We start from the raw sequence: 72,089 nt of genomic DNA on the forward strand, positions 1-72,089 counted from the left end.
TCAGCACTGTCAGTGGTCCCCCCACACAGCCAGCACTGTCAATGATCCCCACACACAGCCAGCACTGTCAGTGCTCCCACCACACAGCCAGTACTGCCAGTGCTCCCACCACACAGTCAGCACTGTCAGTGCTCCCCCCACACAGCCAGCACTGTCAGTGCTCCCCTACACGGCCAGCAATGTCAGTGCTCCCCCACACAGCCAGCACTGTCAGTGCTTCCACCACACAGCCAGCAAGGTCAGTGCTCCCCACGCACAGCCAGCACTGTCAGTGCTCCCACCACACAACCAGCACTGTCAGTGCTCCCACCACACAGCCAGCACTGTCAGTGCTCCCCCACACAGCCAGCACTGTCAGTGCTCCCCCACACAGCCAAAACTGTCAGTGCTCCCACCACACAGCCAGCAAGGTCAGTGCTCCCACCACACAGCCAGCACTGTCAGTGCTCCCCCACACAGCCAGCACTGTCAGTGCTCCCCCACACAGCCAGCACTGTCAGTGCTCCCACCACACAGCCAGCACTGTCAGTGCTCCCCCCGCACAGCCAGCACTGTCAGTGCTCCCACCACACAGCCAGCACTGTCAGTGCTCCCCCCACACAGCCAGCACTGTCAGTGCTCCCCCCACACAGCCAGCACTGTCAGTGCTCCCACCACACAGCCAGCACTGTCAGTGCTCCCACCACACAGCCAACAGTGTCAGTGCTCCCCTCACACAGCCAGCACTGTCAGTGCTCCCCCACACAGCCAGCGCTTTCAGTGCTCCCCCCACACAACCAGCACTGTCAGTGCTCCCCCACACAGCCAGCACTGTCAGTGCTCCCACCACACAGCCAACAGTGTCAGTGCTCCCCCCACACTGCCAGCACTGTCAGTGCTCCCCCCACTCAACCAGCACTGTCAGTGCTCCCCCAGACAGCCAGCAGTGTCAGTGCTACCCCTCACACAGCCAGCACTGTCAGTGCTCCCAACACACAGCCAGCGCTATCAGTGCTCACCCCACACTGCCAGCACTGTCAGTGCTGCCCCCACACAGCCAGCACTGTCAGTGCTCCCCTCACACAGCCAGCACTGTCAGTTCTCCCCCACATAGCCAGCACTGTCAGTGCTCCCACCACACAGCCAGCACTGTCAGTGCTCCCACCACACTGCCAGCACTGTCAGTGCTCCCCCACACAGCCAGCACTGTCAGTGCTCCCCCACACAGCAGCACTGTCAGTGCTCCCCCCACACAGCCAGCACTGTCAGTGCTCCCACCACACAGCCAGCACAGTCAGTGCTCCCACCAGACAGCCAGCACTGTCCGTGCTCCACCACACAGTCAGCACGGTCAGTGCTCCCCCACACAGCCAGCACTGTCAGTGCTCCCACCACACAGCCAGTACTGTCAGTGCTCCCCCACACAGCCAGCACTGTCAGTACTCCCACCACACAGCCAGCAAGGTCAGTGCTCCCCCACACAGCCAGCACTGTCAGCGCTCCCTCACACAGGCAGCACTCTCAGTGCTCCCACCACACAGCCAGCACTGTCAGTGCTCCTCCCACACAGCCAGCACTGTCAGTGCTCCCACCACACAGCCAGCACTGTCAGTTCTCCCTCCACACAGCCAGCACTGTCAGTGCTCCCACACACAGCCAGCACTGTCAGTGCTCCCACCACACAGCCAGCTGTGTCAGTGCTCCCCCACACAGCCAGCACTGTCAGTGCTCCCACCACACAGCCAGCACTGTCAGTGCTCCCACAACACAGCCAGCACTTTAAGTGCTCCCCCCACACAGCCAACACTGTCAGTGCTCCCCCACACAGCCAGCACTGTCAGTGCTCCCCTCACACAGCCAGCACTGTCAGTGCTCCCCACACAGCCAGCACTGTCAGTGCTCCCACCACAGAGCCAGCACTGTCAGTGCTCCCACCACACAGCCAGCACTGTCAGTGCTCCCCCTACACAGCCAGCACTGTCAGTGCTCCCCTCACACAGCCAGAACTGTCAGTTCTCCCCCACATAGCCATCACTGTCAGTGCACTCCCCACACAGCCAGCACTGTCAGTGCTCCCCACACACAGCCATCACTGTCAGTGCTCCCCCACACAGCCAGCACTGTCAGAGCTCCCACCACACAGCCAGCACTATCAGTGCTCCCCCACACAGCCAGCACTGTCAATGCTCCCCACACACAGCCAGCACTGTCAGTGCTCCCCCCACACAGCCAGCTCTGTCAGTGCTCTCCCCACACAGCCAGCACTGTCAGTGCTCCCCCCACACAGCCAGCACTGTCAGTGCTCCCCCCACACAGCCAGCACTGTCAGTGCTCCCACCACACACACAGCACTGTCAGTGCTCTCCCCACACTGCCAGCACTGTAAGTGCTCCCACCACACAGCGAGCACTGTCAGTTCTCCCACCAGACAGCCAGCACTGTCAGTGCTCTCCCCACACTGCCAGCACTGTAAGTGCTCCCACCACACAGCCAGCACTGTCAGTTCTCCCACCAGACAGCCAGCACTGTCAGTGCTCTCCCCACACTGCCAGCACTGTAAGTGCTCCCACCACACAGCGAGCACTGTCAGTTCTCCCACCAGACAGCCAGCACTGTCAGTGCTCTCCCCACACTGCCAGCACTGTCAGTGCTCCCCCCACACAGCCAGCACTGTCAGTGCTCCCCTCACACAGCCAGCACTGTCAGTGCTCCACCACACAGCCAGCACTCTCAGTGCTGACCACACACAGCCAGCACTGTCAGAGCTCCCCCCACACAGTCAGCACTGTCAGTGGTCCCCCCACACAGCCAGCACTGTCAATGATCCCCACACACAGCCAGCACTGTCAGTGCTCCCCACACAGCCAGCACTGCCAGTGCTCCCCCACACAGCCAGCACTGTCAGTGCTCCCACCACACAGCCAGTACTGCCAGTGCTCCCACCACACAGTCAGCACTGTCAGTGCTCCCCCCACACAGCCAGCACTGTCAGTGCTCCCCTACACGGCCAGCAATGTCAGTGCTCCCCCACACAGCCAGCACTGTCAGTGCTTCCACCACACAGCCAGCAAGGTCAGTGCTCCCCACGCACAACCAGCACTGTCAGTGCTCCCACCACACAACCAGCACTGTCAGTGCTCCCACCACACAGCCAGCACTGTCAGTGCTCCCCCACACAGCCAGCACTGTCAGTGCTCCCCCACACAGCCAAAACTGTCAGTGCTCCCACCACACAGCCAGCAAGGTCAGTGCTCCCACCACACAGCCAGCACTGTCAGTGCTCCCCCACACAGCCAGCACTGTCAGTGCTCCCCCACACAGCCAGCACTGTCAGTGCTCCCACCACACAGCCAGCACTGTCAGTGCTCCCCCCGCACAGCCAGCACTGTCAGTGCTCCCACCACACAGCCAGCACTGTCAGTGCTCCCCCCACACAGCCAGCACTGTCAGTGCTCCCCCACACAGCCAGCACTGTCAGTGCTCCCACCAAACAGCCAGCACTGTCAGTGCTCCCCCCGCACAGCCAGCACTGTCAGTGCTCCCACCACACAGCCAGCACTGTCAGTGCTCCCCCCACACAGCCAGCACTGTCAGTGCTCCCCCCACACAGCCAGCACTGTCAGTGCTCCCACCACACAGCCAGCACTGTCAGTGCTCCCACCACACAGCCAACAGTGTCAGTGCTCCCCCCACACAGCCAGCACTGTCAGTGCTCCCCCACACAGCCAGCGCTGTCAGTGCTCCCCCAGACAGCCAGCAGTGTCAGTGCTACCCCTCACACAGCCAGCACTGTCAGTGCTCCCACCACACAGCCAGCGCTATCAGTGCTCACCCCACACTGCAAGCACTGTCAGTGCTGCCCCCACACAGCCAGCACTGTCAGTGCTCCCCTCACACAGCCAGCACTGTCAGTTCTCCCCCACATAGCCAGCACTGTCAGTGCTCCCACCACACAGCCAGCACTGTCAGTGCTCCCACCACACTGCCAGCACTGTCAGTGCTCCCCCACACAGCCAGCACTGTCAGTGCTCCCCCACACAGCAGCACTGTCAGTGCTCCCCCCACACAGCCAGCACTGTCAGTGCTCCCACCACACAGCCAGCACAGTCAGTGCTCCCACCAGACAGCCAGCACTGTCCGTGCTCCACCACACAGTCAGCACGGTCAGTGCTCCCCCACACAGCCAGCACTGTCAGTGCTCCCACCACACAGCCAGTACTGTCAGTGCTCCCCCACACAGCCAGCACTGTCAGTGCTCCCCCACACAGCCAGCACTGTCAGTACTCCCACCACACAGCCAGCAAGGTCAGTGCTCCCCCCACACAGCCAGCACTGTCAGCGCTCCCTCACACAGGCAGCACTCTCAGTGCTCCCACCACACAGCCAGCACTGTCAGTGCTCCTCCCACACAGCCAGCACTGTCAGTGCTCCCACCACACAGCCAGCACTGTCAGTTCTCCCTCCACACAGCCAGCACTGTCAGTGCTCCCACGCACAGCCAGCACTGTCAGTGCTCCCACCACACAGCCAGCTGTGTCAGTGCTCCCCCACACAGCCAGCACTGTCAGTGCTCCCACCACACAGCCAGCACTGTCAGTGCTCCCACAACACAGCCAGCACTTTAAGTGCTCCCCCCACACAGCCAGCACTGTCAGTGCTCCCCTCACACAGCCAGCACTGTCAGTGCTCCCCACACAGCCAGCACTGTCAGTGCACCCCCCACACAGCCAGCACTGTCAGTGCTCCCCCCACACAGCCAGAACTGTCAGTGATCGCCCCACACAGCCAGCACTGTCAGTGCTCCAACCTCACAGCCAGCACTGCCAGTGCCCCCCCCTACACAGCCAGCACTGTCAGGACTCCCTCCACACAGCCAGCACTGTCAGTGCACCCCACAATCAGCTAGCACTGCCAGTGCTCCCCACACAGCCAGCACTGTCAGTGCACCCCCACACAGCCAGCACTGTCAGTGCTCCCACCACACAGCCAGCATTGTCAGTGCTCTCCCCACACTGCCAGCACTGTCAGTGCTACCCCCAGACAGCCAGCACTGTCAGTGCTCCCCTCACACAGCCAGCACTGTCAGTTCTCCCACACATAGCCAGCACTGTCCGTGCTCCCACCACACAGCCAGCACTGTCAGTGCTCCCACCACACAGCCAGCACTGTCAGTGCTCCCCCTACACAGCCAGCACTGTCAGTGCTCCCACCACACAGCCACCACTGTCAGTGCTCCATCCACACAGCCAACAGTGTCAGTGCTCCCCCCACACAGCCAGCACTGCCAGTGCTCCCCCACACAGCCAGCACTGTCAGTGCTCCCACCACACAGCCAGCACTGCCAGTGCTCCCACCACACAGTCAGCACTGTCAGTACTCCCCCCACACAGCCAGCACTGTCAGTGCTCCCCTACACAGCCAGCAATGTCAGTGCTCCCCCACACAGCCAGCACTGTCAGTGCTCCCACCACACAGCCAGCAAGGTCAGTTCTCCCCACGCACAGCCAGCACTGTCAGTGCTCCCACCACACAACCAGCACTGTCAGTGCTCCCACCACACAGCCAGCACTGTCAGTGCTCCCCCACACAGCCAGCACTTTCAGTGCTCCCCCCACACAGCCAGCACTGTCAGTGCTCCCACCACACAGCCAGCACTGTCAGTGCTCCCACCACACAGCCAGCACTGTCAGTGCTCCCCACACACAGCCAGCACTGTCAGTGCTCCCCCACACAGCCAGTACTGTCAGAGCGCACCCCCACACAGCCAGCACTGTCAGTGCTCCCCCACACAGCCAGCACTGTCAGTGCTCCCCCACACAGACAGCACTGTAAGTGCTCCCACCACACAGCCAGCACTGTCAGTGCTCCCACCAGACAGCCAGCACTGTCAGTGCTCTCCCCACACTGCCAGCACTGTCAGTTCAGCCCCACACAGCCAGCACTGTAAGTGCTCCCACCACACAGCCAGCACTGTCAGTTCTCCCACCAGACAGCCAGCACTGTCAGTGCTCTCCCCACACTGCCAGCACTGTAAGTGCTCCCACCACACTGCCAGCACTGTCAGTGCTCCCCCCACACAGCCAGCACTGTCAGTGCTCCCCTCACACAGCCAGCACTGTCAGTGCTCCACCACACAGCCAGCACTGTCAGTGCTCCCACCACACAGCCAGTACTGCCAGTGCTCCCACCACACAGTCAGCACTGTCAGTACTCCCCCCACACAGCCAGCACTGTCAGTGCTCCCCTACACAGCCAGCAATGTCAGTGCTCCCCCACACAGCCAGCACTGTCAGTGCTTCCACCACACAGCCAGCAAGGTCAGTGCTCCCCACGCACAGCCAGCACTGTCAGTGCTCCCACCACACAACCAGCACTGTCAGTGCTCCCACCACACAGCCAGCACTGTCAGTGCTCCCCCCACACAGCCAGCACTGCCAGTGCTCCCCACACAGCCAAAACTGTCAGTGCTCCCACCACACAGTCAGCAAGGTCAGTGCTCCCACCACACAGCCAGCACTGTCAATGCTCCCCCACACAGCCAGCACTGTCAGTGCTCCGCCACACAGCCAGCACTGTCAGTGCTCCCACCACACAGCCAGCACTGTCAGTGCTCCCCCCGCACAGCCAGCACTGTCACTGCTCCCACCACACAGCCAGCACTGTCAGTGCTCCCCCCCACACAGCCAGCACTGTCAGTGCTCCCACCACACAGCCAGCACTGTCAGTGCTCCCCCACACAGCCAGCACTGTCAGTGCTCCCACCACACAGCCAGCACTGTCAGTTCTCCCTCCACACAGCCAGCACTGTCAGTGCTCCCACACACAGCCAGCACTGTCAGTGCTCCCACCACACAGCCAGCTGTGTCAGTGCTCCCCCACACAGCCAGCATTGTCAGTGCTCCCACCACACAGCCAGCACTGTCCAGTGCTCCCCCACACAGCCAGAACTGTCAGTGCTCCCACCACAGAGCCTGCACTGTCAGTGCTCCCCCACACAGCCAGAACTGTCAGTGATCGCCCCACACAGCCAGCACTGCCAGTGCCCACCCCCCCCCCCCACACAGCCAGCACTGTCAGTGCTCCCTCCACACAGCCAGCACTGTCTGTGCTCCGCCAATCAGCTAGCACTGCCAGTGCTCCCCCACGCAGCCAGCACTGTCAGTTCACCCCCAGACAGCCAGCACTGTCAGTGCTCCCACCACACAGCCAGCACTGTCAGTGCTCCCACCAGACAGCCAGCACTGTCAGTGCTCTCCCCACACTGCCAGCACTGTCAGTGCTCTCCCCACACAGCCAGCACTGTCAGTGCTCCCCTCACACAGCCAGCACTGTCAGTTCTTCCCCACATAGCCATCACTGTCAGTGCACTCCCCACACAGCCAGCACTGTCAGTGCTCCCCACACACAGCCATCACTGTCAGTGCTCCCCCACACAGCCAGCACTGTCAGAGCTCCCACCACACAGCCAGCACTATCAGTGCTCCCCCACACAGCCAGCACTGCCAATGATCCCCACACACAGCCAGCACTGTCAGTGCTCCCCCCACACAGCCAGCGCTGTCAGTGCTCTCCCCACACAGCCAGCACTGTCAGTGCTCCCCCACACAGCCAGCACTGTCAGTGCTCCCCCCACACAGCCAGCACTGTCAGTGCTCCCACCACACAGCCAGCACTGTCAGTGCTCCCACCACACAGCCAGCACTGTCAGTGCTCCCCACACACAGCCAGCACTGTCAGTGCTCCCCCACACAGACAGCACTGTAAGTGCTCCCACCACACAGCCAGCACTGTCAGTGCTCCCCCCGCACAGCCAGCACTGTAAGTGCTCCCACCACACAGCCAGCACTGTCAGTTCTCCCACCAGACAGCCAGCACTGTCAGTGCTCACCCAACACTGCCAGCACTGTAAGTGCTCCCACCACACAGCCAGCACTGTCAGTTCTCCCACCAGACAGCGAGCACTGTCAGTGCTCTCCCCACACTGCCAGCACTGTCAGTGCTCCCCCCACACAGCCAGCACTGTCAGTGCTCCCCTCACACAGCCAGCACTGTCAGTGCTCCACCACACAGCCAGCACTGTCAGTGCTGACCACACACAGCCAGCACTGTTAGAGCTCCCCCCACACAGCCAGCACTGTCAGTGGTCCCCCCACACAGCCAGCACTGTCAATGCTCCCCACACACAGCCAGCACTGTCAGTGCTCCCCACACAGCCAACACTGCCAGTGCTCCCCCACACAGCCAGCACTGTCAGTGCTCCCACCACACAGCCAGTACTGCCAGTGCTCCCACCACACAGTCAGCACTGTCAGTACTCCCCCCACACAGCCAGCACTGTCAGTGCTCCCCTACACGGCCAGCAATGTCAGTGCTCCCCCACACAGCCAGCACTGTCAGTGCTTCCACCACACAGCCAGCAAGGTCAGTGCTCCCCACGCACAGCCAGCACTGTCAGTGCTCCCACCACACAACCAGCACTGTCAGTGCTCCCACCACACAGCCAGCACTGTCAGTGCTCCCCCCACACAGCCAGCACTGTCAGTGCTCCCGCACACAGCCAAAACTGTCAGTGCTCCCACCACACAGCCAGCAAGGTCAGTGCTCCCACCACACAGCCAGCACTGTCAGTGCTCCCTCACACAGCCAGCACTGTCAGTGCTCCCCCACACAGCCAGCACTGTCAGTGCTCCCACCACACAGCCAGCACTGTCAGTGCTCCCCCCGCACAGCCAGCACTGTCAGTGCTCCCACCACACAGCAAACACTGTCAGTGCTCCCCCCACACAGCCAGCACTGTCAGTGCTCTCCCCACACAGCCAGCACTGTCAGTGCTCCCACCACACAGCCAGCACTGTCAGTGCTCCCACCACACAGCCAACAGTGTCAGTGCTCCCCCCACACAGCCAGCACTGTCAGTGCTCCCCACACAGCCAGCGCTGTCAGTGCTCTCCCCACACAACCAGCACTGTCAGTGCTCCCCCCACACAGCCAGCACTGTCAGTGCTCCCACCAGACAGCCAACAGTGTCAGTGCTCCCCCACACTGCCAGCACTGTCAGTGCTCCCCCCATTCAACCAGCACTGTCAGTGCTCCCCCAGACAGCCAGCAGTGTCAGTGCTACCCGTCACACAGCCAGCACTGTCAGTGCTCCCACCACACAGCCAGCGCTATCAGTGCTCACCCCACACTGCCAGCACTGTCAGTGCTGCCCCCACACAGCCAGCACTGTCAGTGCTCCCCTCACACAGCCAGCACTGTCAGTTCTCCCCCACATAGCCAGCACACTCAGTGCTCCCACCACACAGCCAGCACTGTCAGTGCTCCCACCACACTGCCAGCACTGTCAGTGCTCCCCCCACACAGCCAGCACTGTCAGTGCTCCCCCACACAGCAGCACTGTCAGTGCTCCCCCACACAGCCAGCACTGTCAGTGCTCCCACCACACAGCCAGCACAGTCAGTGCTCCCAGCAGACAGCCAGCACTGTCCGTGCTCCACCACATAGTCAGCACTGTCAGTGCTCCCCACACAGCCAGCACTGTCAGTGCTCCCACCACACAGCCAGCACTGTCAGTGCTCCCCCACACAGCCAGCACTGTCAGTACTCCCACCACACAGCCAGCAAGGTCAGTGCTCCCCCCACACAGCCAGCACTGTCAGCGCTCCCTCACACAGGCAGCACTCTCAGTGCTCCCACCACACAGCCAGCACTGTCAGTGCTCCTCCCACACAGCCAGCACTGTCAGTGCTCCCACCACACAGCCAGCACTGTCAGTGCTCCCCCCACACAGCCAGCACTGTCAGTGCTCCCACCACACAGCCAGCACTGTCAGTGCTCCCCCACACAGCCAGCACTGTCAGTGCTCCCACCACACAGCCAGCACTGTCAGTTCTCCCTCCACACAGCCAGCACTGTCAGTGCTCCCACACACAGCCAGCACTGTCAGTGCTCCCACCACACAGCCAGCTGTGTCAGTGCTCCCCCACACAGCCAGCACTGTCAGTGCTCCCACCACACAGCCAGCACTGTCAGTGCTCCCACAACACAGCCAGCACTTTAAGTGCTCCCCCCACACAGCCAACACTGTCAGTGCTCCCCCACACAGCCAGCACTGTCAGTGCTCCCCTCACACAGCCAGCACTGTCAGTGCTCCCCACACAGCCAGCACTGTCAGTGCACCCCCCACACAGCCAGCACTGTCAGTGCTCCCCCCACACAGCCAGAACTGTCAGTGATCGCCCCACACAGCCAGCACTGTCAGTGCTCCAACCACACAGCCAGCACTGCCAGTGCCCCCCCCCCCCTACACAGCCAGCACTGTCAGGACTCCCTCCACACAGCCAGCACTGTCAGTGCACCCCACAATCAGCTAGCACTGCCAGTGCTCCCCACACAGCCAGCACTGTCAGTGCACCCCCACACAGCCAGCACTGTCAGTGCTCCCACCACACAGCCAGCACTGTCAGTGCTCTCCCCACACTGCCAGCACTGTCAGTGCTCCCCCCAGACAGCCAGCACTGTCAGTGCTCCCCTCACAGAGCCAGCACTGTCAGTTCTCCCACACATAGCCAGCACTGTCAGTGCTCCCACCACACAGCCAGCACTGTCAGTGCTCCCACCACACAGCCAGCACTGTCAGTGCTCCCCTACACAGCCAGCACTGTCAGTGCTCCCACCACACAGCCAGCACTGTCAGTGCTCCATCCACACAGCGAACAGTGTCAGTGCTCCCCCCACACAGCCAGCACTGTCAGTGCTCCCCACGCACAGCCAGCACTGTCAGTGCTCCCACCACATAACCAGCACTGTCAGTGCTCCCACCACACAGCCAGCACTGTCAGTGCTCCCCCACACAGCCAGCACTGTCAGTGCTCCCCCCACAGCCAGCACTGTCAGTGCTCCCACCACACACCCAGCACTGTCAGTGCTCCCACCACACAGCCAGCACTGTCAGTGCTCCCCACACACAGCCAGCACTGTCAGTGCTCCCCCACACAGCCAGCACTGTCAGAGCGCCCCCCACACAGCCAGCACTGTCAGTGCTCCCCCACACAGCCAGCACTGTCAGTGCTCCCCCACACAGACTGCACTGTAAGTGCTCCCACCACACAGCCAGCACTGTCAGTGCTCCCACCAGACAGCCAGCACTGTCAGTGCTCTCCCCACACTGCCAGCACTGTCAGTTCAGCCCCACACAGCCAGCACTGTAAGTGCTCCCACCACACAGCCAGCACTGTCAGTTCTCCCACCAGACAGCCAGCACTGTCAGTGCTCTCCCCACACTGCCAGCACTGTAAGTGCTCCCACCACACTGCCAGCACTGTCAGTGCTCCCCCCACACAGCCAGCACTGTCAGTGCTCCCCTCACACAGCCAGCACTGTCAGTGCTCCACCACACAGCCAGCACTGTCAGTGCTGACCACACACAGCCAGCACTGTCAGAGCTCCCCCCACACAGCCAGCGCTGTCAGTGCTCCCACCACACAGCCAGTACTGCCAGTGCTCCCACCACACAGTCAGCACTGTCAGTACTCCCCCCACACAGCCAGCACTGTCAGTGCTCCCCTACACAGCCAGCAATGTCAGTGCTCCCCCACACAGCCAGCACTGTCAGTGCTCCCACCACACAACCAGCACTGTCAGTGCTCCCACCACACAGCCAGCACTGTCAGTGCTCGCCCCACACAGCCAGCACTGCCAGTGCTCCCCCACACAGCCAAAACTGTCAGTGCTCCCACCACACAGCCAGCAAGGTCAGTGCTCCCTCCACACAGCCAGCACTGTCAATGCTCCCCCACACAGCCAGCACTGTCAGTGCTCCCCCACACAGCCAGCACTGTCAGTGCTCCCACCACACAGCCAGCACTGTCAGTGCTCCCCCCGCACAGCCAGCACTGTCAGTGCTCCCACCACACAGCCAGCACTGTCAGTGCTCCCCCCACACAGCCAGCACTGTCAGTGCTCCCCCCACACAGCCAGCCCTGTCAGTGCTCCCACCACACAGCCAGCACTGTCAGTGCTCCCACCACACAGCCAACAGTGTCAGTGCTCCCCCCACACAGCCAGCACTGTCAGAGCTCCCCACACAGCCAGCGCTGTCAGTGCTCTCCCCACACAACCAGCACGGTCAGTGCTCCCCCACACTGCCAGCACTGTCAGTGCTCCCACCACACAGCCAACAGTGTCAGTGCTCCCCCCACACAGCCAGCACTGTCAGTGCTCCCCCACTCAACCAGCACTGTCAGTGCTCCCCCAGACAGCCAGCAGTGTCAGTGCTACCCCTCACACAGCCAGCACTGTCAGTGCTCCCACCACACAGCCAGCGCTATCAGTGCTCTCCCCACACTGCCAGCACTGTCAGTGCTGCCCCCACACAGCCAGCACTGTCAGTGCTCCCCTCACACAGCCAGCACTGTCAGTTCTCCCCCACATAGCCAGCACTGTCAGTGCTCCCACCACACAGCCAGCACTGTCAGTGCTCCCACCACACTGCCAGCACTGTCAGTGCTCCCCCCACACAGCCAGCACTGTCAGTGCTCCCCCACACAGCCAGCACTGTCAGTGCTCCCCCACACAGCCACCACTATCAGTGCTCCCACCACACAGCCAGCACAGTCAGTGCTCCCACCAGACAGCCAGCACTGTCCGTGCTCCACCACACAGTCAGCACTGTCAGTGCTCCCCCACACAGCCAGCACTGTCAGTGCTCCCACCACACAGCCAGCACTGTCAGTGCTCCCCCACACAGCCAGCACTGTCAGTACTCCCACCACACAGCCAGCAAGGTCAGTGCTCCCCCCACACAGCCAGCACTGTCAGTGCTCCCTCACACAGGCAGCACTCTCAGTGCGCCCACCACACAGCCAGCACTGTCAGTGCTCCTCCCACACAGCCAGCACTGTCAGTGCTCCCACCACACAGCCAGCACTGTCAGTGCTCCCCCCACACAGCCAGCACTGTCAGTGCTCCCACCACACAGCCAGCACTGTCAGTGCTCCCCCACACAGCCAGCACTGTCAGTGCTCCCACCACACAGCCAGCACTGTCAGTTCTCCCTCCACACAGCCAGCACTGTCAGTGCTCCCACACACAGCCAGCACTGTCAGTGCTCCCACCACACAGCCAGCACTGTCAGTGCTCCCACAACACAGCCAGCACTGTAAGTGCTCCCCCCACACAGCCAACACTGTCAGTGCTCCCCCACACAGCCAGCACTGTCAGTGCTCCCCTCACACAGCCAGCACTGTCAGTGCTCCCCACACAGCCAGCACTGTCAGTGCACACCCCACACAGCCAGCACTGTCAGTGCTTCCCCCACACAGCCAGAACTGTCAGTGATCGCCCCACACAGCCAGCACTGTCAGTGCTCCAACCACACAGCCAGCACTGCCAGTGCCCCCCCCCCCACACAGCCAGCACTGTCAGGACTCCCTCCACACAGCCAGCACTGTCAGTGCACCCCACAATCAGCTAGCACTGCCAGTGCTCCCCCCACAGCCAGCACTGTCAGTGCACCCCCACACAGCCAGCACTGTCAGTGCTCCCACCACACAGCCAGCACTGTCAGTGCTCCCACCAGACAGCCAGCACTGTCAGTGCTCTCCCCACACTGCCAGCACTGTCAGTGCTCCCCCCAGACAGCCAGCACTGTCAGTGCTCCCCTCACACAGCCAGCACTGTCAGTTCTCCCACACATAGCCAGCACTGTCAGTGCTCCCACCACACAGCCAGCACTGTCAGTGCTCCCACCACACAGCCAGCACTGTCAGTGCTCCCCCTACACAGCCAGCACTGTCAGTGCTCCCACCACACAGCCAGCACTGTCAGTGCTCCATCCACACAGCCAACAGTGTCAGTGCTCCCCCACACAGCCAGCACTCTCAGTGCTCCCACCACACAGCCAGCACTGTCAGTGCTCCCCCACACAGCCAGCACTGTCAGTGCTCCCACCATACAGCCAGCACTGTCAGTGCTCCCGCACACAGCCAGCACTATCAGTGCTGCCCTTACACAGCCAGCACTGTCAGAGCTCCCCCCACACAGCCAGCAATGTCAGTGGTCCCCCCACACAGCCAGCACTGTCAATGCTCCCCACACACAGCCAGCGCTGTCAGTGCTCCCCACACAGCCAGCACTGCCAGTGCTCCCCCACACAGCCAGCACTGTCAGTGCTCCCACCACACAGCCAGCACTGCCAGTGCTCCCACCACACAGTCAGCACTGTCAGTACTCCCCCCACACAGCCAGCACTGTCAGTGCTCCCCTACACAGCCAGCAATGTCAGTGCTCCCCCACACAGCCAGCACTGTCAGTGCTTCCACCACACAGCCAGCAAGGTCAGTGCTCCCCACGCACAGCCAGCACTGTCAGTGCTCCCACCACACAACCAGCACTGTCAGTGCTCCCACCACACAGCCAGCACTGTCAGTGCTCCCCCCACACAGCCAGCACTGCCAGTGCTCCCCCACACAGCCAAAACTGTCAGTGCTCCCACCACACAGCCAGCAAGGTCAGTGCTCCCACCACACAGCCAGCACTGTCAATGCTCCCCCACACAGCCAGCACTGTCAGTGCTCCCCCACACAGCCAGCACTGTCAGTGCTCCCACCACACAGCCAGCACTGTCAGTGCTCCCCCCGCACAGCCAGCACTGTCAGTGCTCCCACCACACACACAGCACTGTCAGTGCTCCCCCCACACAGCCAGCACTGTCAGTGCTCCCCCCACACAGCCAGCACTGTCAGTGCTCCCACCACACAGCCAGCACTGTCAGTGCTCCCCCACACAGCCAGCACTGTCAGTGCTCCCACCACACAGCCAGCACTGTCAGTGCTCCCACAACACAGCCAGCACTGTAAGTGCTCCCCCCACACAGCCAACACTGTCAGTGCTCCCCCACACAGCCAGCACTGTCAGTGCTCCCCTCACACAGCCAGCACTGTCAGTGCTCCCCACACAGCCAGCACTGTCAGTGCACACCCCACACAGCCAGCACTGTCAGTGCTTCCCCCACACAGCCAGAACTGTCAGTGATCGCCCCACACAGCCAGCACTGTCAGTGCTCCAACCACACAGCCAGCACTGCCAGTGCCCCCCCCCCCCCCACACAGCCAGCACTGTCAGGACTCCCTCCACACAGCCAGCACTGTCAGTGCACCCCACAATCAGCTAGCACTGCCAGTGCTCCCCCCACAACCAGCACTGTCAGTGCACCCCCACACTGCCAGCACTGTCAGTGCTCCCACCAGACAGCCAGCACTGTCAGTGCTCTCCCCACACTGCCAGCACTGTCAGTGCTCCCCCCAGACAGCCAGCACTGTCAGTGCTCCCCTCACACAGCCAGCACTGTCAGTTCTCCCACACATAGCCAGCACTGTCAGTGCTCCCACCACACAGCCAGCACTGTCAGTGCTCCCACCACACAGCCAGCACTGTCAGTGCTCCCCCTACACAGCCAGCACTGTCAGTGCTCCCACCACACAGCCAGCACTGTCAGTGCTCCATCCACACAGCCAACAGTGTCAGTGCTCCCCCCACACAGCCAGCACTCTCAGTGCTCCCACCACACAGCCAGCACTGACAGTGCTCCCCCACACAGCCAGCACTGTCAGTGCTCCCACCATACAGCCAGCACTGTCAGTGCTCCCGCACACAGCCAGCACTATCAGTGCTGCCCTTACACAGCCAGCACTGTCAGAGCTCCCCCCACACAGCCAGCAATGTCAGTGGTCCCCCCACACAGCCAGCACTGTCAATGCTCCCCACACACAGCCAGCGCTGTCAGTGCTCCCCACACAGCCAGCACTGCCAGTGCTCCCCCACACAGCCAGCACTGTCAGTGCTCCCACCACACAGCCAGCACTGCCAGTGCTCCCACCACACAGTCAGCACTGTCAGTACTCCCCCCACACAGCCAGCACTGTCAGTGCTCCCCTACACAGCCAGCAATGTCAGTGCTCCCCCACACAGCCAGCACTGTCAGTGCTTCCACCACACAGCCAGCAAGGTCAGTGCTCCCCACGCACAGCCAGCACTGTCAGTGCTCCCACCACACAACCAGCACTGTCAGTGCTCCCACCACACAGCCAGCACTGTCAGTGCTCCCCCCACACAGCCAGCACTGCCAGTGCTCCCCCACACAGCCAAAACTGTCAGTGCTCCCACCACACAGCCAGCAAGGTCAGTGCTCCCACCACACAGCCAGCACTGTCAATGCTCCCCCACACAGCCAGCACTGTCAGTGCTCCCCCACACAGCCAGCACTGTCAGTGCTCCCACCACACAGCCAGCACTGTCAGTGCTCCCCCCGCACAGCCAGCACTGTCAGTGCTCCCACCACACAGACAGCACTGTCAGTGCTCCCCCCACACAGCCAGCACTGTCAGTGCTCCCCCCACACAGCCAGCACTGTCAGTGCTCCCACCACACAGCCAGCACTGTCAGTGCTCCCACCACACAGCCAACAGTGTCAGTGCTCCCCCCACACAGCCAGCACTGTCAGAGCTCCCCCACACAGCCAGCGCTGTCAGTGCTCTCCCCACACAACCAGCACGGTCAGTGCTCCCCCACACTGCCAGCACTGTCAGTGCTCCCACCACACAGCCAACAGTGTCAGTGCTCCCCCCACACAGCCAGCACTGTCAGTGCTCCCCCCACTCAACCAGCCAGTCAGTGCTCCCCCAGACAGCCAGCAGTGTCAGTGCTACCCCTCACACAGCCAGCACTGTCAGTGCTCCCACCACACAGCCAGCACTGTCAGTGCTCCCCCCACACAGACTTGCACCGACAGTGCTCTCCCCACACAGCCAGCAGTGTCAGTGCTCCCCCCACACAGCCAGCACTGTCAGTGCTCCCCCCACACAACCAGCACTGTCAGTGCTCCCCCAGACAGCCAGCAGTGTCAGTGCTACCCTCACACAGCCAGCACTGTCAGTTCTCCCCCACATAGCCAGCACTGTCAGTGCACCCACCACACAGCCAGCACTGTCAGTGCTCCCACCACACTGCCAGCACTGTCAGTGCTCCCTCACACAGCCAGCACTGTCAGTGCTCCCACCACTCAGCCAGCACTGTCAGTGCTCCACCCACACAGCCAACACTGTCAGTGCGCCCCCCCCCCCCCACAGCCAGCACTGTCTGTGCTCCCCCCACACAACCAGCACTGTCAGTGCTCCCACCCCACAGCCAGCACTGTCAGTGCTCCCCCCACACAGCCAGCACTGTCAGGGCTCCCCAGACACAGCCAGCACTGTCAGAGCTCCCCCCACACATCCAGCACTATCAGTGGTCCCCCCACACAGCCAGCACTGTCAGTGGTCCCCCCACTCAGCCAGCACTGTCAGTGCTCCCCCACATAGCAGCACTGTCAGTGCTCTCCCCACACAGCCAGCACTGTCAGTGCTACCCCCACACACCCAGCACTGTCAGTGCTCCCACCACACAGCCAGCACTGTCAGTGCTCCCCCCACACAGCCAGCACTGTCAGTGGTCCCACCACACAGCCAGCACTGTCAGTGCTCCCCCACACAGCCAGCACTGTCAGTACTCCCACCACACAGCCAGCAACGTCAGTGTTCCCCCCCACACAGCAAGCACTGTCAGTGCTCCCTCACACAGCCAGCACTCTCAGTGCTCCCACCACACAGCCAGCACTGTCAGTGCTCCTCCCACACAGCCAGCACTGTAAGTGCTCCCACCACACAGCCAGCACTGTCAGTGCTCCCCCACACAGCCAGCACTGTCAGTGCTCCCACCACACAGCCAGCACTGTCAGTGCTCCCCCACACAGCCAGCACTGTCAGTGCTCCCACCACACAGCCAGCACTGTCAGTGCTCCCTCCACACAGCCAGCACTGTCAGTGCTCCCACACACAGCCAGCACTGTCAGTGCTCCCACCACACAGCCAGCAGTGTCAGTGCTCCGCCACACAGCCAGCACTGTCAGTGCTCCCACCACACAGCCAGCACTGTCAGTGCTCCCACAACACAGCCAGCACTGTAAGTGCTCCCCCCACACAGCCAACACTGTCAGTGCTCCCCCACACAGCCAGCACTGTCAGTGCTCCCCAGACAGCCAGCACTGTCAGTGTTCCCCTCACACAGCCAGCACTGTCAGTGCTCCCCACACAGCCAGTACTGTCAGTGCACCCCCCACACAGCCAGCACTGTCAGTGCTCCCCCACACAGCCAGAACTGTCAGTGATCGCCCCACACAGCCAGTACTGTCAGTGCTCCAACCACACAGCCAGCACTGTCAGTGCTCCCACCACACAGCCAGCACTGTCAGTGCTCCCCTCACACAACCAGCACTGTCAGTTCTCCCCCACTTAGCCAGCACTGTCAGTGCTCCCACCACACAGCCAGCACTGTCAGTGCTCCCACCACACTGCCAGCACTGTCAGCGCTCCCCCCACACAGCCAGCACTGTCAGTGCTCCCCAAACAGCCAGCACTGTCAGTGCTCCCCCCACACAGCCAGCACTGTCAGTGCTCCCACCACACAGCCAGCACAGTCAGTGCTCCCACCAGACAGCCAGCACTGTCCGTGCTCCACCACACAGTCAGCACTGTCAGTGCTCCCCCACACAGCCAGCACTGTCAGTGCTCCCACCACACAGCCAGCACTGTCAGTGCTCCCCCACACAGCCAGCACTGTCAGTACTCCCACCACACAGCCAGCAAGGTCAGTGCTCCCCCCACACAGCCAGCACTGTCAGTGCTCCCTCACACAGGCAGCACTCTCAGTGCTCCCACCACACAGCCAGCACTGTCAGTGCTCCTCCCACACAGCCAGCACTGTCAGTGTTCCCACCACACAGCCAGCACTGTCAGTGCTCCCCCCACACAGTCAGCACTGTCAGTGCTCCCACCACACAGCCAGCACTGTCAGTGCTCCCCCACACAGCCAGCACTATCAGTGCTCCCACCACACAGCCAGCACTGTCAGTTCTCCCTCCACACAGCCAGCACTGTCAGTGCTCCCACACACAGCCAGCACTGTCAGTGCTCCTACCACACAGCCAGCTGTGTCAGTGCTCCCCCACACAGCCAGCACTGTCAGTGCTCCCACCACACAGCCAGCACTGTCAGTGCTCCCACAACACAGCCAGCACTGTAAGTGCTCCCCCCACACAGCCAGCACTGTCAGTGCTCCCCACACAGCCAGCACTGTCAGTGCACCCCCCACACAGCCAGCACTGTCAGTGCTCCCCCACACAGCCAGAACTGTCAGTGATCGCCCCACACAGCCAGCACTGTCACTGCTCCAACCACACAGCCAGCACTGCCAGTGCCCCCCCCCCCCACACACAGCCAGCACTGTCAGGACTCCCTCCACACAGCCAGCACTGTCAGTGCTCCCACCACAAAGCCAGCACTGTCAGTGCTCCCCCTACACCGCCAGCACTGTCAGTGCTCCCACCACACAGCCAGCACTGTCAGTGCTCCATCCATACAGCCAGCACTGTCAGTGCTCCCCCCACACAGACTTGCACCGACAGTGCTCTCCCCACACAGCCAGCAGTGTCAGTGCTCCCCCCACACAGCCAGCACTGTCAGTGCTCCCCCCACACAACCAGCACTGTCAGTGCTCCCCCAGACAGCCAGCAGTGCCAGTGCTACCCTCACACAGCCAGCACTGTCAGTTCTCCCCCACATAGCCAGCACTGTCAGTGCTCCCACCACACAGCCAGCACTGTCAGTGCTCCCACCACACTGCCAGCACTATCAGTGCTCCCCCCACACAGCCAGCACTGTCAGTGCTCCCACCACACAGCCAGCACTGTCAGTGCTCCACCCACACAGCCAACACTGTCAGTGCGCCCCCCCCCCCCACAGCCAGCACTGTCTGTGCTCCCCCCACACAACCAGCACTGTCAGTGCTCCCACCCCACAGCCAGCACTGTCAGTGCTCCCCCACACAGCCAGCACTGTCAGGGCTCCCCAGACACAGCCAGCACTGTCAGAGCTCCCCCCACACATCCAGCACTATCAGTGGTCCTCCCACACAGCCAGCACTGTCAGTGGTCCCCCCACTCAGCCAGCACTGTCAGTGCTCCCCCACATAGCAGCACTGTCAGTGCTCTCCCCACACAGCCAGCACTGTCAGTGCTACCCCCACACACCCAGCACTGCCAGTGCTCCCCCACTCAGCCAGCACTGTCAGTGCTCCCCCCACACAGCCAGCACTGTCAGTGCTCCCACCACACAGCCAGCACAGTCAGTGCTCCCACCAGATAGCCAGCACTGTCCGTGCTCCCCCCGCACAGTCAGCACTGTCAGTGCTCCCACCACACAGCCAGCACTGTCAGTGCTCCCTCACACAGCCAGCACTCTCAGTGCTCCCACCACACAGCCAGCACTGTCAGTGCTCCTCCCACACAGCCAGCACTGTAAGTGCTCCCACCACACAGCCAGCACTGTCAGTGCTCCCCCCACACAGCCAGCACTGTCAGTGCTCCCACCACACAGCCAGCACTGTCAGTGCTCCCCCACACAGCCAGCACTGTCAGTGCTCCCACCACACAGCCAGCACTGTCAGTGCTCCCTCCACACAGCCAGCACTGTCAGTGCTCCCACACACAGCCAGCACTGTCAGTGCTCCCACCACACAGCCAGCAGTGTCAGTGCTCCGCCACACAGCCAGCACTGTCAGTGCTCCCACCACACAGCCAGCACTGTCAGTGCTCCCACAACACAGCCAGCACTGTAAGTGCTCCCCCCACACAGCCAACACTGTCAGTGCTCCCCCACACAGCCAGCACTGTCAGTGCTCCCCAGACAGCCAGCACTGTCAGTGTTCCCCTCACACAGCCAGCACTGTCAGTGCTCCCCACACAGCCAGTACTGTCAGTGCACCCCCCACAGAGCCAGCACTGTCAGTGCTCCCCCACACAGCCAGAACTGTCAGTGATCGCCCCACACAGCCAGTACTGTCAGTGCTCCAACCACACAGCCAGCACTGTCAGTGCTCCCACCACACAGCCAGCACTGTCAGTGCTCCCCTCATAAACCAGCACTGTCAGTTCTCCCCCACATAGCCAGCACTGTCAGTGCTCCCACCACACAGCCAGCACTGTCAGTGCTCCCACCACACTGCCAGCACTGTCAGCGCTCCCCCCACACAGCCAGCACTGTCAGTGCTCCCCCAAACAGCCAGCACTGTCAGTGCTCCCCCACACAGCCAGCACTGTCAGTGCTCCCACCACACAGCCAGCACAGTCAGTGCTCCCACCAGACAGCCAGCACTGTCCGTGCTCCACCACACAGTCAGCACTGTCAGTGCTCCCCCACACAGCCAGCACTGTCAGTGCTCCCACCACACAGCCAGCACTGTCAGTGCTCCCCCACACAGCCAGCACTGTCAGTGTTCCCACCACACAGCCAGCACTGTCAGTGCTCCCCCCACACAGTCAGCACTGTCAGTGCTCCCACCACACAGCCAGCACTGTCAGTGCTCCCCCACACAGCCAGCACTATCAGTGCTCCCACCACACAGCCAGCACTGTCAGTTCTCCCTCCACACAGCCAGCACTGTCAGTGCTCCCACACACAGCCAGCACAGTCAGTGCTCCTACCACACAGCCAGCTGTGTCAGTGCTCCCCCACACAGCCAGCACTGTCAGTGCTCCCACCACACAGCCAGCACTGTCAGTGCTCCCACAACACAGCCAGCACTGTAAGTGCTCCCCCCACACAGCCAGCACTGTCAGTGCTCCCCACACAGCCAGCACTGTCAGTGCACCCCCCACACAGCCAGCACTGTCAGTGCTCCCCCACACAGCCAGAACTGTCAGTGATCGCCCCACACAGCCAGCACTGTCAGTGCTCCAACCACACAGCCAGCACTGCCAGTGCCCCCCCCACCCCACACACACAGCCAGCACTGTCAGGACTCCCTCCACACAGCCAGCACTGTCAGTGCTCCCACCACAAAGCCAGCACTGTCAGTGCTCCCCCTACACAGCCAGCACTGTCAGTGCTCCCACCACACAGCCAGCACTGTCAGTGCTCCATCCATACAGCCAGCACTGTCAGTGCTCCCCCCACACAGACTTGCACCGACAGTGCTCTCCCCACACAGCCAGCAGTGTCAGTGCTCCCCCCACACAGCCAGCACTGTCAGTGCTCCCCCCACACAACCAGCACTGTCAGTGCTCCCCCAGACAGCCAGCAGTGCCAGTGCTACCCTCACACAGCCAGCACTGTCAGTTCTCCCCCAAATAGCCAGCACTGTCAGTGCTCCCACCACACAGCCAGCACTGTCAGTGCTCCCACCACACTGCCAGCACTATCAGTGCTCCCCCCACACAGCCAGCACTGTCAGTGCTCCCACCACACAGCCAGCACTGTCAGTGCTCCACCCACACAGCCAACACTGTCAGTGCGCCCCCCCCCCCACAGCCAGCACTGTCTGTGCTCCCCCCACACAACCAGCACTGTCAGTGCTCCCACCCCACAGCCAGCACTGTCAGTGCTCCCCCACACAGCCAGCACTGTCAGGGCTCCCCAGACACAGCCAGCACTGTCAGAGCTCCCCCCACACATCCAGCACTATCAGTGGTCCTCCCACACAGCCAGCACTGTCAGTGGTCCCCCCACTCAGCCAGCACTGTCAGTGCTCCCCACATAGCAGCACTGTCAGTGCTCTCCCCACACAGCCAGCACTGTCAGTGCTACCCCCACACACCCAGCACTGCCAGTGCTCCCCCACTCAGCCAGCACTGTCAGTGCTCCCCCCACACAGCCAGCACTGTCAGTGCTCCCACCACACAGCCAGCACAGTCAGTGCTCCCACCAGATAGCCAGCACTGTCCGTGCTCCCCCCGCAAAGTCAGCACTGTCAGTGCTCCCACCACACAGCCAGCACTGTCAGTGCTCCCCCACACAGCCAGCACTGTCAGTGCTCCCACCACACAGCCAGCACTGTCAGTGCTCCCTCACACAGCCAGCACTCTCAGTGCTCCCCCCACACAGCCAGCACTGTCAGTGCTCCTCCCACACAGCCAGCACTGTAAGTGCTCCCACCACACAGCCAGCACTGTCAGTGCTCCCCCACACAGCCAGCACTGTCTGTGCTCCCACCACACAGCCAGCACTGTCAGTGCTCCCCACACAGCCAGTACTGTCAGTGCACCCCCCACACAGCCAGCACTGTCAGTGCTCCCCCACACAGCCAGAACTGTCAGTGATCGCCCCACACAGCCAGTACTGTCAGTGCTCCAACCACACAGCCAGCACTGTCAGTGCTCCCACCACACAGCCAGCACTGTCTGTGCTCCCACCACACAGCCAGCACGGTCAGTGCTCCCCACACAGCCAGTACTGTCAGTGCACCCCCCACACAGCCAGCACTGTCAGTGCTCCCCCACACAGCCAGAACTGTCAGTGATCGCCCCACACAGCCAGTACTGTCAGTGCTCCAACCACACAGCCAGCACTGTCAGTGCTCCCACCACACAGCCAGCACTGTCAGTGCTCCCCTCACACAACCAGCACTGTCAGTTCTCCCCCACATAGCCAGCACTGTCAGTGCTCCCACCACACAGCCAGCACTGTCAGTGCTCCCACCACACTGCCAACACTGTCAGTGCTCCCCCCACACAGCCAGCACTGTCAGTGCTCCCCCAAACAGCCAGCACTGTCAGTGCTCCCCCCACACAGCCAGCACTGTCAGTGCTCCCACCACACAGCCAGCACAGTCAGTGCTCCCACCAGACAGCCAGCACTGTCCGTGCTCCACCACACAGTCAGCACTGTCAGTGCTCCCCCACACAGCCAGCACGGTCAGTGCTCCCACCACACAGCCAGCACTGTCAGTGCTCCCCCACACAGCCAGCACTGTCAGTACTCCCACCACACAGCCAGCAAGGTCAGTGCTCCCCCCACACAGCCAGCACTGTCAGTGCTCCCTCACACAGGCAGCACTCTCAGTGCTCCCACCACACAGCCAGCACTGTCAGTGCTCCTCCCACACAGCCAGCACTGTCAGTGTTCCCACCACACAGCCAGCACTGTCAGTGCTCCCCCCACACAGTCAGCACTGTCAGTGCTCCCACCACACAGCCAGCACTGTCAGTGCTCCCCCACACAGCCAGCACTATCAGTGCTCCCACCACACAGCCAGCACTGTCAGTTCTCCCTCCACACAGCCAGCACTGTCAGTGCTCCCACACACAGCCAGCACTGTCAGTGCTCCTACCACACAGCCAGCTGTGTCAGTGCTCCCCCACACAGCCAGCACTGTCAGTGCTCCCACCACACAGCCAGCACTGTCAGTGCTCCCACAACACAGCCAGCACTGTAAGTGCTCCCCCCACACAGCCAACACTGTCAGTGCTCCCCCACACAGCCAGCACTGTCAGTGCTCCCCTCACACAGCCAGCACTGTCAGTGCTCCCCACACAGCCAGCACTGTCAGTGCACCCCCCACACAGCCAGCAATGTCAGTGCTCCCCCACTCAGCCAGAACTGTCAGTGATCGCCCCACACAGCCAGCACTGTCAGTGCTCCAAACACACAGCCAGCACTGCCAGTGCCCCCCCCGCCACACACAGCCAGCACTGTCAGGACTCCCTCCACACAGCCAGCACTGTCAGTGCTCCCACCACACAGCCAGCACTGTCAGTGCTCCCCCTACACAGCCAGCACTGTCAGTGCTCCCACCACACAGCCAGCACTGTCAGTGCTCCATCCATACAGCCAGCACTGTCAGTGCTCCCCCCACACAGACTTGCACCGACAGTGCTCTCCCCACACAGCCAGTAGTGTCAGTGCTCCCCCCACACAGCCAGCACTGTCAGTGCTCCCCCCACACAACCAGCACTGTCAGTGCTCCCCCAGACAGCCAGCAGTGTCAGTGCTACCCTCACACAGCCAGCACTGTCAGTTCTCCCCCACATAGCCAGCACTGTCAGTGCTCCCACCACACAGCCAGCACTGTCAGTGCTCCCACCACACTGCCAGCACTATCAGTGCTCCCCCCACACAGCCAGCACTGTCAGTGCTCCCACCACACAGCCAGCACTGTCAGTGCTCCACCCACACAGCCAACACTGTCAGTGCGCCCCCCCCCCCCCCACAGCCAGCACTGTCTGTGCTCCCCCCACACAACCAGCACTGTCAGTGCTCCCACCCCACAGCCAGCACTGTCAGTGCTCCCCCACACAGCCAGCACTGTCAGGGCTCCCCAGACACAGCCAGCACTGTCAGAGCTCCCCCCACACATCCAGCACTATCAGTGGTCCTCCCACACAGCCAGCACTGTCAGTGGTCCCCCCACTCAGCCAGCACTGACAGTGCTCCCCCACATAGCAGCACTGTCAGTGCTCCCCCACACAGCCAGCACTGTCAGTGCTCCCCTCACACAGCCAACAGTGTCAGTGCTCCCCCCACACAGCCAGCACTGTCAGAGCTCCCCCACACAGCCAGCGCTGTCAGTGCTCTCCCCACACAACCAGCACGGTCAGTGCTCCCCCACACTGCCAGCACTGTCAGTGCTCCCACCACACAGCCAACAGTGTCAGTGCTCCCCCCACACAGCCAGCACTGTCAGTGCTCCCCCCACTCAACCAGCACTGTCAGTGCTCCCCCAGACAGCCAGCAGTGTCAGTGCTACCCCTCACACAGCCAGCACTGTCAGTTCTCCCCCACATAGCCAGCACTGTCAGTGCTCCCACCACACAGCCAGCACTGTCAGTGCTCCCACCACACTGCCAGCACTGTCAGTGCTCCCCCCACACAGCCAGCACTGTCAGTGCTCCCCCACACAGCCAGCACTGTCAGTGCTCCCCCCACACAGCCAGCACTATCAGTGCTCCCACCACACAGCCAGCACAGTCAGTGCTCCCACCAGACAGCCAGCACTGTCCGTGCTCCACCACACAGTCAGCACTGTCAGTGCTCCCCCACACAGCCAGCACTGTCAGTGCTCCCACCACACAGCCAGCACTGTCAGTGCTCCCCCACACAGCCAGCACTGTCAGTACTCCCACCACACAGCCAGCAAGGTCAGTGCTCCCCCCACACAGCCAGCACTGTCAGTGCTCCCTCACACAGGCAGCACTCTCAGTGCTCCCACCACACAGCCAGCACTGTCAGTGCTCCTCCCACACCACCAGCACTGTCAGTGCTCCCACCACACAGCCAGCACTGTCAGAGCTCCCCCCACACAGCCAGCACTGTCAGTGCTCCCACCACACAGCCAGCACTGTCAGTGCACCCCCACACAGCCAGCACTGTCAGTGCTCCCACCACACAGCCAGCACTGTCAGTTCTCCCTCCACACAGCCAGCACTGTCAGTGCTCCCACACACAGCCAGCACTGTCAGTGCTCCCACCACACAGCCAGCTGTGTCAGTGCTCCCCCACACAGCCAGCACTGTCAGTGCTCCCACCACACAGCCAGCACTGTCAGTGCTCCCACAACACAGCCAGCACTGTAAGTGCTCCCCCCACACAGCCAACACTGTCAGTGCTCCCCCACACAGCCAGCACTGTCAGTGCTCCCCTCACACAGCCAGCACTGTCAGTGCTCCCCACACAGCCAGCACTGTCAGTGCACACCCCACACAGCCAGCACTGTCATTGCTTCCCCCACACAGCCAGAACTGTCAGTGATCGCCCCACACAGCCAGCAATGTCAGTGCTCCAACCACACAGCCAGCACTGCCAGTGCCCCCCCCCACACACAGCCAGCACTGTCAGGACTCCCTCCACACAGCCAGCACTGTCAGTGCACCCCACAATCAGCTAGCACTGCCAGTGCTCCCCCCACAGCCAGCACTGTCAGTGCACCCCCACACAGCCAGCACTGTCAGTGCTCCCACCACACAGCCAGCACTGTCAGTGCTCCCAACAGACAGCCAGCACTGTCAGTGCTCTCCCCACACTGCCAGCACTGTCAGTGCTCCCCCCAGACAGCCAGCACTGTCAGTGCTCCCCTCACACAGCCAGCACTGTCAGTTCTCCCACACATAGCCAGCACTGTCAGTGCTCCCACCACACAGCCAGCACTGTCAGTGCTCCATCCACACAGCCAACAGTGTCAGTGCTCCCCCCACACAGCCAGCACTCTCAGTGCTCCCACCACACAGCCAGCACTGTCAGTGCTCCCCCACACAGCCAGCACTGTCAGTGCTCCCACCATACAGCCAGCACTGTCAGTGCTCCCGCACACAGCCAGCACTATCAGTGCTGCCCTTACACAGCCAGCACTGTCAGAGCTCCCCCCACACAGCCAGCAATGTCAGTGGTCCCCCCACACAGCCAGCACTGTCAATGCTCCCCACACACAGCCAGCGCTGTCAGTGCTCCCCACACAGCCAGCACTGCCAGTGCTCCCCCACACAGCCAGCACTGTCAGTGCTCCCACCACACAGCCAGCACTGCCAGTGCTCCCACCACTCAGTCAGCACTGTCAGTACTCCCCCCACACAGCCAGCACTGTCAGTGCTCCCCTACACAGCCAGCAATGTCAGTGCTCCCCCACACAGCCAGCACTGTCAGTGCTTCCACCACACAGCCAGCAAGGTCAGTGCTCCCCACGCACAGCCAGCACTGTCAGTGCTCCCACCACACAACCAGCACTGTCAGTGCTCCCACCACACAGCCAGCACTGTCAGTGCTCCCCCCACACAGCCAGCACTGCCAGTGCTCCTCCACACAGCCAAAACTGTCAGTGCTCCCACCACACAGCCAGCAAGGTCAGTGCTCCCACCACACAGCCAGCACTGTCAATGCTCCCCCACACAGCCAGCACTGTCAGTGCTCCCCCACACAGCCAGCACTGTCAGTGCTCCCACCACACAGCCAGCACTGTCAGTGCTCCCCCCGCACAGCCAGCACTGTCAGTGCTCCCACCACACAGACAGCACTGTCAGTGCTCCCCCCACACAGCCAGCACTGTCAGTGCTCCCGCCACACAGCCAGCACTGTCAGTGCTCCCACCACACAGCCAGCACTGTCAGTGCTCCCACCACACAGCCAACAGTGTCAGTGCGCCCCCCACACAGCCAGCACTGTCAGAGCTCCCCCACACAGCCAGCGCTGTCAGTGCTCTCCCCACACAACCAGCACGGTCAGTGCTCCCCCACACTGCCAGCACTGTCAGTGCTCCCACCACACAGCCAACAGTGTCAGTGCTCCCCCCACACAGCCAGCACTGACAGTGCTCCCCCCACTCAACCAGCACTGTCAGTGCTCCCCCAGACAGCCAGCAGTGTCAGTGCTACCCCTCACACAGCCAGCACTGTCAGTGCTCCCACCACACAGCCAGCACTGTCAGTGCTCCCCCCACACAGACTTGCACCGACAGTGCTCTCCCCACACAGCCAGCAGTGTCAGTGCTCCCCCCACACAGCCAGCACTGTCAGTGCTCCCCCCACACAACCAGCACTGTCAGTGCTCCCCCAGACAGCCAGCAGTGTCAGTGCTACCCTCACACATCCAGCACTGTCAGTTCTCCCCCACATAGCCAGCACTGTCAGTGCTCCCACCACACAGCCAGCACTGTCAGTGCTCCCACCACACTGCCAGCACTGTCAGTGCTCCCCCACACAGCCAGCACTGTCAGTGCTCCCACCACACAGCCAGCACTGTCAGTGCTCCACCCACACAGCCAACACTGTCAGTGCGCCCCCGCCACCCCCCACAGCCAGCACTGTCTGTGCTCCCCCCACACAACCAGCACTGTCAGTGCTCCCACCCCACAGCCAGCACTGTCAGTGCTCCCCCCACACAGCCAGCACTGTCAGGGCTCCCCAGACACAGCCAGCACTGTCAGAGCTCCCCCCACACATCCAGCACTATCAGTGGTCCCCCCACACAGCCAGCACTGTCAGTGGTCCCCCCACTCAGCCAGCACTGTCAGTGCTCCCCCACATAGCAGCACTGTCAGTGCTCTCCCCACACAGCCAGCACTGTCAGTGCTACCCCCACACACCCAGCACTGTCAGTGCTCCCACCACACAGCCAGCACTGTCAGTGCTCCCCCCACACAGCCAGCACTGTCAGTGGTCCCACCACACAGCCAGCACTGTCAGTGCTCCCCCACACAGCCAGCACTGTCAGTACTCCCACCACACAGCCAGCAACGTCAGTGTTCCCCCCACACAGCCAGCACTGTCAGTGCTCCCTCACAAAGCCAGCACTCTCAGTGCTCCCACCACACAGCCAGCACTGTCAGTGCTCCTCCCACACAGCCAGCACTGTAAGTGCTCCCACCACACAGCCAGCACTGTCAGTGCTCCCCCCACACAGCCAGCACTGTCAGTGCTCCCACCACACAGCCAGCACTGTCAGTGCTCCCCCACACAGCCAGCACTGTCAGTGCTCCCACCACACAGCCAGCACTGTCAGTGCTCCCTCCACACAGCCAGCACTGTCAGTGCTCCCACACACAGCCAGCACTGTCAGTGCTCCCACCACACAGCCAGCAGTGTCAGTGCTCCGCCACACAGCCAGCACTGTCAGTGCTCCCACCACACAGCCAGCACTGTCAGTGCTCCCACAACACAGCCAGCACTGTAAGTGCTCCCCCCACACAGCCAACACTGTCAGTGCTCCCCCACACAGCCAGCACTGTCAGTGCTCCCCCAGACAGCCAGCACTGTCAGTGTTCCCCTCACACAGCCAGCACTGTCAGTGCTCCCCACACAGCCAGTACTGTCAGTGCACCCCCCACACAGCCAGCACTGTCAGTGCTCCCCCACACAGCCAGAACTGTCAGTGATCGCCCCACACAGCCAGTACTGTCAGTGCTCCAACCACACAGCCAGCACTGTCAGTGCTCCCACCACACAGCCAGCACTGTCAGTGCTCCCCTCACACAACCAGCACTGTCAGTTCTCCCCCACATAGCCAGCACTGTCAGTGCTCCCACCACACAGCCAGCACTGTCAGTGCTCCCACCACACTGCCAGCACTGTCAGTGCTCCCCCCACACAGCCAGCACTGTCAGTGCTCCCCCACACAGCCAGCACTGTCAGTGCTCCCCCCACACAGCCAGCACTGTCAGTGCTCCCACCACACAGCCAGCACAGTCAGTGCTCCCACCAGACAGCCAGCACTGTCCGTGCTCCACCACACAGTCAGCACTGTCAGTGCTCCCCCACACAGCCAGCACTGTCAGTGCTCCCACCACACAGCCAGCACTGTCAGTGCTCCCCACACAGCCAGCACTGTCAGTACTCCCACCACACAGCCAGCAAGGTCAGTGCTCCCCCCACACAGCCAGCACTGTCAGTGCTCCCTCACACAGGCAGCACTCTCAGTGCTCCCACCACACAGCCAGCACTGTCAGTGCTCCTCCCACACAGCCAGCACTGTCAGTGCTCCCACCACACAGCCAGCACTGTCAGTGCTCCCCCCACACAGTCAGCACTGTCAGTGCTCCCACCACACAGCCAGCACTGTCAGTGCTCCCCCACACAGCCAGCACTGTCAGTGCTCCCACCACACAGCCAGCACTGTCAGTTCTCCCTCCACACAGCCAGCACTGTCAGTGCTCCCACACAGAGCCAGAACTGTCAGTACTCCTACCACACAGCCAGCTGTGTCAGTGCTCCCCCACACAGCCAGCACTGTCAGTGATCGCCCCACACAGCCAGCACTGTCAGTGCTCCAACCACACAGCCAGCACTGCCAGTGCCCCCCACCCCCCCACACACAGCCAGCACTGTCAGGACTCCCTCCACACAGCCAGCACTGTCAGTGCTCCCACCACACAGCCAGCACTGTCAGTGCTCCCCCTACACAGCCAGCACTGTCAGTGCTCCCACCACACAGCCAGCACTGTCAGTGCTCCATCCATACAGCCCGCACTGTCAGTGCTCCCCCCACACAGACTTGCACCGACAGTGCTCTCCCCACACAGCCAGCAGTGTCAGTGCTCCCCCCACACAGCCAGCACTGTCAGTGCTCCCCCCACACAACCAGCACTGTCAGTGCTCCCCCAGACAGCCAGCAGTGTCAGTGCTACCCTCACACAGCCAGCACTGTCAGTTCTCCCCCACATAGCCAGCACTGTCAGTGCTCCCACCACACAGCCAGCACTGTCAGTGCTCCCACCACACTGCCAGCACTATCAGTGCTCCCCCCACACAGCCAGCACTGTCAGTGCTCCCACCACACATCCAGCACTGTCAGTGCTCCACCCACACAGCCAACACTGTCAGTGCGCCCCCCCCCCCCCCCCACAGCCAGCACTGTCTGTGCTCCCCCCACAGAACCAGCACTGTCAGTGCTTCCACCCCACAGCCAGCACTGTCAGTGCTCCCCCCACACAGCCAGCACTGTCAGGGCTCCCCAGACACAGCCAGCACTGTCAGAGCTCACCCCACACATCCAGCACTATCAGTGGTCCTCCCACACAGCCAGCACTGTCAGTGGTCCCCCCACTCAGCCAGCACTGTCAGTGCTCCCCCACATAGCAGCACTGTCAGTGCTCTCCCCACACAGCCAGCACTGTCAGTGCTACCCCCACACACCCAGCACTGCCAGTGCTCCCCCACTCAGCCAGCACTGTCAGTGCTCCCCCCACACAGCCAGCACTGTCAGTGCTCCCACCACACAGCCAGCACTGTCAGTGCTCCCTCCACACAGCCAGCACTGTCAGTGCTCCCACCACACAGCCAGCAGTGTCAGTGCTCCGCCACACAGCCAGCACTGTCAGTGCTCCCACCACACAGCCAGCACTGTCAGTGCTCCCACAACACAGCCAGCACTGTAAGTGCTCCCCCCACACAGCCAACACTGTCAGTGCTCCCCCACACAGCCAGCACTCTCAGTGCTCCCCCAGACAGCCAGCACTGTCAGTGTTCCCCTCACACAGCCAGCACTGTCAGTGCTCCCCACACAGCCAGTACTGTCAGTGCACCCCCCACACAGCCAGCACTGTCAGTGCTCCCCCACACAGCCAGAACTGTCAGTGATCGCCCCACACAGCCAGTACTGTCAATGCTCCAACCACACAGCCAGCACTGTCAGTGCTCCCACCACACAGCCAGCACTGTCAGTGCTCCCCTCACACAACCAGCACTGTCAGTTCTCCCCCACATAGCCAGCACTGTCAGTGCTCCCACCACACAGCCAGCACTGTCAGTGCTCCCACCACACTGCCAGCACTGTCAGTGCTCCCCCCACACAGCCAGCACTGTCAGTGCTCCCCAACACAGCCAGCACTGTCAGTGCTCCCCCCACACAGCCAGCACTGTCAGTGCTCCCACCACACAGCCAGCACAGTCAGTGCTCCCACCAGACAGCCAGCACTGTCCGTGCTCCACCACACAGTCAGCACTGTCAGTGCTCCCCCACACAGCCAGCACTGTCAGTGCTCCCACCACACAGCCAGCACTGTCAGTGCTCCCCACACAGCCAGCACTGTCAGTACTCCCACCACACAGCCAGCAAGGTCAGTGCTCCCCCCACACAGCCAGCACTGTCAGTGCTCCCTCACACAGGCAGCACTCTCAGTGCTCCCACCACACAGCCAGCACTGTCAGTGCTCCTCCCACACAGCCAGCACTGTCAGTGCTCCCACCACACAGCCAGCACTGTCAGTGCTCCCCCCACACAGTCAGCACTGTCAGTGCTCCCACCACACAGCCAGCACTGTCAGTGCTCCCCCACACAGCCAGCACTGTCAGTGCTCCCACCACACAGCCAGCACTGTCAGTTCTCCCTCCACACAGCCAGCACTGTCAGTGCTCCCACACAGAGCCAGCACTGTCAGTGCTCCTACCACACAGCCAGCTGTGTCAGTGCTCCCCCACACAGCCAGAACTGTCAGTGATCGCCCCACACAGCCAGCACTGACAGTGCTCCCACAACACAGCCAGCACTGTAAGTGCTCCCCCCACACAGCCAACTCTGTCAGTGCTCCCCCACACAGCCAGCACTGTCAGTGCTCCCCTCACACAGCCAGCACTGTCAGTGCTCCCCACACAGCCAGCACTGTCAGTGCACCCCCCACACAGCCAGCACTGTCAGTGCTCCCCCCACGCAGCCAGAACTGTCAGTGATCGCCCCACACAGCCAGCACTGTCAGTGCTCCAACCACACAGCCAGCACTGCCAGTGCCCCCCACCCCCCCACACACAGCCAGCACTGTCAGGACTCCCTCCACACAGCCAGCACTGTCAGTGCTCCCACCACACAGCCAGCACTGTCAGTGCTCCCCCTACACAGCCAGCACAGTCAGTGCTCCCACCACACAGCCAGCACTGTCAGTGCTCCATCCATACTGCCCGCACTGTCAGTGCTCCCCCCACACAGACTTGCACCGACAGTGCTCTCCCCACACAGCCAGCAGTGTCAGTGCTCCCCCCACACAGCCAGCACTGTCAGTGCTCCCCCCACACAACCAGCACTGTCAGTGCTCCCCCAGACAGCCAGCAGTGTCAGTGCTACCCTCACACAGCCAGCACTGTCAGTTCTCCCCAACATAATAAGCACTGTCAGTGCTCCCACCACACAGCCAGCACTGTCAGTGCTCCCACCACACTGCCAGCACTATCAGTGCTCCCCCCACACAGCCAGCACTGTCAGTGCTCCCACCACACAGCCAGCACTGTCAGTGCTCCACCCACACAGCCAACACTGTCAGTGCGCCCCCCCCCCCCCCACAGCCAGCACTGTCTGTGCTCCCCCCACACAAACAGCACTGTCAGTGCTTCCACCCCACAGCCAGCACTGTCAGTGCTCCCCCCACACAGCCAGCACTGTCAGGGCTCCCCAGACACAGCCAGCACTGTCAGAGCTCACCCCACACATCCAGCACTATCAGTGGTCCTCCCACACAGCCAGCACTGTCAGTGGTCCCCCCACTCAGCCAGCACTGTCAGTGCTCCCCCCACACAGCCAGAACTGTCAGTGCTCCCACCACACAGCCAGCACAGTCAGTGCTCCCACCAGATAGCCAGCACTGTCCGTGCTCCCCCCACACAGTCAGCACTGTCAGTGCTCCCACCACACAGCCAGCACTGTCAGTGCTCCCCCACACAGCCAGCACTGTCAGTGCTCCCACCACACAGCCAGCACTGTCAGTGCTCCCCCCACACAGCCAGCACTGTCAGTGGTCCCACCACACAGCCAGCACTGTCAGTGCTCCCCCACACAGCCAGCACTGTCAGTACTCCCACCACACAGCCAGCAAGGTCAGTGCTCCCCCCACACAGCCAGCACTGTCAGTGCTCCCTCACACAGCCTGCACTCTCAGTGCTCCCACCACACAGCCAGCACTGTCAGTGCTCCTCCCACACAGCCAGCAATGTAAGTGCTCCCACCACACAGCCAGCACTGTCAGTGCTCCCCCCACACAGCCAGCACTGTCTGTGCTCCCACCACGCAGCCAGCACTGTCAGTGCTCCCCCACACAGCCAGCACTGTCAGTGCTCCCACCACACAGCCAGCACTGTCAGTGCTCCCTCCACACAGCCAGCACTGTCAGTGCTCCCACACACAGCCAGCACTGTCAGTGCTCCCACCACACAGCCAGCAGTGTCAGTGCTCCGCCACACAGCCAGCACTGTCAGTGCTCCCACCACACAGCCAGCACTGTCAGTGCTCCCACAACACAGCCAGCACTGTAAGTGCTCCCCCCACACAGCCAACACTGTCAGTGCTCCCCCACACAGCCAGCACTGTCAGTGCTCCCCCACACAGCCAGCACTGTCAGTGTTCCCCTCACACAGCCAGCACTGTCAGTGCTCCCCACACAGCCAGTACTGTCAGTGCACCCCCCACACAGCCAGCACTGTCAGTGCTCCCCCCACACAGCCAGAACTGTCAGTGATCGCCCCACACAGCCAGTACTGTCAGTGCTCCAATCACACAGCCAGCACTGTCAGTGCTCCCACCACACAGCCAGCACTGTCAGTGCTCCCCTCACACAACCAGCACTGTCAGTTCTCCCCCACATAGCCAGCCCTGTCAGTGCTCCCACCACACAGCCAGCACTGTCAGTGCTCCCACCACACTGCCAGCACTGTCAGTGCTCCCCACACAGCCAGCACTGTCAGTGCTCCCCCACACAGCCAGCACTGTCAGTGCTCCCCCCACACAGCCAGCACTGTCAGTGCTCCCACCACACAGCCAGCACAGTCAGTGCTCCCACCAGACAGCCAGCACTGTCCGTGCTCCACCACACAGTCAGCACTGTCAGTGCTCCCCCACACAGCCAGCACTGTCAGTGCTCCCACCACACAGCCAGCACTGTCAGTGCTCCCCCACACAGCCAGCACTGTCAGCACTCCCACCACACAGCCAGTAAGGTCAGTGCTCCCCCCACACAGCCAGCACTGTCAGTGCTCCCTCACACAGGCAGCACTCTCAGTGCTCCCACCACACAGCCAGCACTGTCAGTGCTCCTCCCACATAGCCAGCAATGTCAGTGCTCCCACCACACAGCCAGCACTGTCAGTGCTCCCCCACACAGCCAGCACTGTCAGTGCTCCCACCACACAGCCAGCACTGTCAGTGCTCCCCCACACAGCCAGCACTGTCAGTGCTCCCACCACACAGCCAGCACTGTCAGTTCTCCCTCCACACAGCCAGCACTGTCAGTGCTCCCACACACAGCCAGCACTGTCAGTGCTCCTACCACACAGCCAGCTGTGTCAGTGCTCCCCCACACAGCCAGCACTGTCAGTGCTCCCACCACACAGCCAGCACTGTCAGTGCTCCCACAACACAGCCAGCACTGTAAGTGCTCCCCCCACACAGCCAACACTGTCAGTGCTCCCCCACACAGTCAGCACTTTCAGTGCTCCCCTCTCACAGCCAGCACTGTCAGTGCTCCCCACACAGCCAGCACTGTCAGTGCACCCCCCACACAGCCAGCACTGTCAGTGCTCCCCCCACACAGCCAGAACTGTCAGTGATCGCCCCACACAGCCAGCACTGTCAGTGCTCCAACCACACAGCCAGCACTGCCAGTGCCCCCCCCCCACACAGCCAGCACTGTCAGGACTCCCTCCACACAGCCAGCACTGTCAGTGCTCCCACCACACAGCCAGCACTGTCAGTGCTCCCCCTACACAGCCAGCACTGTCAGTGCTCCCACCACACAGCCAGCACTGTCACTGCTCCATCCATACAGCCAACAGTGTCAGTGCTCCCCCCACACAGCCAGCACTGTCAGTGCTCCCACCACACAGCCAGCACTGTCAGTGCTCCCCCACACAGCCAGCACTGTCAGTGCTCCCACCATACAGCCAGCACTGTCAGTGCTCCCGCACACAGCCAGCACTGTCAGTGCTGCCCTTACACAGCCAGCACTGTCAGAGCTCCCCCCACACAGCCAGCAATGTCAGTGGTCCCCCCACACAGCCAGCACTGTCAATGCTCCCCACACACAGCCAGCACTGGCAGTGCTCCCCACACAGCCAGCACTGCCAGTGCTCCCCCACACAGCCAGCACTGTCAGTGCTCCCACCACACAGCCAGCACTGCCAGTGCTCCCACCACACAGTCAGCACTGTCAGTACTCCCCCCACACAGCCAGCACTGTCAGTGCTCCCCTACACAGCCAGCAATGTCAGTGCTCCCCCACACAGCCAGCACTGTCAGTGCTCCCACCACACAGCCAGCAAGGTCAGTGCTCCCCACGCACAGCCAGCACTGTCAGTGCTCCCACCACACAACCAGCACTGTCAGTGCTCCCACCACACAGCCTGCACTGTCAGTGCTCCCCCCACACAGCCAGCACTGTCAGTGCTCCCCCACACAGCCAAAACTGTCAGTGCTCCCACCACACAGCCAGCAATGTCAGTGCTCCCACCACACAGCCAGCACTGTCAGTGCTCCCCCACACTGCCAGCACTGTCAGTGCTCCCCCACACAGCCAGCATTGTCAGTGCTCCCCCACACAGCCAGCACTGTCAGTGCTCCCCCCGCACAGCCAGCACTGTCAGTGCTCCCCCACACAGACTTGCACCGACAGTGCTCTCCCCACACAGCCAGCAGTGTCAGTGCTCCCCCACACAGCCAGCACTGTCAGTGCTCCCCCCACACAACCAGCACTGTCAGTGCTCCCCCACAGAGCCAGCAGTGTCAGTGCTACCCTCACACAGCCAGCACTGTCAGTTCTCCCCCACATAGCCAGCACTGTCAGTGCTCCCACCACACAGCCAGCACTGTCAGTGCTCCCACCACACTGCCAGCACTGTCAGTGCTCCCCCACACAGCCAGCACTGTCAGTGCTCCCACCACACAGCCAGCACTGTCAGTGCTCCACCCACACAGCCAACACTGTCAGTGCGCCCCCCCCCACAGCCAGCACTGTCTGTGCTCCCCCCACACAACCAGCACTGTCAGTGCTCCCACCCCACAGCCAGCACTGTCAGTGCTCCCCCCACACAGCCAGCACTGTCAGGGCTCCCCAGACACAGCCAGCACTGTCAGAGCTCCCCCCACACATCCAGCACTATCAGTGGTCCCCCCACACAGCCAGCACTGTCAGCGGTCCCCCCACTCAGCCAGCACTGTCAGTGCTCCCCCACATAGCAGCACTGTCAGTGCTCTCCCCACACAGCCAGCACTGTCAGTGCTACCCCCACACACCCAGCACTGCCAGTGCTCCCCCACACAGCCAGCACTGTCAGTGCTCCCCCCACACAGCCAGCACTGTCAGTGCTCCCACCACACAGCCAGCACAGTCAGTGCTCCCACCAGATAGCCAGCACTGTCCGTTCTCCACCACACAGTCAGCACTGTCAGTGCTCCCCCACACAGCCAGCACTGTCAGTGCTCCCACCACACAGCCAGCACTGTCAGTGCTCCCCCCACACAGCCAGCACTGTCAGTGGTCCCACCACACAGCCAGCACTGTCAGTGCTCCCCCACACAGCCAGCACTGTCAGTACTCCCACCACACAGCCAGCAAGGTCAGTGTTCCCCCCACACAGCCAGCACTGTCAGTGCTCCCTCACACAGCCAGCACTCTCAGTGCTCCCACCACACAGCCAGCACTGTCAGTGCTCCTCCCACACAGCCAGCACTGTAAGTGCTCCCACCACACAGCCAGCACTGTCAATGCTCCCCCCACACAGCCAGCACTGTCAGTGCTCCCAGCACACAGCCAGCACTGTCAGTGCTCCCCCACACAGCCAGCACTGTCAGAGCTCCCACCACACAGCCAGCACTGTCAGTGCTCCCTCCACACAGCCAGCACTGTCAGTGCTCCCACACACAGCCAGCACTGTCAGTGCTCCCACCACACAGCCAGCAGTGTCAGTGCTCCGCCACACAGCCAGCACTGTCAGTGCTCCCACCACACAGCCAGCACTGTCAGTGCTCCCACAACACAGCCAGCACTTTAAGTGCTCCCCCCACACAGCCAACACTGTCAGTGCTCCCCCACACAGCCAGCACTGTCAGTGCTCCCCCACACAGCCAGCACTGTCAGTGTTCCCCTCACACAGCCAGCACTGTCAGTGCTCCCCACACAGCCAGTACTGTCAGTGCACCCCCCACACAGCCAGCACTGTCAGTGCTCCCCCCACACAGCCAGAACTGTCAGTGATCGCCCCACACAGCCAGTACTGTCAGTGCTCCAACCACACAGCCAGCACTGTCAGTGCTCCCACCACACAGCCAGCACTGCCAGTGCCCCCCCCCCACACACAGCCAGCACTGTCAGGACCCCCCCCCCACACAGACAGCAATGTCAGTGCTCCCCACAATCAGCTAGCACTGCCAGTGCTCCCCACACAGCCAGCACTGTCAGTGCACCCCCACACAGCCAGCACTGTCAGTGCTCCCACCACACAGCCAGCACTGTCAGTGCTCCCACCAGACAGCCAGCAATGTCAGTGCTCTCCCCACACTGCCAGCACTGTCAGTGCTCCCCCCAGACAGCCAGCACTGTCAGTGCTCCCCTCACACAGCCAGCACTGTCAGTTCTCCCACACATAGCCAGCACTGTCAGTGCTCCCACCACACAGCCAGCACTGTCAGTGCTCCCACCACACAGCCAGCACTGTCAGTGCTCCCCCTACACAGCCAGCACTGTCAGTGCTCCCACCACACAGCCAGCACTGTCAGTGCTCCATCCACACAGCCAACAGTGTCAGTGCTCCCCCCACACAGCCAGCACTGTCAGTGCCCCCACCACGCAGCCAGCACTGTCAGTGCTCCCCACACAGCCATCACTGTCAGTGCTCCCACCACACAGCCAGCACTGTCAGTTCTCCCTCCACACAGCCAGCACTGTCAGTGCTCCCACACACAGCCAGCACTGTCAGTGCTCCCACCACACAGCCAGCAGTGTCAGTGCTCCCCCACACAGCCAGCACTGTCAGTGCTCCCACCACACAGCCAGCACTGTCAGTGCTCCCACAACACAGCCAGCACTGTGAGTGCTCCCCCCACACAGCCAACATTGTCAGTGCTCCCCCACACAGCCAGCACTGTCAGTGCTCCCCCCCACAGCCAGCACTGTCAGTGCTCCCCTCACACAGCCAGCACTGTCAGTGCTCCCCACACAGCCAGCACTGTCAGTGCACCCCCCACACAGCCAGCACTGTCAGTGCTCCCCCCACACAGCCAGAACTGTCAGTGATAGCCCCACACAGCCAGCACTGTCAGTGCTCCAAACACACAGCCAGCACTGCCAGTGCCCCCCCCCCCCACACACAGCCAGCACTGTCAGGACTGCCTCCACACAGCCAGCACTGTCAGTGCTCTCCACAATCTGCTAGCACAGCCAGTGCTCCCCACACAGCCAGCACTGTCAGTGCACCCCCACACAGCCAGCACTGTCAGTGCTCCCACCAGACAGCCAGCACTGTCAGTGCTCTCCCCACACTGCCAGCACTGTCAGCGCTCCCCCCAGACTGCCAGCACTGTCAGTGCTCCCCTCACACAGCCAGCACTGTCAGTTCTCCCACACATAGCCAGCACTGTCAGTGCTCCCACCACACAGCCAGCACTGTCAGTGCTCCCCCCACACAGCCAGAACTGTCAGTGATAGCCCCACACAGCCAGCACTGTCAGTGCTCCAAACACACAGCCAGCACTGCCAGTGCCCCCCCCCCACACACAGCCAGCACTGTCAGGACTGCCTCCACACAGCCAGCACTGTCAGTGCTCTCCACAATCTGCTAGCACAGCCAGTGCTCCCCACACAGCCAGCACTGTCAGTGCACCCCCACACAGCCAGCACTGTCAGTGCTCCCACCAGACAGCCAGCACTGTCAGTGCTCTCCCCACACTGCCAGCACTGTCAGTGCTCCCCCCAGACTGCCAGCACTGTCAGTGCTCCCCTCACACAGCCAGCACTGTCAGTTCTCCCACACATAGCCAGCACTGTCAGTGCTCCCACCACACAGCCAGCACTGTCAGTGCTCCCACCACACAGCCAGCACTGTCAGTGCTCCCCCTACACAGCCAGCACTGTCAGTGCTCCCACCACACAGCCAGCACTGTCAGTGCTCCATCCACACAGCCAAAACTGTCAGTGCTCCCCGCACACAGACAGCACTGTCAGTTCTCCCCCACACAACCAGAACTGTCAGTGCTCCCCCACACAGACAGCAGTGTCAGTGCTCCCCCCACACAGCCAGCACTGTCCGTGCTCCCCCACACAGCCAGCACTGCCAGTGCTCCCCCCCACAGCCAGCACTGCCAGTGCTCCCACCACACAGCCAGCATTGTCAGTGCTCCCACCACACTGCCAGCACTGTCAGTGCTCCCCACACAGCCAGCACTGTCAGTGCTCCCCCACACAGCCAGCACTGTCAGTGCTCCACCCACACAGCCAACACTGTCAGTGCTCCCCCACACAACCAGCACTGTCAGTGCTCCCCCGCACATCCAGCAGTGTCAGTGCTATCGCTCACACAGCCAGCACTGTCAGTGCTCCCCCACACAGCCAGCACTGTCAGAGCAACCCCCACACAGCCAGCACTATCAGTGCTCCCCCACACAGCCAGCACTGTCAGTGGTCCCCCCACACAGTCAGCACTGTCAGTGCTCCCCCACATAGCAGCACTGTTCGTGCTCTCCCCACACATCCAGCACTGTCTGTGCTCCCCCCACACAGCCAGCACTGTCAGAGCTCCCCCCCACACAGCCAGCACTATCAGTGCTCCCCCCACACAGCCCGCACTGTCAGTGCCAACCCACACAGCCAGCACTGTCAGTGGTCCCACCACACAGCCAGCAATGTCAGTGCTCCCCCGCACATCCAGCACTGTCAGTGCTCCCTCCACACAGCCAGCACTGTCAGTGCTCCCCCACACAGCCAAAACTGTCAGTGCTCCCACCACACAGCCAGCACTGTCAGTGCTCCCTCCACACAGCCAGCACTGTCAGTGCTCCCCCACACAGCCAAAACTGTCAGTGCTCCCCCACACAGCCAGCACTGTCAGTGCTCCCGCCACACAACCAGCACTGTCAGAGCACCCCGCGCACAGCCAGCACTATCAGTGCTCCCCCACACAGCCAGCACTGTCAGTGCTCCCCCCACACAGTCAGCACTGTCAGTGCTCCCCCACACAGCCAGCACTGTCAGTGCTCCCCCCACAATGCCAGCAAGGTCAGCGCTCCCACCACACAGCCAGCACTGTCAGTGCTCCCCCACACAGCCTGCTCTGTCAGTGCTCCCTCCACACAGCCAACACTGTCAGTGCTCCCCCACACAGACTGCACCGACAGTGCTCCCCCCACAGCCAACACTGTCAGTGCTCCCACCACACATCCAGCACTGTCAGTGCTCCCACCACACATCCAGCACTGTCAGTGCTCCCCCACTCAGCCAGCACTGTCAGTGCTCCCACCACACAGCTAGCACTGTCAGTGCTCCCCCACACATCCAGCACTGTCAGTGCTCCCCCACACAGCCAGCACTGTCAGTGCTCCCCCACACAGCCAACAGTGTCAGTGCACCCACCACACAGCTAGCACTGTCAGTGCTCCCCCACACATCCAGCACTGTCAGTGCTCCCGACACACAACCAGCACTGTCAGTGCTCCCCCACACAGCCAGCAGTGTCAGTGCTACCCCTCACACAGCCAGCACTATCAGTGCTCCCACCACACAGCCAGCACTATCAGTGCTCTCCCCACATTGCCAGCACTGGCAGTGCTCCCCCACACAGCCAGCACTGTCAGTTCACCCCCACACAGCCAGCACTGTCAGTGCTCCCACCACACAGCCAGCACTGTCAGTGCTCCCACCAGACAGCCAGCACTGTCAGTGCTCTCCCCACACTGCCAGCACTGTCAGTGCTCCCCCCAGACTGCCAGCACTGTCAGTGCTCCCCTCACACAGCCAGCACTGTCAGTTCTCCCACACATAGCCAGCACTGTCAGTGCTCCCACCACACAGCCAGCACTGTCAGTGCTCCCACCACACAGCCAGCACTGTCAGTGCTCCCCCTACACAGCCAGCACTGTCAGTGCTCCCACCACACAGCCAGCACTGTCAGTGCTCCATCCACACAGTCAACACTGTCAGTGCTCCCCCCACACAGACAGCACTGTCAGTGCTCCCCCACACAACCAGAACTGTCAGTGCTCCCCCACACAGCCAGCAGTGTCAGTGCTCCCCCCACACAGCCAGCACTGTCAGTGCTCCCCCACACAGCCAGCACTGCCAGTGCTCCCCCCACAGCCAGCACTGCCAGTGCTCCCACCACACAGCCAGCATTGTCAGTGCTCCCACCACACTGCCAGCACTGTCAGTGCTCCCCCACACAGCCAGCAATGTCAGTGCTCCCCCACACAGCCATCACTGTCAGTGCTCCACCCACACAGCCAACACTGTCAGTGCTCCCCCACACAACCAGCACTGTCAGTGCTCCCCCGCACAGCCAGCAGTGTCAGTGCTACCCCTCACACAGCCAGCACTGTCAGTGCTCCCCCACACAGCCAGCACTGTCAGAGCACCCCCCACACAGCCAGCACTATCGGTGCTCCACCCACACAGCCAGCACTGTCAGTGGTCCCCCCACACAGTCAGCACTGTCAGTGCTCCCCCACATAGCAGCACTGTTCGTGCTCTCCCCACACATCCAGCACTGTCAGTGCTCCCCCCACACAGCCAGCACTGTCAGAGCTCCCCCCACACAGCCAGCACTATCAGTGCTCCCCCCACACAGCCAGCACTGTCAGTGCCAACCCACACGGCCAGCAATGTCAGTGCTCCCCCACACAGCCAGCAATGTCAGTGCTCCCACCACACAGCAAGCAAGGTCAGTGCTCCCTCCGCACAGCCAGCACTGTCAGTGCTCCCACCACACAACCAGCACTGTCAGTGCTCCACCACACATCCAGCACTGTCAGTGCTCCCACCACACAGCCAGCACTGTCAGTGCTCCCCCACACAGCCAGCACTGTCAGTGCTCCCCACACAGCCAGCACTGTCAGTGCTCCCACCACACAGCCAGCACTGTCAGTGCTCCCCCCGCACAACCAGCACTGTCAGTGCTCCCACCACACAGCCAGCACTGTCAGTGCTCCCCCACACAGCCAGCACTGTCAGTGCTCCCCTCACACAGCCAGCACTGTCAGTGCTCCCCACACAGCCAGCACTGTCAGTGCACCCCCCACACAGCCAGCACTGTCAGTGCTCCCCCCACACAGCCAGAACTGTCAGTGATCGCCGCACACAGCCAGCACTGTCAGTGCTCCCTCCACACATCCAGCACTGTCAGTGCTCCCCCCACACAGCCAGTACTGTCAGGACTCCCTCCACACAGCCAGCACTATCAGTGCTCCCCCCACACAGCCCGCACTGTCAGTGCCAACCCACACAGCCAGCACTGTCAGTGTTCCCCCCACACAGCCAGCACTATCAGTGGTCCCACCACACAGCCAGCAATGTCAGTGCTCCCCCACACAGCCAGCACTGTCAGTGCTCCCACCACACAACCAGCACTGTCAGTGCTCCACCACACATCCAGCACTGTCAGTGCTCCCACCACACAGCCAGCACCGTCAGTGCTCCCCCCACACAGCCAGCACTGTCAGTGCTCCCCCACACAGCCAAAACTGTCAGTGCTCCCACCACACAGCCACCAAGGTCAGTGCTCCCAGCACACAGCCAGCACTGTCAGTGCTCCCCACACAGCCAGCACTAACACTGCTCCCACCACACAGTCAGCACTGTCAGTGCTCCCACCACACTGCCAGCACTGTCAGTGCTCCCCCCGCACAACCAGCACTGTCAGTGCTCCCACCACAGTGCCAGCACTGTCAGTGCTCCCACCACACAGCCAGCACTGTCAGTGCTCGCCTACACAGCCAGCACTGTCAGTGCTACCACCACGCAGCCAGCACTGTCAGTGCTCCATCCACACAGCCAACACTGTCAGTGCTCCCCCCACACAGCCAGCACTGTCAGTGCTCCCCCCACACAACCAGAACTGTCAGTGCTCCCCACACAGCCAGCAGTGTTCGTGCTACCCCTCACATAGCCAGCACTGTCAGTGCTCCCCCACACAGCCAGCACTGTCAGTGCTCCCACCACACAGCCAGCTCTGCCAGTGCTCCCACCACACAGCCAGCATTGTCAGTGCTCCCACCACACTGCCAGCACTGTCAGTGCTCCCACACACAGCCAGCACTGTCAGTGCTCCTCCACACAGCCAGCACTATCACTGCTCCCCCACACAGCCAGCAGTGTCAGTGCTACCCCTCACACAGCCAGCACCGTCAGAGCACCCCCCACACAGCCAGCACTATCAGTGCTCCCCCCACACAGCCAGCACTGTCAGTGCTCCCACCACAAAGCCAGCACTGTCAGTGCTCCCTCACACAACCAGCACTGTCAGTGCTCCCCCACACAGCCAGCAGTGTCAGTGCTACCCCTCACACAGCCAGCACTGTCAGTGCACCCCCCACACAGCCAGCACTGTCAGAGCACCCCCACACAGCCAGCACTATCAGTGCTCCCCCCACACAGCCAGCACTGTCAGAGCACCCCGCGCACAGCCAGCACTATCAGTGCTCCCCCACACAGCCAGCACTGTCAGTGCTCCCCCCACACAGTCAGCACTGTCAGTGCTCCCCCACACATCCAGCACTGTCAGTGCTCCCCCCACACAGCCAGCAAGGTCAGCGCTCCCACCACACAGCCAGCACTGTCAGTGCTCCCCACACAGCCAGCACTGGCAGTGCTCCCCCACACAGCCTGCTCTGTCAGTGCTCCCCCACACAGCCAGCACTGTCAGTGCTCCCACCACACAGCCAGCACTGCCAGTGCCCCCCCCCCCCACACACAGCCAGCACTGTCAGGACCCCCCCCCCCACACAGACAGCAATGTCAGTGCTCCCCACAATCAGCTAGCACTGCCAGTGCTCCCCACACAGCCAGCACTGTCAGTGCACCCCCACACAGCCAGCACTGTCAGTGCTCCCACCACACAGCCAGCACTGTCAGTGCTCCCACCAGACAGCCAGCACTGTCAGTGCTCTCCCCACACTGCCAGCACTGTCAGTGCTCCCCCCAGACAGCCAGCACTGTCAGTGCTCCCCTCACACAGCCAGCACTGTCAGTTCTCCCACACATAGCCAGCACTGTCAGTGCTCCCACCACACAGCCAGCACTGTCAGTGCTCCCACCACACAGCCAGCACTGTCAGTGCTCCCCCTACACAGCCAGCACTGTCAGTGCTCCCACCACACAGCCAGCACTGTCAGTGCTCCATCCACACAGCCAACAGTGTCAGTGCTCCCCCCACACAGCCAGCACTGTCAGTGCCCCCACCACGCAGCCAGCACTGTCAGTGCTCCCCACACAGCCATCACTGTCAGTGCTCCCACCACACAGCCAGCACTGTCAGTTCTCCCTCCACACAGCCAGCACTGTCAGTGCTCCCACACACAGCCAGCACTGTCAGTGCTCCCACCACACAGCCAGCAGTGTCAGTGCTCCCCCACACAGCCAGCACTGTCAGTGCTCCCACCACACAGCCAGCACTGTCAGTGCTCCCACAACACAGCCAGCACTGTGAGTGCTCCCCCCACACAGCCAACACTGTCAGTGCTCCCCCACACAGCCAGCACTGTCAGTGCTCCCCCACACAGCCAGCACTGTCAGTGCTCCCCTCACACAGCCAGCACTGTCCGTGCTCCCCACACAGCCAGCACTGTCAGTGCACCCCCCACACAGCCAGCACTGTCAGTGCTCCCCCCACACAGCCAGAACTGTCAGTGATAGCCCCACACAGCCAGCACTGTCAGTGCTCCAAACACACAGCCAGCACTGCCAGGGCCCCCCCCCCCCCCACACACAGCCAGCACTGTCAGGACTGCCTCCACACAGCCAGCACTGTCAGTGCTCTCCACAATCTGCTAGCACAGCCAGTGCTCCCCACACAGCCAGCACTGTCAGTGCACCCCCACACAGCCAGCACTGTCAGTGCTCCCACCAGACAGCCAGCACTGTCAGTGCTCTCCCCACACTGCCAGCACTGTCAGTGCTCCCCCCAGACTGCCAGCACTGTCAGTGCTCCCCTCACACAGCCAGCACTGTCAGTTCTCCCACACATAGCCAGCACTGTCAGTGCTCCCACCACACAGCCAGCACTGTCAGTGCTCCCCCCACACAGCCAGAACTGTCAGTGATAGCCCCACACAGCCAGCACTGTCAGTGCTCCAAACACACAGCCAGCACTGCCAGTGCCCCCCCCCCCCACACACACAGCCAGCACTGTCAGGACTGCCTCCACACAGCCAGCACTGTCAGTGCTCTCCACAATCTGCTAGCACAGCCAGTGCTCCCCACACAGCCAGCACTGTCAGTGCACCCCCACACAGCCAGCACTGTCAGTGCTCCCACCAGACAGCCAGCACTGTCAGTGCTCTCCCCACACTGCCAGCACTGTCAGTGCTCCCCCCAGACTGCCAGCACTGTCAGTGCTCCCCTCACACAGCCAGCACTGTCAGTTCTCCCACACATAGCCAGCACTGTCAGTGCTCCCACCACACAGCCAGCACTGTCAGTGCTCCCACCACACAGCCAGCACTGTCAGTGCTCCCCCTACACAGCCAGCACTGTCAGTGCTCCCACCACACAGCCAGCACTGTCAGTGCTCCATCCACACAGCCAAAACTGTCCGTGCTCCCCCCACACAGACAGCACTGTCAGTTCTCCCCCACACAACCAGAACTGTCAGTGCTCCCCCACACAGACAGCAGTGTCAGTGCTCCCCCCACACAGCCAGCACTGTCCGTGCTCCCCCACACAGCCAGCACTGTCAGTGCTCCACCCACACAGCCAACACTGTCAGTGCTCCCCCACACAACCAGCACTGTCAGTGCTCCCCCGCACATCCAGCAGTGTCAGTGCTATCGCTCACACAGCCAGCACTGTCAGTGCTCCCCCACACAGCCAGCACTGTCAGAGCAACCCCCACACAGCCAGCACTATCAGTGCTCCCCCCAGATAGCCAGCACTGTCAGTGCTCCCCCACACAGACTGCACTGTCAGTGCTCCCCCCACAGCCAACACTGTCAGTGCTCCCACCACACATCCAGAACTGTCAGTGCTCCCCCACACAGCCAGCACTGTCAGTGCTCCCACCACACAGCTAGCACTGTCAGTGCTCCCCCACACATCCAGCACTGTCAGTGCTCCCCCCACACAGCCAGCACTGTCAGTGCTCCCCCACACAGCCAACAGTGTCAGTGCTCCCCCCACACAGCCAGCACTGTCAGTGCTCCCCCACAAGCCAGCACTGTCAGTGCTCCCACACAAGCCAGCACTGTCAGTGCTCCCGCCACACAACCAGCACTGTTAGTGCTCCCCCACACAGCCAGCAGTGTCAGTGCTACCCCTCACACAGCCAGCACTGTCTGTTCTCCCACCACACAGCCAGCACTATCAGTGCTCTCCCCACACTGCCAGCACTGGCAGTGCTCCCCCCACACAGCCAGCACTGTCAGTGCACCCCCACACAGCCAGCACTGTCAGTGCTCCCACCACACAGCCAGCACTGTCAGTGCTCCCACCAGACAGCCAGCACTGTCAGTGCTCCCCCTACACAGCCAGCACTGTCAGTGCTCCCACCACACAGCCAGCACTGTCAGTGCTCCATCCACACCGCCAACACTGTCAGTGCTCCCCCCACACAGACAGCACTGTCAGTGCTCCCCACACAACCAGAACTGTCAGTGCTCCCCCACACAGCCAGCAGTGTCAGTGCTCACCCCACACTGCCAGCACTGTCAGTGCTCCCCCGCACAGCCATCACTGTCAGTGCTCCACCCACACAGCCAACACTGTCAGTGCTCCCCCACACAACCAGCACTGTCAGTGCTCCCCCGCACAGCCAGCAGTGTCAGTGCTACCCCTCACACAGCCAGCACTGTCAGTGCTCCCCCACACAGCCAGCACTGTCAGAGCACCCCCACACAGCCAGCACTATCAGTGCTCCCCCCACACAGCCAGCACTGTCAGTGGTCCCCCCACACAGTCAGCACTGTCAGTGATCCCCCACATAGCAGCACTGTTCGTGCTCTCCCCACAAATCCAGCACTGTCAGTGCTCCCCCCACACAGCCAGCACTGTCAGAGCTCCCCCCACACAGCCAGCACTATCAGTGCTCCCCCCACACAGCCAGCACTGTCAGTGCCAACCCACACAGCCAGCATTGTCAGTGCTCCCACCACACTGCCAGCACTGTCAGTGCTCCCCCACACAGCCAGCACTATCAGTGCTCCCCCCACACAGCCAGCACTGTCAGTGCACCCACCACAAAGCCAGCACTGTCAGTGCTCCCCCACACAACCAGCACTGTCAGTGCTCCCCCACACAGCCAGCAGTGTCAGTGCTACCCCTCACACAGCCAGCACTGTCAGTGCACCCCCACACAGCCAGCACTGTCAGAGCACCCCCCACACAGCCAGCACTATCAGTGCTCCCCCACACAGCCAGCACTGTCAGTGCTCCCCCCACACAGTCAGCACTGTCAGTGCTCCACCACACAGCCAGCACTGTGAGTGCTCCCCCCACACAGCCAGCAAGGTCAGTGCTCCCACCACACAGCCAGCACGGTCAGTGCTCCCCACACAGCCAGCACTGTCAGTGCTCCCCCACACAGCCTGCTCTGTCAGTGCGCCCCCACACAGCCAGCACTATCAGTGCTCCCACCACACAGCCAGCACTGTCAGTGCTCCCCCCGCACAGCCAGCACTTTCAGTGCTCCCACCACACAGCCAGCACTGTCAGTGCTCCCCCAGATAGCCAGCACTGTCAGTGCTCCCTCCACACAGCCAACACTGTCAGTGCTCCCCCACACAGACTGCACCGACAGTGCTCCCCCACAGCCAACACTGTCAGTGCTCCCACCACACATCCAGCACTGTCAGTGCTCCCGCCACACATCCAGCACTGTCAGTGCTCCCCCACACAGCCAGCACTGTCAGTGCTCCCACCACACAGCTAGCACTGTCAGTGCTCCCCCACACATCCAGCACTGTCAGTGCTCCCCCCACACAGCCAGCACTGTCAGTGCTCCCCCACACAGCCAACAGTGTCAGTGCTCCCCCCACACAGCCAGCACTGTCAGTGCTCCCCCACAAGCCAGCACTGTCAGTGCTCCCCCACAAGCCAGCACTGTCAGTGCTCCCGCCACACAACCAGCACTGTCAGTGCTCCCACACACAGCCAGCAGTGTCAGTGCTACCCCTCACACAGCCAGCACTGTCAGTGCTCCCACCACACAGCCAGCACTATCAGTGCTCTCCCCACACTGCCAGCACTGGCAGTGCTCCCCCCACACAGCCAGCACTGTCAGTGCACCCCCACACAGCCAGCACTGTCAGTGCTCCCACCACACAGCCAGCACTGTCAGTGCTCCCGCCAGACAGCCAGCACTGTCAGTGCTCTCCCCACACTGCCAGCACTGTCAGTGCTCCCCCCAGACTGCCAGCACTGTCAGTGCTACCCTCACACAGCCAGCACTGTCTGTTCTCCCACACATAGCCAGCACTGTCAGTGCTCCCACCACACAGCCAGCACTGTCAGTGCTCCCACCACACAGCCAGCACTGTCAGTGCTCCCCCTACACAGCCAGCACTGTCAGTGCTCCCACCACACAGCCAGCACTGTCAGTGCTCCATCCACACAGCCAACACTGTCAGTGCTCCCCCCACACAGACAGCACTGTCAGTGCTCCCCCACACAACCAGAACTGTCAGTGCTCCCCACACAGCCAGCAGTGTCAGTGCTCCCCCCACACAGCCAGCACTGTCAGTGCTCCCCCACACAGCCAGCACTGCCAGTGCTCCCCCCCCACAGCCAGCACTGCCAGTGCTCCCACCACACAGCCAGCATTGTCAGTGCTCCCACCACACTGCCAGCACTGTCAGTGCTCCCCCACACAGCCAGCAATGTCAGTGCTCCCCCACACAGCCATCACTGTCAGTGCTCCACCCACACAGCCAACACTGTCAGTGCTCCCCCACACAACCAGCACTGTCAGTGCTCCCCCGCACAGCCAGCAGTGTCAGTGCTACCCCTCACACAGCCAGCACTGTCAGTGCTCCCCCACACAGCCAGCACTGTCGGAGCACCCCCCACACAGCCAGCACTATCAGTGCTCCACCCACACAGCCAGCACTGTCAGTGGTCCCCCCACACAGTCAGCACTGTCAGTGCCCCTCCACATAGCAGCACTCTTTGTGCTCTCCCCACACATCCAGCACTGTCTGTGCTCCCCCCACACAGCCAGCACTGGCAGAGCTCCCCCCACACAGCCAGCACTATCAGTGCTCCCCCCACACAGCCAGCACTGTCAGTGCCAACCCACACAGCCAGCAATGTCAGTGCTCCCCCACACAGCCAGCAATGTCAGTGCTCCCACCACACAGCCAGCAAGATCAGTGCTCCCCCCGCACAGCCAGCACTATCAGTGCTCCCCTAACACAGCCAGCACTGTAAGTGCTCCCCCCACACAGTCAGCACTGTCAGTGCTCCCACCACACAGCCAGCACTGTCAGTGCTCCCCCACACAGCCTGCAAGGTCAGCGCTCCCACCACACAGCCAGCACTGTCAGTGCTCCCTCCACACAGCCAGCACTGTCAGTGCTCCCCCACACAGCCTGCTCTGTCAGTGCTCCCCCGCACAGCCAGCACTATCAGTGCTCCACCCACACAGCCAGCACTGTCAGTGCTCCCCCCGCACAGCCAGCACTGTCAGTGCTCCCACCACACAGCCAGCACTGTCAGTGCTCCCCCAGATAGCCAGCACTGTCAGTGCTCCCTCCACACAGCCAACACTGTCAGTGCTCCCCCCGCACAGCCAGCACTGTCAGTGCTCCCACCACACAGCCAGCACTGTCAGTGCTCCCCCAGATAGCCAGCACTGTCAGTGCTCCCCCACAGCCAACACTGTCAGTGCTCCCCCACACAGACTGCACCGACAGTGCTCCCCCCACAGCCAACACTGTCAGTGCTCCCACCACACATCCAGCACTGTCAGTGCTCCCCCACACAGCCAGCACTGTCAGTGCTCCCACCACACAGCTAGCACTGTCAGTGCACCCCCACACATCCAGCACTGTCAGTGCTCCACCCACACAGCCAACACTGTCAGTGCTCCCCCACACAACCAGCACTGTCAGTGCTCCCCCGCACAGCCAGCAGTGTCAGTGCTACCCCTCACACAGCCAGCACTGTCAGTGCTCCCCCACACAGCCAGCACTGTCAGAGCACCCCCCACACAGCCAGCACTATCAGTGCTCCACCCACACAGCCAGCACTGTCAGTGGTCCCCCCACACAGTCAGCACTGTCAGTGCTCCCCCACATAGCAGCACTGTTCGTGCTCTCCCCACACATCCAGCACTGTCAGTGCTCCCCCCACACAGCCAGCACTGTCAGAGCTCCCCCCACACAGCCAGCACTGTCAGTGCTCCCCCCACACAGCCAGCACTGTCAGTGCCAACCCACACAGCCAGCAATGTCAGTGCTCCCCCACACAGCCAGCAATGTCAGTGCTCCCACCACACAGCCAGCAAGGTCAGTGCTCCCCCCGCACAGCCAGCACTGGCAGTGCTCCCACCACAGAACCAGCACTGTCAGTGCTCCACCACACATCCAGCACTGTCAGTGCTCCCACCACACAGCCAGCACTGTCAGTGCTCCCCCCACACAGCCAGCACTGTCAGTGCTCCCACACAGCCAGCACTGTCAGTGCTCCCACCACACAGCCAGCACTGTCAGTGCTCTCCCCGCACAACCAGCACTGTCAGTGCTCCCACCACACAGCCAGCACTGTCAGTGCTCCCACCACACAGCCAGCACTGTCAGTGCTCGCCTACACAGCCAGCACTGTCAGTGATCCCACCACGCAGCCAGCACTGTCAGTGCTCCATCCACACAGCCAACACTGTCAGTGCTCCCCCCACACAGCCAGCACTGTCAGTGCTCCCCCACACAACCAGAACTGTCAGTGCTCCCCCACACTGCCAGCAGTGTTAGTGCTACCCCTCACATAGCCAGCACTGTCAGTGCTCCCCCCACACAGCAAGCACTGTCAGTGCTCCCACCACACATCCAGCTCTGCCAGTGCTCCCACCACACAGCCAGCATTGTCAGTGCTCCCACCACACTGCCAGCACTGTCAGTGCTCCCACACACAGCCAGCACTGTCAGTGCTCCTCCACACAGCCAGCACTGTCGGTGCTCCCCCACACAGCCAGCAGTGTCAGTGCTACCCCTCACACAGCCAGCACTGTCAGTGCTCCCCCCACACAGCTAGCACTGTCAGAGCACCCCCCACACAGCCAGCACTATCAGTGCTGCCCCCACACAGCCAGCACTGTCAGTGCTCCCACCACAAAGCCAGCACTGTCAGTGCTCCCCCACACAACCAGCACTGTCAGTGCTCCCCCACACAGCCAGCAGTGTCAGTGCTACCCTTCACACAGCCAGCCCTGTCAGTGCACCCCCCACACAGCCAGCACTGTCAGAGCACCCCCCACACAGCCAGCACTATCAGTGCTCCCCCCACACAGCCAGCACTGTCAGAGCACCCCGCGCACAGCCAGCACTATCAGTGCTCCCCTAACACAGCCAGCACTGTCAGTGCTCCCGCCACACAGTCAGCACTGTCAGTGCTCCCCCACACAGCCAGCACTGTCAGTGCTCCCCCCACACAGCCTGCAAGGTCAGCGCTCCCACCACACACCCAGCACTGTCAGTGCTCCCCACACAGCCAGCACTGTCAGTGCTCCCCCACACAGCCTGCTCTGTCAGTGCTACCCCTCACACAGCCAGCACTGTCAGTGCTCCCCCACACAGCCAGCACTGTCAGAGCACCCCCCACACAGCCAGCACTATCAGTGCTCCACCCACACAGCCAGCACTGTCAGTGGTCCCCCCACACAGTCAGCACTGTCAGTGCCCCCCCACATAGCAGCACTCTTTGTGCTCTCCCCACACATCCAGCACTGTCAGTGCTCCCCCCACACAGCCAGCACTGGCAGAGCTCCCCCCACACAGCCAGCACTATCAGTGCTCCCCCCACACAGCCAGCACTGTCAGTGCCAACCCACACAGCCAGCACTGTCAGTGCCAACCCACACAGCCAGCAATGTCAGTGCTCCCCCACACAGCCAGCAATGTCAGTGCTCCCACCACACAGCCAGCAAGGTCAGTGCTCCCCCCGCACAGCCAGCACTGGCAGTGCTCCCACCACAGAACCAGCACTGTCAGTGCTCCACCACACATCCAGCACTGTCAGTGCTCCCACCACACAGCCAGCACTGTCAGTGCTCCCCCCACACAGCCAGCACTGTCAGTGCTCCCACACAGCCAGCACTGTCAGTGCTCCCACCACACAGCCAGCACTGTCAGTGCTCTCCCCGCACAACCAGCACTGTCAGTGCTCCCACCACACAGCCAGCACTGTCAGTGCTCCCACCACACAGCCAGCACTGTCAGTGCTCGCCTACACAGCCAGCACTGTCAGTGATCCCACCACGCAGCCAGCACTGTCAGTGCTCCATCCACACAGCCAACACTGTCAGTGCTCCCCCCACACAGCCAGCACTGTCAGTGCTCCCCCCACACAACCAGAACTGTCAGTGCTCCCCCACACTGCCAGCAGTGTTAGTGCTACCCCTCACATAGCCAGCACTGTCAGTGCTCCCCCCACACAGCCAGCACTGTCAGTGCTCCCACCACACACCCAGCTCTGCCAGTGCTCCCACCACACAGCCAGCATTGTCAGTGCTCCCACCACACTGCCAGCACTGTCAGTGCTCCCACACACAGCCAGCACTGTCAGTGCTCCTCCACACAGCCAGCACTGTCGGTGCTCCCCCACACAGCCAGCAGTGTCAGTGCTACCCCTCACACAGCCAGCACTGTCAGTGCTCCCCCCACACTGCTAGCACTGTCAGAGCACCCCCCACACAGCCAGCACTATCAGTGCTGCCCCCACACAGCCAGCACTGTCAGTGCTCCCACCACAAAGCCAGCACTGTCAGTGCTCCCCCACACAACCAGCACTGTCAGTGCTCCCCCACACAGCCAGCAGTGTCAGTGCTACCCTTCACATAGCCAGCCCTGTCAGTGCACCCCCCACACAGCCAGCACTGTCAGAGCACCCCCCACACAGCCAGCACTATCAGTGCTCCCCCCACACAGCCAGCACTGTCAGAGCACCCCGCGCACAGCCAGCACTATCAGTGCTCCCCTAACACAGCCAGCACTGTCAGTGCTCCCGCCACACAGTCAGCACTGTCAGTGCTCCCCCACACAGCCAGCACTGTCAGTGCTCCCCCCACACAGCCTGCAAGGTCAGCGCTCCCTCCACACACCCAGCACTATCAGTGCACCCCTCACATAGCCAGCACTGTCAGTGCTCCCCCCACACAGCCAGCACTGTCAGTGCTCCCACCACACAGCCAGCACTGCCAGTGCTCCCACCACACAGCCAGCATTGTTAGTGCTCCCACCACACTGCCAGCACTGTCTGTGCTCCCACACACAGCCAGCACTGTCAGTGCTCCCCCACACAGCCAGCACTGTCAGTGCTCCCACCACACAGCCAGCACTGTCAGTGCTCCCCCACACAACCAGCATTGTCAGTGCTACACCTCACACAGCCAGCACTGTCAGTGCTCCCCCCACACAGCCAGCACTTTCAGAGCACCCCCCACACAGCGAGCACTATCAGTGCTCCCCCCAAACAGCCAGCACTGTCAGTGCTCCCACCACACAGCTAGCACTGTCAGTGCACCCCCACACATCCAGCACTGTCAGTGCTCCCCCCACACAGCCAGCACTGTCAGTGCTCCCCCACACAGCCAACAGTGTCAGTGCTCCCCCCACACAGCCAGCACTGTCAGTGCTCCCCCACAAGCCAGCACTGTCAGTGCTCCCCCACAAGCCAGCACTGTCAGTGCTCCCGCCACACAACCAGCACTGTCAGTGCTCCCCCACACAGACAGCAGTGTCAGTGCTACCCCTCACACAGCCAGCACTGTCAGTGCTCCCACCACACAGCCAGCACTATCAGTGCTCGCCCCACACTGCCAGCACTGTCAGTGCTCCCCCACACAGCCAGCACTGTCAGTGCTCCCCCACACAGCCAAAACTGTCAGTGCTCCCACCACACAGCCAGCAAGGTCAGTGCTCCCACCACACAGCCAGCACTGTCAGTGCTCCCCCTCACAGCCAGCACTGTCAGTGCTCCCCCACACAGCCAGCACTATCAGTGCTCCCACTACAGAGCCAGCACTGTCAGTGCTCCCCCCACACAGCCAGCAGTGTCAGTGCTCCCCCCACACAGCAAGCACTGTCAGTGCTCCCCCAGCACAGCCAGCACTGTCAGTGCTCCCACCACACAGCTAGCACTGTCAGTGCTCCCCCACACAGACTGCACCGACAGTGCTCCCCCACAGCCAACACTGTCAGTGCTCCCACCACACATCCAGCACTGTCAGTGCTCCCCCACACAGCCAGCACTGTCAGTGCTCCCACCACACAGTTAGCACTGTCAGTGCTCCCCACACAGCCAGCACTGTCAGTGCTCCCCCCACACAGCCAGCAGTGTCAGTGCTGCCCCACACAGCCAGCACTGTCAGTGCTCCCCCCACACAGCCAGCACTGTCAGTGCTCCCACCACACAGCCAGCACTGTCAGTGCTCCACCTACACAACCAGCACTGTCAGTGCTCCCCCCCACAGCCAGCACTGTCTATGCTCCCCCACACAACCAGCACTGTCAGAGCTCCCCCACACAGCCAGCAGTGTCAGTGCTACCCCTCACACAGCCAGCACTGTCAGTGCTACCCCCACACAGCCAGCACTGTCAGAGCTCCCCCACACAACCAGCACTATCAGTGCACCCCTCACATAGCCAGCACTGTCAGTGCTCCCCCCACATAGCCAGCACTGTCAGTGCTCCCACCACACAGCCAGCACTGCCAGTGCTCCCACCACACAGCCAGCATTGTTAGTGCTCCCACCACACTGCCAGCACTGTCTGTGCTCCCACACACAGCCAGCACTGTCAGTGCTCCCCCACACAGCCAGCACTGTCAGTGCTCCCACCACACAGCCAGCACTGTCAGTGCTCCCCCACACAACCAGCATTGTCAGTGCTACACCTCACACAGCCAGCACTGTCAGTGCTCCCCCCACACAGCCAGCACTGTCAGAGCACCCCCCACACAGCGAGCACTATCAGTGCTCCCCCCAAACAGCCAGCACTGTCAGTGGTCCTCCCACACAGTCAGCACTCTCAGTGCTCCCCCACATAGCCAGCACTGTCAGTGCTCCCCCCACACAGCCAGAAAGGTCAGTGCTCCCACCACACAGCCAGCACTGTCAGTGCTCCCCACACTGCCAGCACTGTCAGTGCTCCCCCACACAGCCAGCACTGTCAGTGCTCCCACCACACAGCCAGCAAGGTCAGTGCTCCCACCAGACAGCCAGCACTGTCAGTGCTCCCCCACACAGCCAGCACTATCAGTGCTCCCACCACACAGCCAGCACTGTCAGTGCTCCCCCGCACAGCCAGCACTGTCAGTGCTCCCACCACACAGCCAGCACTGTCAGTGCTCCCCCCGCACAGCCAGCACTGTCAGTGCTCTCACCACACACTCAGCACTGTCAGTGCTCCCCCACACAGCCAGCACTGTCTGTGCTACCCCCCACACAGCCAGCACTGTCAGTGCTCGACCACATAGCAGCACTGTCAGTGCTCTCCCCACACAGCCAGCACTGTCAGTGCTCCCCCACACAGCCAGCACTGCCAGACCTCCCACCACACAGCCAGCACTGTCAGTGCTCCACCACACAGTCAGCACAGTCAGAGCTCCCCCACACAGCCAGCACTGTCAGTGCCAACCCATACAGCTAGCACTGTCAGTGCTCCCACCACACAGCCAGCACTGTCAGTGCTCCCCCCACACAGCCAGCACTGTCAGTGCCAACCCGTACAGCTAGCACTGTCAGTGCTCCCACCACACAGCCAGCACTGTCAGTGCTCCCCCCACACAGCCAGCACTGTCAGTGCTCCCACCACACAGCCAGCACTGCCAGTGCTCCCCCCCCACAGCCAGAACTGCCAGTGCTCCCACCACACAGCCAGCATTGTCAGTGCTCCCACCACACTGCCAGCACTGTCAGTGCTCCCCCACACAGCCAGCAATGTCAGTGCTCCCCCACACAGCCATCACTGTCAGTGCTCCACCCACACAGCCAACACTGTCAGTGCTCCCCCACACAACCAGCACTGTCAGTGCTCCCCCGCACAGCCAGCAGTGTCAGTGCTACCCCTCACACAGCCAGCACTGTCAGTGCTCCCCCACACAGCCAGCACTGTCAGAGCACCCCCCACACAGCCAGCAGTATCAGTGCTCCACCCACACAGCCAGCACTGTCAGTGGTCCCCCCACACAGTCAGCACTGTCAGTGCCCCCCCACATAGCAGCACTCTTTGTGCTCTCCCCATACATCCAGCACTGTCAGTGCTCCCCCCACACAGCCAGCACTGGCAGAGCTCCCCCCACACAGCCAGCACTATCAGTGCTCCCCCCACACAGCCAGCACTGTCAGTGCCAACCCACACAGCCAGCAATGTCAGTGCTCCCCCACACAGCCAGCAATGTCAGTGCTCCCACCACACAGCCAGCAAGATCAGTGCTCCCCCCGCACAGCTAGCACTATCAGTGCTCCCCTAACACAGCCAGCACTGTCAGTGCTCCCCCCACACAGTCAGCACTGTCAGTGCTCCCACCACACAGCCAGCACTGTCAGTGCTCCCCCCACACAGCCTGCAAGGTCAGCGCTCCCACCACACAGCCAGCACTGTCAGTGCTCCCACCACACAGCCAGCACTGTCAATGCTCCCCCACACAGCCTGCTCTGTCAGTGCTCCCCCGCACAGCCAGCACTATCAGTGCTCCCACCACACAGCCAGCACTGTCAGTGCTCCCCCCGCACAGCCAGCACTGTCAGTGCTCCCACCACACAGCCAGCACTGTCAGTGCTCCCCCAGATAGCCAGCACTGTCAGTGCTCCCTCCACACAGCCAACACTGTCAGTGCTCCCCCCGCACAGCCAGCACTGTCAGTGCTCCCACCACACAGCCAGCACTGTCAGTGCTCCCCCAGATAGCCAGCACTGTCAGTGCTCCCCCCACAGCCAACACTGTCAGTGCTCCCCCACACAGACTGCACCGACAGTGCTCCCCCCACAGCCAACACTGTCAGTGCTCCCACCACACATCCAGCACTGTCAGTGCTCCCCCACACAGCCAGCACTGTCAGTGCTCCCACCACACAGCTAGCACTGTCAGTGCACCCCCACACATCCAGCACTGTCAGTGCTCCACCCACACAGCCAACACTGTCAGTGCTCCCCACACAACCAGCACTGTCAGTGCTCCCCCGCACAGCCAGCAGTGTCAGTGCTACCCCTCACACAGCCAGCACTGTCAGTGCTCCCCCACACAGCCAGCACTGTCAGAGCACCCCCCACACAGCCAGCACTATCAGTGCTCCACCCACACAGCCAGCACTGTCAGTGGTCCCCCCACACAGTCAGCACTGTCAGTGCTCCCCCACATAGCAGCACTGTTCGTGCTCTCCCCACACATCCAGCACTGTCAGTGCTCCCCCCACACAGCCAGCACTGTCAGAGCTCCCCCCACACAGCCAGCACTGTCAGTGCTCCCCCCACACAGCCAGCACTGCCAGTGCCAACCCACACAGCCAGCAATGTCAGTGCTCCCCCACACAGCCAGCAATGTCAGTGCTCCCACCACACAGCCAGCAAGGTCAGTGCTCCCCCCGCACAGCCAGCACTGGCAGTGCTCCCACCACAGAACCAGCACTGTCAGTGCTCCACCACACATCCAGCACTGTCAGTGCTCCCACCACACAGCCAGCACTGTCAGTGCTCCCCCCACACAGCCAGCTCTGTCAGTGCTCCCACACAGCCAGCACTGTCAGTGCTCCCACCACACAGCCAGCACTGTCAGTGCTCTCCCCGCACAACCAGCACTGTCAGTGCTCCCACCACACAGCCAGCACTGTCAGTGCTCCCACCACACAGCCAGCACTGTCAGTGCTCGCCTACACAGCCAGCACTGTCAGTGATCCCACCACGCAGCCAGCACTGTCAGTGCTCCATCCACACAGCCAACACTGTCAGTGCTCCCCCCACACAGCCAGCACTGTCAGTGCTCCCCCCACACAACCAGAACTGTCAGTGCTCCCCCACACTGCCAGCAGTGTTAGTGCTACCCTTCACATAGCCAGCACTGTCAGTGCTCCCCCCACACAGCCAGCACTGTCAGTGCTCCCACCACACACCCAGCTCTGCCAGTGCTCCCACCACACAGCCAGCATTGTCAGTGCTCCCACCACACTGCCAGCACTGTCAGTGCTCCCACACACAGCCAGCACTGTCAGTGCTCCTCCACACAGCCAGCACTGTCGGTGCTCCCCCACACAGCCAGCAGTGTCAGTGCTACCCCTCACACAGCCAGCACTGTCAGTGCTCCCCCCACACAGCTAGCACTGTCAGAGCACCCCCCACACAGCCAGCACTATCAGTGCTGCCCCCACACAGCCAGCACTGTCAGTGCTCCCACCACAAAGCCAGCACTGTCAGTGCTCCCCCACACAACCAGCACTGTCAGTGCTCCCCCACACAGCCAGCAGTGTCAGTGCTACCCTTCACACAGCCAGCCCTGTCAGTGCACCCCCCACACAGCCAGCACTGTCAGTGCTCCCCCCACACAGCCAGCACTGTCAGAGCACCCCGCGCACAGCCAGCACTATCAGTGCTCCCCTAACACAGCCAGCACTGTCAGTGCTCCCGCCACACAGTCAGCACTGTCAGTGCTCCCCCACACAGCCAGCACTGTCAGTGCTCCCCCACACAGCCAGCACTGTCAGTGCTCCCCCACACAGCGTGCTCTGTCAGTGCTCCCCCACACACACAGCACTGTCAGTGCTCCCCACACAGCCAGCACTGTCAGTGCTCCCCCACACAGCCTGCTCTGTCAGTGCTCCCCCACACAGCCAGCACTATCAGTGCTCCCACCACACAGCCAGCACTGTCAGTGCTCCCCCCGCACAGCCAGCACTGTCAGTTCTCCCACCACACAGCCAGCCCTGTCAGTGCTCCCCCCAGATAGCCAGCACTGTCAGTGCTCCCTCCACACAGCCAGCACTGTCAGTGCTCCCACCACACAGCCAGCACTGTCAGTGCTCCCCCACACAGCCAGCACTGTCTGTGCTTCCACCACACAGCCAGCACTGTCAGTGCTCCCCCACACTCCCAGCACTGTCAGTGCTCCCCCCAAACAGCCAGCACTGTCAGTGTTCCCACCACACAGCCAGCATTGTCAGTGCTCCTCCCACACAGCCAGCACTGTCAGTGCTCCCCCACACAGCCAGCACTGTCAGTGCTCCCATCACACAGCCAGCACTGTCAGTGCTCCCCCCACACAGCCAGCACTGTCAGTGCTCCCCCACACAGCCAGCACTATCAGTGCTCCTACCACACAGCCAGCACCGTCAGTGCTCCCCACACAGCCAGCAGTGTCAGTGCTCCCCACACACAGCCAGCACTGTCAGTGCTCTCCCCACACAGCCAGCACTGTCAGTGCTTCCCCCACAGCCAGCATTTTCAGTGCTCCTCCCACACAGCCAGCACTGTCAGTGCTCCCGCCACACAGCCAGCACTGTCAGTGCTCCCACCACACAGCCAACAGTGTCAGTGCTCCCCCACACAGCCAGCACTGTCAGTGCTCCCCCCACACAACCAGCACTGTCAGTGCTCCCCCACACAGCCAGCAGTGTCAGTGCTACCCCTCACACAGCCAGCACTGTCAGTGCTCCCACCACACAGCCAGCACTATCAGTGCTCTCCCCACATTGCCAGCACCGTCAGTGCTCCCCCACACAGCCAGCACTGTCAGCACTCCCCCCACACAGACAACACTGTCAGTGCTCCCCTCACACAGCCAGCACTGTCAGTTCTCCCCCACATAGCCAGCACTGTCAGTGCTCCCACCACACAGCCAGCATTGTGAGTGCTCCCCCCACGCAGCCAGCAAGGTCAGTGCTCCCACCACACAGCCAGCACTGTCAGTGCTCCCCACACTGCCAGCACTGTCAGTGCTCCCCCACACAGCCAGCACTGTCAGTGCTCCCACCACACAGCCAGCAAGGTCAGTGCTCCCACCAGACAGCCAGCACTGTCAGTGCTCCCCCACACAGCCAGCACTATCAGTGCTCCCACCACACAGCCAGCACTGTCAGTGCTCCCCCCGCACAGCCAGCACTGTCAGTGCTCCCACCACACAGCCAGCACTGTCAGTGCTCCCCCCGCACAGCCAGCACTGTCAGTGCTCTCACCACACAGTCAGCACTGTCAGTGCTCCCCCACACAGCCAGCACTGTCTGTGCTCCCCCCCACACAGCCAGCACTGTCAGTGCTCCCCCACATAGCAGCACTGTCAGTGCTCTCCCCACACAGCCATCACTGTCAGTGCTCCCCCACACAGCCAGCAGTGCCAGTCCTCCCACCACACAGCCAGCACTGTCAGTGCTCCACCACACAGTCAGCACAGTCAGTGCTCCCCCACACAGCCAGCACTGTCAGTGCCAACCCATACAGCTAGCACTGTCAGTGCTCCCACCACACAGCCAGCACTGTCAGTGCTCCCCCCACACAGCCAGCACTGTCAGTGGTCCCACCACACAGCCAGCACTGTCAGTGCTCCCCCACACAGCCAGCACTGTCTGTGCTCCCCCCCCACACAGCCAGCACTGTCAGTGCTCCCACCACACAGCCAGCAAGGTCAGTGCTCCCCCACACAGCCAGCACTGTCAGTGCTCCCTCACACAGCCAGCACTGTCAGTGCTCCCACCACAGAGACTGCACCGTCAGTGCTCCCCCCACAGCCAACACTGTCAGTGCTCCCACCACACAGCCAGCACTGTCAGTGCTCCCCCACACAGCCAGCACTGTGAGTGCTTCCACCACACAGCCAGCACTGTCAGTGCTCCCCCACACAGCCAGCACTGTCAGTGCTCCACCACAGAGCCAGCACTATCAGTGCTCCCCACAAACAGCCAGCACTGTCAGTGTTCCCACCACACAGCCAGCATTGTCAGTGCTCCTCCCACACAGCCAGCACTGTCAGTGCTCCCCCCACACAGCCAGCACTGTCAGTGCTCCCACCACACAGCCAGCACTGTCAGTGCTCCCCCCACACAGCCAGCACTGTCAGTGCTCCCCCACACAGCCAGCACTATCAGTGCTCCTACCACACAGCCAGCACTGTCAGTGCTCCCCACACAGCCAGCAGTGTCAGTGCTCCCCACACACATCCAGCACTGTCAGTGCTCTCCCCACACAGCCAGCACTGTCAGTGCTCCCCCCACAGATAGCATTTTCAGTGCTCCTCCCACACAGCCAGCACTGTCAGTGCTCCCCCCACACAGCCAGCACTGTCAGTGCTCCCACCACACGGCCAACAGTGTCAGTGCTCCCCCCACAGAGCCAGCACTGTCAGTGCTCCCCCCACACAACCAGCACTGTCAGTGCTCCCCCACACAGCCAGCAGTGTCAGTGCTACCCCTCACACAGCCAGCACTGTCAGTGCTCCCACCACACAGCCAGCACTATCAGTGCTCTCCCCACACTGCCAGCACTGTCAGTGCTCCCCCACACAGCCAGCACTGTCAGCTCTCCCCCCACACAGACAACACTGTCAGTGCTCCCCTCACACAGCCAGCACTGTCAGTTCTCCCCCACATAGCCAGCACTGTCAGTGCTCCCACCACACAGCCAGCATTGTGAGTGCTCCCACCACACAGCCAGCACTGTCAGTGCTCCCCCCACACAGCCAGCACTGTCAGTGCTCCCACCACACAGCCAGCACTGTCAGTGCTCCACCCACACAGCCAGCACTGTCAGTGCTCCCACCACGCAGCCAGCACTGTCAGTGCTCCATCCACACAGCCAACACTGTCAGTGCTACCCCCACACAGCCAGCATTGTCAGTGCGCCCCCCACACAACCAGAACTGTCAGTGCTCCCCCACACAGCCAGCAGTGTCAGTGCTACCCCTCACATAGCCAGCACTGTCAGTGCTCCCCCACACAGCCAGCACTGTCAGTGCTCCCACCACACAGCCAGCACTGTCAGTGCTCCCCCACACAACCAGCACTGTCAGTGCTCCCACACACAGCCAGCATTGTCAGTGCTACACCTCACACAGCCAGCACTGTCAGTGCTCCCCCCACAGAGCCAGCACTGTCAGAGCACCCCCCACACAGCGAGCACTATCAGTGCTCCCCCACACAGCCAGCACTGTCAGTGGTCCCCCCACACAGTCAGCACTCTCAGTGCACCCCCACATAGCCAGCACTGTCAGTGCTCCCCCACACAGCCAGCAAGGTCAGTGCTCCCACCACACAGCCAGCACTGTCAGTGCTCCCCACACTGCCAGCACTGTCAGTGCTCCCCCACACAGCCAGCACTGTCAGTGCTCCCACCACACAGCCAGCAAGGTCAGTGCTCCCACCACACAGCCAGCACTGTCAGTGCTCCCCCACACAGCCAGCACTATCAGTGCTCCCACCACACAGCCAGCACTGTCAGTGCTCCCCCCGCACAGCCAGCACTGTCAGTGCTCCCACCACACAGCCAGCACTGTCAGTGCTCCCCCCGCACAGCCAGCACTGTCAGTGCTCTCACCACACAGTCAGCACTGTCAGTGCTCTCCCACACAGACTGCACCGACAGTGCACCCCCCACAGCCAACACTGTCAGTGCTCCCACCACACAGCTAGCACTGTCAGTGCTCCCCCACACAGCCAGCACTGTCCGTGCTCCTCCCACACAGCCAGCACTGTCAGTGCTCCCCCACACAGCCAACAGTGTCAGTGCTCCCCCCACACAGCCAGCACTGTCAGTGCTCCCCCACAAGTCAGCACTGTCAGTGCTCCCCCCACACAACCAGCACTGTCAGTGCTCCCCCACAAAGACAGCACTGTCAGTGCTCCCCCACACAGCCAGCACTGTCAGTGCTCCCACCACACAGCCAGCAGGGTCAGTGCTCCCTGCACACAGCCAGCACTGTCAGTGCTCACCCACACAGCCAGCACTATCAGTGCTCCCACCACACAGCCAGCACTGTCAGTGCTCCCCCACACAGCCAGCACTGTCAGTGCTCCCCCACACAGCCAGCACTGTCAGTGCTCCACCACAGAGCCAGCACTATCAGTGCTCCCCCCAAACAGCCAGCACTGTCAGTGTTCCCACCACACAGCCAGCATTGTCAGTGCTCCTCCCACACAGCCAGCACTGTCAGTGCTCCCCCCACACAGCCAGCACTGTCAGTGCTCCCACCACACAGCCAGCACTGTCAGTGCTCCCCCCACACAGCCAGCACTGTCAGTGCTCCCCCACACAGCCAGCACTATCAGTGCTCCTACCACACAGCCAGCACTGTCAGTGCTCCCCACACAGCCAGCAGTGTCAGTGCTCCCCACACACAGCCAGCACTGTCAGTGCTCTCCCCACACAGCCAGCACTGTCAGTGCTCCCCCCACAGATAGCATTTTCAGTGCTCCTCCCACACAGCCAGCACTGTCAGTGCTCCCCCCACACAGCCAGCACTGTCAGTGCTCCCACCACACAGCCAACAGTGTCAGTGCTCCCCCCACAGAGCCAGCACTGTCAGTGCTCCCCCCACACAACCAGCACTGTCAGTGCTCCCCCACACAGCCAGCAGTGTCAGTGCTACCCCTCACACAGCCAGCACTGTCAGTGCTCCCACCACACAGCCAGCACTATCAGTGCTCTCCCCACACTGCCAGCACTGTCAGTGCTACCCCTCACACAGCCAGCACTGTCAGTGCTCCCACCACACAGCCAGCACTATCAGTGCTCTCCCCACACTGCCAGCACTGTCAGTGCTCCCCCACACAGCCAGCACTGTCAGCTCTCCCCCCACACAGACAACACTGTCAGTGCTCCCCTCACACAGCCAGCACTGTCAGTTCTCCCCCACATAGCCAGCACTGTCAGTGCTCCCACCACACAGCCAGCATTGTGAGTGCTCCCACCACACAGCCAGCACTGTCAGTGCTCCCCCCAAACAGCCAGCACTGTCAGTGCTCCCACCACACAGCCAGCACTGTCAGTGCTCCACCCACACAGCCAGCACTGTCAGTGCTCCCACCACGCAGCCAGCACTGTCAGTGCTCCATCCACACAGCCAACACTGTCAGTGCTACCCCCACACAGCCAGCATTGTCAGTGCGCCCCCCACACAACCAGAACTGTCAGTGCTCCCCCACACAGCCAGCAGTGTCAGTGCTACCCCTCACATAGCCAGCACTGTCAGTGCTCCCCCACACAGCCAGCACTGTCAGTGCTCCAACCACACAGCCAGCTCTGTCAGTGCTCCCCCACACAACCAGCACTGTCAGTGCTCCCACACACAGCCAGCATTGTCAGTGCTACACCTCACACAGCCAGCACTGTCAGTGCTCCCCCCACATAGCCAGCACTGTCAGTGCTCCCCCACACAGCCAGCACTGTCAGTGCTCCCCCACACAGCCAGCACTGTCAGTGCTCCCACCACACAGCCAGCAAGGTCAGTGCTCCCACCACACAGCCAGCACTGTCAGTGCTCCCCCACACAGCCAGCACTATCAGTGCTCCCACCACACAGCCAGCACTGTCAGTGCTCCCCCCGCACAGCCAGCACTGTCAGTGCTCCCACCACACAGCCAGCACTGTCAGTGCTCCCCCCGCACAGCCAGCACTGTCAGTGCTCTCACCACACAGTCAGCACTGTCAGTGCTCTCCCACACAGACTGCACCGACAGTGCTCCCCCCACAGCCAACACTGTCAGTGCTCCCACCACACAGCTAGCACTGTCAGTGCTCCCCCACACAGCCAGCACTGTCCGTGCTCGCCCCACACAGCCAGCACTGTCAGTGCTCCCCCACACAGCCAACAGTGTCAGTGCTCCCCCCACACAGCCAGCACTGTCAGTGCTCCCCCACAAGTCAGCACTGTCAGTGCTCCCCCACACAACCAGCACTGTCAGTGCTCCCCCACAAAGACAGCACTGTCAGTGCTCCCCCACACAGCCAGCACTGTCAGTGCTCCCACCACACAGCCAGCAGGGTCAGTGCTCCCACCACACAGCCAGCACTGTCAGTGCTCACCCACACAGCCAGCACTGTCAGTGCTCCCACCACACAGCCAGCACTGTCAGTGCTCCCCCCACACAGACTGCACCGACAGTGCTGCCCCCACAGCCAACACTGTCAGTGATCCCACCACACAGCTAGCACTGTCCGTGCTCCCCCCACACAGCCAGCAGTGTCAGTGCTCCCCCACACAGCCAGCACTGCCAGTGCTCCCCCACACAGCCAGCACTGTCAGTGCTCCCCCACACAGCCAGCACTGTCCGTGCTCCCCCACACAGCCAGCACTGTCAGTGCTCCCCCACAAGCCAGCACTGTCAGTGATCCCCCCACACAACCAGCACTGCCAGTGCTCCCCCACACAGACAGCACTGTCAGTGCTCCCCCCCCCCCAAACAGCCAACAAGGTCAGTGGTCCCACCACACAGCCAGCACTGTCAGTGCTCCCCACACAGCCAGCACTGTCAGTGCTCCCCCACACAGCCAGCACTGTCAGTGCTCCCACCACACTGCCAGCAAGGTCAGTGCTCCCACCACACAGCCAGCACTGTCAGTGCACCCCCACACAGCCAGCACTATCAGTGCTCCCACCACACAGCCAGGACTGTCAGTGCTCCCCCCGCACAGCCAGCACTGTCAGTGCTCCAACCACACAGCCAGCACTGTCAGTGCTCCCCCCACACAGCCAGCAAGGTCAGTGCTCCCACCACACAGCCAGCACTGTCAGTGCTCCCCACAAGCCAGCACTGTCAGTGCTCCCCCCACACAACCAGCACTGTCAGTGCTCCCCCACACAGACAGCACTGTCAGTGCTCCCCCCCCACAGCCAGCAAGGTCAGTGCTCCCACCACACAGCCAGCACTGTCAGTGCTCCCCACACAGCCAGCACTGTCAGTGCTCCCCCACACAGCCAGCACTGTCAGTGCTCCCACCACACAGCCAGCAAGGTCAGTGCTCCCACCACACGGCCAGCACTGTCAGTGCTACCCCACACAGCCAGCACTATCAATGCTCCCACCACACAGCCAGCACTGTCAGTGCTCCCCCCACACAGACTGCACCGACAGTGCTCCCCCCACAGCCAACACTGTCAGTGCTCCCACCACACAGCTAGCACTGTCAGTGCTCCCCCACACAGCCAGCACTGTCAGTGCTCCCCCACAAAGCCAACAGTGTCAGTACTCCCCCCACACAGCCAGCACAGTCAGTGCTCCCCCACAAGCCAGCACTGTCAGTGCTCCCCTACACAACCAGCACTGTCAGTGCTCCCCCACACAGACAGCACTGTCAGTGCTCGCCCCACACAGCCAGCAAGGTCAGTGCTCCCACCACTCAGCCAGCACTGTCAGTGCTCCCCACACAGCCAGCACTGTCAGTGCCCCCCACATAGCCAGCACTGTCAGTGCTCCCACCACACAGCCAGCAAGGTCAGTGCTCCCACCACACAGCCAGCACTGTCAGTGCTCCCCACACAGCCAGCACTATCAGTGCTCCCACCACACAGCCAGCACTGTCAGTGCTCCCCCCGCACAGTCCGCACTGTCAGTGCTCCCACCACACAGTCAGCACTGTCAGTGCTCCCCCCGCACAGCCAGCACTGTCAGTGCTCCCACCACACAGCCAGCACTGTCAGTGCTCCCCCACACAGACTGCACCGACAGTGCTCCCCCCACAGACAACTCTGTCAGTGCTCCCACCACACAGCTAGCACTGTCAGTGCTCCCCCACACAGCCAGCACTGTCCGTGCTCCCCCCACAAAGCCAGCACTGTCAGTGCTCCCCCACACAGCCAACAGTGTCAGTGCTCCCCCACACAGCCAGCACTGTCAGTGCTCCCCCACAAGCCAGCACTGTCAGTGCTCCCCCCCACACAACCAGCACTGTCAGTGCTCCCCCACACAGACAGCAGTGTCAGTGCTACCCCTCACACAGCCAGCACTGTCAGTGCTCCCACCACACAGCCAGCACTATCAGTGCTCTCCCCACACTGCCAGCACTGTCAGTGCTCCCCCCACACAGCCAGCACTGTGAGTGCTCCCCCACACAGCCAGCACTGTCAGTGCTCCCCTCACTCAGCCAGCACTGTCAGTGCTCCCACCACACATCCAGCACTGTCCGTTCTCCCCCAGCACAGCCAGCACTGTCACTGCTCCCACCACACAGCTTGCACTGTCAGTGCTCCCCCACACAGACTGCAGCGACAGTGCTCCCCCCACAGCCAACACTGTCAGTGCTCCCACCACACATCCAGCACTGTCAGTGCTCCCCCACACAGCCAGCACTGTCAGTGCTCCCACCACACAGTTAGCACTGTCAGTGCTTAACCACACAGTCAGCACTGTCTGTGCTCCCCCACACAGCCAGCAGTGTCAATGCTCCCACACACAGCCAGCACTGTCAGTGCTCCACCCACACAGCCAGCACTGTCAGTGCTCCCACCATACAGCCAGCACTGTCAGTGCTCCACCCACACAACCAACACTGTCAGTGCTCCCCCACACAACTACCACTGCCAGTGCTCCCCCACACAGCCAGCAGTGTCAGTGCTACCCCTCACACAGCCAGCACTGTCAGTGCTCCCCCACACAGCCAGCACTGTCAGAGCACCCCCCACACAGAGAGCACTATCAGGGGTCCCCCCACACAGCCAGCACTGTCAGTGGTCCCCCCACACAGTCAGCACTGTCAGTGCTCCCCCACATAGCCAGCACTGTCAGTGCTCCCCCCACACAGCCAGCAAGGTCAGTGCTCCCACCACACAGCCAGCACTGTCAGTGCTCCCCACACAGCCAGCACTGTCAGTGCTCCCCCACACAGCCAGCACTGTCAGTGCTCCCACCACACAGCCAGCAAGGTCAGTGCTCCCTCGACACAGCCAGCACTGTCAGTGCTCCCCCACACAGCCAGCACTATCAGTGCTCCCACCACACAGCCAGCACTGTCAGTGCTCCCCCCGCACAGCCAGCAAGGTCAGTGCTCCCACGACACAGCCAGCACTGTCAGTGCTCCCCCACACAGCCAGCACTATCAGTCCTCCCACCACACAGCCAGCACTGTCAGTGCTCCCCCCGCACAGCCAGCACTGTCAGTGCTCCCACCACACAGCCAGCACTGTCAGTGCTCCCCCACACAGACTGCACCGACAGTGCTCCCCCCACAGCCAACACTGTCAGTGCTCCCACCACACAGCCAGCACTGTCAGTGCTCCCCCACACAGCCAACAGTGTCAGTGCTCCCCCCACACAGCCAGCACTGTCAGTGCTCCCCCACAACCAGCACTGTCATTGCTCCCCCCACACAACCAGCACTGTCAGTGCTCCCCCACACAGACAGCACTGTCAGTGCTCCCCCCCACACAGCCAGCAAGGTCAGTGCTCCCACCACACAGCCAGCACTGTCAGTGCTCCCCACACAGCCAGCACTGTCAGTGCTCCCCCACACAGCCAGCACTGTCAGTGCTCCCACCACACAGCCAGCAAGGTCAGTGCTCCCACCACACAGCCAGCACTGTCAGTGCTCCCCCACACAGCTAGCTCTGTCCGTGCTCCCCCACACAGCCAGCACTGTCCGTGCTCCCCCCACACAGCCAGCACTGTCAGTGCTCCCCCACACAGCCAACAGTGTCAGTACTCCCCCCACACAACCAGCACAGTCAGTGCTCCCCCACAAGCCAGCACTGTCAGTGCTCCCCCACACAACCAGCACTGTCAGTGCTCCCCCACACAGACAGCACTGTCAGTGCTCCCCCACACAGCCAGCAAGGTCAGTGCTCCCACCACACAGCCAGCACTGTCAGTGCTCCCCCACAAGCCAGCACTGTCAGTGCTCCCCCCACACAACCAGCACTGTCAGTGCTCCCCCACACAGACAGCACTGTCAGTGCTCCCCCACCCCCACAGCCAGCAAGGTCAGTGCTCCCCACACAGCCAGCACTGTCAGTGCTCCCCCACACAGCCAGCACTGTCAGTGCTCCCACCACACAGCCAGCAAGGTCAGTGCTCCCACCACACAGCCAGCACTGTCAGTGCTACCCCACACAGCCAGCACTATCAATGCTCCCACCACACAGCCAGCACTGTCAGTACTCCCCCCACACAGACTGCACCGACAGTGCTCCCCCCACAGCCAACACTGTCAGTGCTCCCACCACACAGCTAGCACTGTCAGTGCTCCCCCACACAGCCATCACTGTCCGTGCTCCCCCTCCACACAGCCAGCACTGTCAGTGCTCCCCCACACAGCCAACAGTGTCAGTACACCCCCCACACAGCCAGCACAGTCAGTGCTCCCCCACAAGCCAGCACTGTCAGTGCTCCCCCACACAACCAGCACTGTCAGTGCTCCCCCACACAGACAGCACTGTCAGTGCTCCCCCCACACAGCCAGCAAGGTCAGTGCTCCCACCACACATCCAGCACTGTCAGTGCTCCCCACACAGCCAGCACTGTCAGTGCCCCCCACACAGCCAGCACTGTCAGTGCTCCCACCACACAGCCAGCAAGGTCAGTGCTCCCACCACACAGCCAGCACTGTCAGTGCTCCCCACACAGCCAGCACTATCAGTGCTCCCACCACACAGCCAGCACTGTCAGTGCTCCCCCCGCACAGCCAGCACTGTCAGTGCTCCCACCACACAGCCAGCACTGTCAGTGCTCCCCCGCACAGCCAGTACTGTCAGTGCTCCCACCACACAGCCAGCACTGTCAGTGCTCCCCCACACAGACTGCACCGACAGTGCTCCCCTCACAGCCAACTCTGTCAGTGCTCCCACCACACAGCTAGCACTGTCAGTGCTCCCCCACACAGCCAGCACTGTCCGTGCTCCCCCCACACAGCCAGCACTGTCAGTGCTCTCCCACACAGCCAACAGTGTCAGTGCTCCCCCCACACAGCCAGCACTGTCAGTGCTCCCCCACAAGCCAGCACTGTGAGTGCTCCCCCCACACAACCATCACTGTCAGTGCTCCCCCACACAGACAGCAGTGTCAGTGCTACCCCTCACACAGCCAGCACTGTCAGAGCTCCCACCACACAGCCAGCACTATCAGTGCTCTATCCACACTGCCAGCACTGTCAGTGCTCCTCCCACACAGCCAGCACTGTGAGTGCTCCCCCACACAGCCAGCACTGTCAGTGCTCCCCCACACAGCCAGCACTGTCAGTGCTCCCATCACACAGCCAGCACTGTCAGTGCTCCCCCACACAACCAGCACTGTCAGTGCTCCCCCACACAGCCAGCACTGTCAGCTCTCCCCCCACACAGACAACACTGTCAGTGCTCCCCTCACACAGCCAGCACTGTCAGTTCTCCCCCACATAGCCAGCACTGTCAGTGCTCCCACCACACAGCCAGCATTGTGAGTGCTCCCACCACTCAGCCAGCACTGTCAGTGCTCCCCCCACACAGCCAGCACTGTCAGTGCTCCCACCACACAGCCAGCACTGTCAGTGCTCCACCCAC

This window comes from Scyliorhinus torazame, chromosome 5, assembly GCF_047496885.1.
Source record: "Scyliorhinus torazame isolate Kashiwa2021f chromosome 5, sScyTor2.1, whole genome shotgun sequence".
Taxonomy (NCBI): domain Eukaryota; kingdom Metazoa; phylum Chordata; class Chondrichthyes; order Carcharhiniformes; family Scyliorhinidae; genus Scyliorhinus; species Scyliorhinus torazame.